Genomic DNA, 71,854 nt, shown 5'->3' on the forward strand with positions numbered 1-71,854 from the left:
GCATGAATTTATCCCTCTACATCATGTCATCTTGCTTAAGGTGTTACTCTGTTTCATGAACGCAATACTCTAGATGCATGCTGGATAGTGGTCGATGAGTGGAGTAATAGTAGTAGATGCAGGCAGGAGTCGGTCTACTTGTCTCAGACGTGATGCCTATATACATGATCATACCTAGATATTCTCATAACTATGCTCAATTCTGTCAATTGCTCAACAATAATTCGTTCACCCACCGTAAAATACTTATGCTCTTGAGAGAAGCCACTAGTGAAACCTATGGCCCCCGGGTCTATCTTCATCATATTAATCTTCCAACACTTAGTTATTTCCTTTGCTTTTTTACTTTGCTTTTATTTTACTTTGCATCTTTATCACAAAAATACCAAACATATTATCCTATCATATCTATCAGATCTCACTCTCGTAAGTGACCGTGAAGGGATTGACAACTCCTTATCGCGTTGGTTGCGAGGAGTTATTTGTTTTGTGCAGGTACGAGGGACTCACACGTAGCCTCCTACTGGATTGATACCTTGGTTCACAAAAACTGAGGGAAATACTTACACTACTTTGCTGCATCATCCTTTCTTCTTCAAGGAAATCCGACGCAGTGCTCATGAGGTAGCACACAGCGACGATGGGTATTTCCCTCAGCGATGAGACCAAGGTTATCGAACCAATAGGAGAACCAAGCAACACTACGTAAACAACACCTGCACACAAATGACAAATACTCGCAACTCGATGTGTTAAAGGGGTTGTCAATCCCTTTCGGGTAACGGCGCCAGAAATTGGCAAAGGAACGGGGTAACGTTGTAATAGATTGGATAATTGGATTGCAAATAAAATAAAGTGCAACAAGGTTTTTTTGTATTTTTGGTTTAATAGATCTAAAAACAAAGCAAAGGAAAATAGACCGCAAAAGCAAATATAATAAAAAAGAGACCCGGGTGCCGTAGATTTCACTAGTGGCTTCTCTCGAGAAAAATAGCAAACGGTGGGTGAACGAATTACTGTTGGGCAATTGATAGAACTTCAATTAATCATGACAATATCCAGGCAATGATCATTAATTATATAGGCATCACGTCCAAGATTAGTAGACCGACTCCTGCCTGCATCTACTACTATTACTCCACACATCGACCGCTATCCAACATGCATCTAGTGTATTAAGTTCATGGAGAAACGGAGCAATGCAGTAAGAACGATGAAATGATGTAGACAAGATCTATTTATGCAGAAATAGACCCCATCTTGTTATCCTTAATAGCAACGATACATATGTGTCATTTCCCTTTCTGTCACTGGGATCAAGCACCGTAAGATCGAACCCATTACAAAGCACCTCTTCCCATTGCAAGATAAATAGATGAAGTTGGCCAAACAAAACCCAAATATCAAAGAAGAAATACGAGGCTATAAGCAATCATGCATATAAGAGATCAAAGAAGACTCAAAGAACTTTCATGGATAAAAAGATAGATCTGATCATCAACTCAAAGTTCATCGGATCCCAACAAACACACCGCAAAAAAGAGTTACATCATATGGATCTCCAAGAGAGCATTGTATTGAGAATCAAACGAGAGAGAGGAATCCATCTAGCTACTAACTACAGACCCATAGGTCTACAAAGAACTACTCACGCATCATCGAAGAGGCACCAATGGACATGATGCACCCCTCTGTGTTGGTGTCTAGATTGGATTTGTGGTTTCTGGAACTTGCGGCGATTGGAATTGATTTTTGTCGACTCCCTTAGGGTTTATGGAATATTGGGGTATTTATAGAGCAAAGAGGTGGTTCAGGGGGCACACGAGGTGTGCACAATCCACCTTGGCGCGCCTGGGCCCCCAAGCTCTCCCTGGTGGGTTGTGCTCCCCTCGGAGCACCCCCAGGTGCTTCTCCGGCCCACTGGATGTCTTCTGGTCCAAAAAAATTCACAAAAATTTTCGCTGCGTTTGGACTTCGTTTGTATTGATTTCCTGCAATGTAAAAAACATGCAGAAAACAACAACTGGCACTTGGAACTTGGCACTATGTCAATAGGTTAGTACCAAAAATGATATAAAATGAGTATAAAATCATTGTAAAACATTTAAGAATGATAATATAACATCACGGAACAATAAAAAATTGGATAAATGTCATTCAAATTCTGGCGATTCCGAGAAATGCCACTGCAATTTTCAAACTTTGAAAAATTTCATTTCTAGTGGCATTTTTTAAAGTTTAGAAATTGCAGTGGCATTTCTCAGAATTGCCAGAATTCGACTGGTATTAATCCAATTAACCCAAAAAATATGGTTACAAAAGTAGGTCAACTTTGTTTTAGAAAAAGGATTATACTTTTTATGCAACTAATAAAAAAACATATCATTTGCATCAGTACCGGAGCGTACCATGGTGTTTCCCAGGCCCGTCGAGGAGGGTGTGCGAGCGGTGCGATCGCACAGGGCCCCGCAAATCGTAGGGGCCCCGATCGGTGAAAAAACCCTGATACGATCCGGTCATGCGCTGGATTGCTGGCTTTTTAGTTGGCTCGTCTGATCCTATCGTAAGAAAACTGCAGACGGATGCACCAGAAGCGGGCGCTCGTTACGGTGAGCCCCCTCGTCAATATAATCGTTCCACTAATCTTTACCTAATAATAAAGCAAATTGGATTTCTTTCGTCCGTCATGGCATTTTTCAGAAAACTCCCTCTATTTCAAAGAATTCAACCCACAGTCCTGTTTTAAGTTAAAACAAATTGTTATTTTCGTATTTTACACAAAAGTCCATGTCTTTTCTTGAAATCAACCCGCCGTCCAGATTTAAGTCACACCCGAACCGTTATTTTACATTTTTCGAAACCCCCCCTGATGTTTTAGGTAATTCATTCGCGGATCATATTTAAGTCAAACAAATGCTTTTTAAAATCATCCATATCTTTTAAATCGTAACTCCGATTTAAACATGTTAATATGAAATTTGATTAGAAAAATATGTAGAATATAAATATGAGATTATTTTACCTGTTAAGTATTTTTAAATATTATTTTGGAATATATTTGAGTCAAACCAAATGATTTTCTAAATTATCTGTATCTTTTAAACCGTAACTTCGATTTTAACATATTATATATGAAATTTTATTAGAAAAATGTGTGAAATCTAAATATGATGTTAATTTTACCTGTTAAATATTTTTAAAATATTGTTATGGAAGCAAACTTATAATTTATAGCGCAAGATTTATTTTTTTCATACCGGCGGCGATCCGGATTGCAAATAAACACCCCACTATAACCACATACGAAAAAAAACATTGATAACTACACATGCATACCTCTAAAAAATGTCGCAAGGGAAAACAACAGATATCCCATCGTGAGAGTGAGAGAAAGCGAGCGAGAGAGAGAGAGGAAGAGAGAGAGAGAGAGTGAGAGAGAGACGCCTTAGGATTAACCATATTCAACACACGTTTTTTGTTGTTTTGAGGAGAACACCGAGGCCATCGCCGCCGAGGGTGAGAAGGAGGATAAGCGGCAACGCAAATATGATGCCTCGCAAAAATAAAGGAGATGGGCATATTGTGGTCTTGAGTGATAGTTCTTGAGTTAAGAACGTGTGTTATGTTTTCTCTTCCATTGTAACGCACAGGCTCTTTTGCTAGTCGCGCCAATAGGGCCCAGCCGGATGCATGAGATCAAATAGATCCGTTTCTCTCTCTCTCTTGATAAAAAACAACTTCACGAGTAGGGAGGCCGCGTCTAACTGCTTCTAGGAAGGGACGAGCTGCCGATGGATGGCGGAAGGCCACTGCGAGTCCGCTGTACTGCCAATAAGGCCTAGCCGGATGCATGAGATCAAATAGATCTGTTTCACTAGACGTATCACGAATCCGGCGGTGCAAATGATTGCCCACTAGACGTATCACGAAGCCGGCGGTGCACGCCCGATGGCGCAACTGCCGATGAAAATCATGTTGATTTCGGTCATGACCGACGATGTCGACGTCTTTGATGTCGTTTGCTTGTCGAGGCATCGTCGTTGCAATTTGCGTCATTAGGTTCAGGATACTTCAAGGGAAACCCTAGATCCGGGTATCCCAGATTGGACGATGATGGCGTTCTCAGCATCGCTTTCCCTCCTGAGGGCATCGTTTTGGAGCAAGTGACGGCTGGCGGTGATAAGAGGAGGAACGGTGTTACATCTACCGCAAGGCCGACGGTGGATCACAGCGGCATGGTGCTACGGAGTTTCTATGATGGGCGCATGTGGATGGACACACGCATGATGGTGTTGTTGTCTAACGCCAAGGTGGCGTCGACGACAGGCCTAGCAAGGTTGGTGCATCCATACCTGCTATGGAGATGGATCAGTGGTTGGTGGTGGTGGCGGTATCTGACAGTGCGCCAGACGGTGTGTGACCCACTCCCAGCATTGTGGCTTGGTTGGGGCATCCGGCTTTAGATGTTAGGATTTGGTGCGATGTCTGTTTGTATTAGGCTCGGACATTTTGCACCCCTTCATCAAGGAGGTAGGAGTAGCGACATGTGTGTTGCCAAGGTGCTGGCTTCAGGCATACTGATGTATTACTTTGTAAGGTCTTTGTGAATAATTAATAAAATAAATGCATGCATCGTTCTGATGCAGAGGCCGGGGGTATATCCTTCTTTTCATTTTTTAATAAGATCAAGTTATAAGCCATGTAATTAAACATCTACATGACAAAACTGGAAAGACAATAAGACTCTAGGCTTTGCACAAAGGCCATCAGCCATGAAGGAAAATTATGATCAAGATCGAATAATTCCTTGAGTATGACTCCAACGCCCATCACCCGCCTCCTACACCACCCCAGAAGGGGAGCAAGATCCACCAAAAGAAAATGTGACGGATCACCTCTTCACTCGACCTCGATGCGGCTCCATCACCAATATGAAGTTTTTTGAACCTCGGACCTCCAAAGTAACTTACCAAAGACGAAACATTTGTCGTTAGAAGAATCTGGTCAGGGTAACACCCGAGTCACGCCATCAAATTCTAAATCTGGCACTCCACCTCGACGATGATGCCAGAAAAGGAAACTATACCTCTAACCACCAACCATAAACTGAACACATGACCCGCCATCTTCCACTTACCGCCGACCACTGTCTACATTCGTTGATGCACTATCCTATGATTGTGCACTAGGTTTTGGCTCTAATTTGCTCCCTCGCCCACAAGAGAGAGAGAGAGAGAGAGAGAGAGAGAGGTCGTGGACTAACGGTGAACGATGATTATTGTTTGCGAGCTTGTTGTGTCATTTTTTTTGTATCCATGACTCATGGGCCAAGAAATATGCCCATGCAGGAAACGAAGCCAAATTGTCTAAAAGGATATTCGGCATTTCCTATTTAGCACTGCAGGCGCCCGTTATAGGGCATTTCGCAAACGGGCGCCTGCAGCCGCTGCGACCTGGGCCGGCCCATGTATATCTTCTTCTTTTCTGTTTAAATGTTCAAAAAATGTGCGCCGCGGAAGTTCGAACTCACGATCAGTTGCAGCGACCCCAACACAGCCACCACTAGGTCATCGAACAACCACTGTTTCGTAACTGTTTTTTTTTTGTTTTTATTGGTATCTTCAATCGCGGGAATCCCTTGGTTTTGGGAAGCGTCAAAAAACTTCCCAAGCCGGTTTTTTCATGGTTCATTGGTCATTTCCGGGGCGGTTGTTATCCGGGTATTCTTATTTTTTTTTATTTTTTTAATCCTGTGTTCCTTTTTCCTTTGAATCTGTTCCTTCTGTATTTTTGAATGGACTTTTTTTCAAATGCAATGAACTTTTTTGATAATGATGCACTTTTTAAAAAAAATCAAGGATTTCTTGCCAAATTTGATGAACCTTTTTTCCAAATCTAGTCAACTTTTTCCAAAATTGTGAACTTTTTAAAAATCCATGAACTGTTTTTCAATTTTTATGAAATTTTTGAAAAAAATCATGAACTTGTTTTTCAAACTCGATGAACTTTCTTCGAAAATTCATGAGCTTTTTTCAATCTCAATGAACTTTTTTTCAAGTTTGTGAACTTTTCTAGAAAATTGATGAACTTTTTTTGAAAATCCATGAACTTTTTTTAAATTTCGATGAACTTTTTCAAATTTGCTGAACTTTTTGTTTAAAAATTGATGAACTTTTTTCAAGTTCGTGAACTTTTCTTGAAAATTGATGAACTAATTTTGAAATCCATGAACTTTTTTCAATTTCGATGAACTTTTTTCAAATTTCGATGAACATATTCAAAATCGATGAACTTTTGTTTGAAAATTGATGAACGTTTTTCAAGTTTGTGAACTTTTCTTGAAAATCGATGAACTTTGTTCGAAATCTATGAACCTGTTCAAATTCACGATTTTTGTTTGTCAAATAATTCAAAAAATAGTAATTGGTACAGTTTTGTCCAATAAAATAGCACTGCAACACTGTTATTACATAATTTGCGCTGTTACCTATCACTAGTCGTAAGTAGTCCGAGTGGTTAGTAGAACTCGTTTGTTAGTGAAACCGCACATGTTCAAAATCTGTCCAGAGCATTAATTTCTAAATTCAGTTGTACTTCTTACAAAGAATTTTTCTTTCAAACAACTAAATTACTGGAAGCCAGATCCAAATTCTTAAAGATTTCAATCAGCAGGTTTCTGTGACTTATGGAGATTTTTCCATTGTTAAAAAAGTTTGTTCCATATTTTGTTCAAGCATATTTCATTTCATACATATTCGGAAAGAAATTTGCAGTTCGAATTGTATTGTCGAAAGTTAGAAGAAACAGCAAAACGAACAAACAGCAGAACGAAGAAACAGTCGAAAGAAACAGTATAAGCGCGCAACTACTTGGGCCAGCGAAGAAACAGCCCAGCAACGACGCCCTACAGGCGCCACTTAAGGTAACCGGCACAGAAGGCGCCAACTAGGAGCTCCCAGGATATTCCCACCAAACCTGGCCAAGTGAACACAGGTGCTCGGCTCATCACGGGCCTGGCCCGGCACGAGGCACCCCTTGAGCCGTGCCTGGCTCGGCACGACACGATCCGTTTAAATTTGATTTATAGAGGCAAAAATAGCCTAAGTGGCACCAAAATAGCCCATTAGGCCGAAGTATGCAGCCCACACACGGGCTAAACATGCAGCGGCCGGCCTGTTTACTAAAGGGGCCGTGTCCGGGCCTGGAGGCGCGGCACACGGGCCGGCACGGAATTGCTCGAAATCACTAATTAAGGAGTACTCGTTGCAAAGAACACTCCACTTTTCCAGGTCGTGATAAGTGGCGCACATGCAGTACGCCACTTGTCACAACCTGTGAGTTTTCCCTTTTTTCTAGATTCGTTTATTTAAAATGGTTTATCTTTTAAACCATGCGTCCAAATCTCGAAACGTTTTCATTATTGGATTCCTCACGTCGAGATCTTCAAAACTAGATCCTATGTTGATAGGTTTTGACGAACTTTTTTTTCCACGAAAAAACGGACGAAAAAAACCAGGCAAAAAAACCAAAACCGGGAGCATGGTTTTTTTCTTTTTTCGAAAGAGGCACGCCCGTGCCTCTCATGAAAGAAAAACCATGACTCTCGTGGAAGAAAAAAACAAAAAAACGCGTTTTTTTCGTGTCCGAAAGGCACGGCCGTGTCTCTCGCGAAAGCACAACCGCGCCTCTCGCGGAAGCAAAACCGTGACTCTCGCGAAAGAAAAAAAACACTTATTTTTTTCCTTTCTGAGAGGCACGGCCGTGACTCTCGCGAAAGCACAACCGTGCCTCTTACGGAAGCAAAACCGTGACTCTCGCGAAAGAAAAGAAAAACAGAAAACGCGTTTTTTTTTGTTTTCAAAAGGCACGACCGTGACTCTCGCGGAAAAAAACCGTGACTTTTGCGAAAGGGAAAAAATGCGTTTTTTTCATGCAATTTTTTTTCAAAACAAATTTTTTTGCTCGAAAAGCTAAGGAAGACCGGAGGAAAACCAAAACGTCAAAAAAAACAAAACAATTTATAAAGCTGAAAACGCGTGCGGAAAAATAAAAAAACAAAATCCGAAGGAAGCGTTCAGAGCGCGACACGTGACGAATGACTGAGAACGCGTCAAGTGACGCTGATCGTTGCGAGGCTCCCGAAGGAGCGCTCGTTAACTAGTTGCTTCCCGTTAAGTAAACGTGGCATTGTGGGCCGTGGGCCGTGGGCCGTGCCAGATTTGTTCCCACGCGTCGGCCTGATTTTTCTTCCTTGTCACATGCACGGCGCGGCCCAATCCCCGACCAGACTCGTCGCTCCCTGACCCTTCCCCTCCAGCGCCGAAGCCCTAACACGCAGCTCCGGCGGCTCAGCCCGCAGTCCGCCCCCTCGCACCTTCGTCCCCAGCGCGCGCGCACCCCCACGGACGGCTCACCGGCAAGGCGCAGCCTCCTACGACCCCCCGGTTTGTATCTCCCTCTCTCGACTCCCAATACCACCCTCGTCCAATCGAATCGCGCCCTCGTCGAACCGCGGCTTACAAGGTGTTTGCTGTAATGCCTAACCCAGACGAAGCAGGCGGGGAGCCCGACGCTGCCCCACGCGGCCTTGGCCAGATGACGAGAACCAGCGGCGCGAACGGCGGCGGGCAGCAGGGGTCCGGGAAGCTCCCGCGGAAGCGCTTCTACCGGGCGCGCGCGCACAGCAACCCGCTCAGCGACTCGCACTTCCCGATCCCGATATCGCCCGACGACGTCGACCTCTCGCAGCACTACCCGCGCTACTTCCCGGCCGACAAGGGCGAGCACGGTGATGGGGACGGGGACGCGGAGGCGCCCCGGATCCGCTTCGCTGACGTCGGGTGCGGGTTTGGTGGGCTGCTCGTCGGGCTCTCGCCGCTCTTCCCCGACAAGCTCATGATTGGCATGGAGCTCAGGGACAAGGTAATTTTGATGCTCTTGCTTCAATTTGGCTTTGCTGCCTGGAAGAGTTGATGTTGAAGTGTATAGTCATAGGTAACAAGTAACAACAAGCGATTAAAACTATCATATACTCAGAACTTTTACCAAGTGCTAACTGCAAGGTCATGGACATCGATACATAGTTCATACAAAATGCATGTGCCATCCCTGGTGGAGTGCCTGATATTGCTTTGGGCATATCTCCCTTGATCCAAGTAAGAAAAAAAAGAATGCACATTATGCATTTTATTAGTAGGCCAAATATGTGAATAGTTTATTTGATTTGTTTCTGATAATGGACATGAATTTCTGCTACACAACCATGCTTAATTTGGTATGTGATGGTATAATACCATGGATTTGTACATAGCGAAGAAGTGAAAACTTCCCCTCTTTCAAACTACTTGTTTACTCTAGTTGAGTAGTTCAAGGTTTATGATTGATTGTTTTGTTTGTCAAATTTTGATACAGGTGACTGAGTATGTCAAAGAGAGGGTTCTGGCTTTGAGAGCATCAAATCCAGGACAATATGACAACATATCCGTTGTGCGCACCAATTCAATGAAATACATTCCTAACTACTTTGGAAAGGCTCAGCTCTCCAAAATGTTCTTCCTGTTCCCTGATCCTCACTTCAAGGAGAAGAATCACCGGAGGAGGGTGATTAGCATGCATTTGCTCGATGAATATGCTTACGTGATGGAAGCGGGAGGAATCATATACACTATTACTGATGTAGAGGAGCTTGGTATATGGATGCGCACATGTCTGGAGAAACACCCACTCTTCGGAGCTGTTCCAGAGGAAGAGATAAAAGTCGATCCAGTTGTGAAGCTACTGTCTAGTGCCACCGAAGAAGGCCAGAAGGTCGCGAGGAATGGAGGGCAGACTTTCCAGGCCATCTTCAGGCGCATCTCCTTGCAAGAGGAATAAGCAATTTTGGAAGTTACTAAGCTCTTAGCACCAGTGTACTTTCCTGGACTTCGCTAGATGGATTTGTGCCATTTCTATACATTTGTGTAGCATAATTTCACTATGCAGTAGTCTTACGTAGCTCTGCTATCTTGAATGTTTGGCTCTACTTTACGAAAAATTCTGGAAGATTGCTATGAGTGCACTCTCAAATGATGCGAGTTCTCTGGATTCCCATGTTCTAGTAATTTGCATGTTTGAGAACTAATATTTCTGTTTGGAAATTGGTATCAGGTTGCATTTTGTGAATGTTCGTATTTACGCAAATCTGTAAGTGTTGGATGAAAATTGTTTAAGTTGATTCATACGTTGACAGTACACGACAGCTTTTTATAGCATGAGAATAATGATGAAAAATTAGGTTCCCATATGAAAAAGGAAAATGACTCTTCTGAATTCTACAGTTTGAAGAAAATACAATCACAACTTCATAATGTTGCAATCATGTAGTACTAACTGGTAACACCAACTCGTCTCTGAATGTTGTTAATCCAGTTACATGATATACCCTGTTCAAGTAGTTTGATTTCCTGTATGCTTATCCCAAGGCATGATGTACAGACTACACAACATGTCCATAAGAACAACTGCAGAGCAAATTTTCCAAGTTCCAAGCTGCATGGAGTCCTCAAATAGGAGAATTTCATCTAGCGCTGACTATTTCATCCTTGTCAGGCTACATGTTTCTGGTTCCATCTACATAAGCTTCTAGAATCCGGATGCAAAGGAGCGATCAACAGTCCATGAACAATCGGAATAATCACCTAAAGACAGAGTTCCCATGTTCTACTAACTTTCTAACATTTGATCTTTGTCTCGAACTTTTGTCAGAACAGAACCTCACACACCTCTGTTGGCTGGAACAAGTTTGAGAAGCTTTGCCAGATCATATGAGTTGAAATCCCTTCCGAAACATAAGCTCAGGTCCAATGGAGTCTTCCCACCCTGTAATGTGTAAACATAAATCCAAACAACTTGTGAGTTCAGAGTTCAGGCATCATCTTTTGGTCCTCAGGTAACATAACGCATCAACCCATGTAGTTTAGACAGTAGCTCATGAGTTCAGAGTAAAAAGCAAGATATGCATAGCAGGAATAGTGGTCTAGATAGAACGTCAAGCTTCAAGAAGTTGTAAAGTGGATATGAACATTTCTCAAGGCGACCGTCGAAATTTTGTGACGCAACATACAATGGTATGAAAATGTACACGAAATAGGACCTGAGCGCATAAGAAGCAAAGATCATAGATCCAAAAACATTAAACCAAAAGGGCCATACATTGGTTCTTCTTGTCTGATCAGCACCATTGACAAGCAATATCTTTGTTATATCTCGATTTCTACTCTGTACCGCTAAATGCAGTGGTGTCCAGCCATCCTGCATGACATGAGAAATATGAGAAAATAACTTAATGTCTCAGAATGGTTGAGCTGGTAAAAGAAGTGTGCCCTTTCAACTTACAACATCAGCAACGTTAACATCAACCCTGTACTTAATCAGCAGCTTCACGGTTTGCAGGGCACCAACTTGAACTGCATAATGTAATGGTGTGGCTCCATCCTGCAAATGGGGCAGACCAAATTCAAGGGCCAATGTATAGAAATCTCTACTCCTAATGAAGCAGTTGGTAGTCTCGCTTCCAGGTTTTTTTTCGTCCCGGTTTTTTTTCGTCCCACCTCCCACCATCATGTTTCTTTGGTTTTTTTCGTATGGTTTTTTCACCTCCCCACGATCGGTCCGCTCACACACCGCCCACAGAAACAATCCATCGCCACCCACGACTCCCTCACCCTGACTAGGGTTCCTAGCCCTATCTTCCGCCGCCGTTGCGTGTTCCCGTCTGACATCGCCCGAGCGCTTTGTTGACCTCGCCGGGAGCAGCCAGCTGGATCACGCCGCCATGCCTCCCTCTCTCCCTTCTCTTCTTTTCCCCTACCTTCTCTCTCTCCTCTGAACTGCGCATCGCTCCTGTTAGAGGCCGGGGACACCTCGGCACACGCCGCCTACCGGGAGACGCCGGTGCTGGACAGGGATAGCCAGGCAGCCGTGCGCGTGCAAGGTCGGTTCGCGGCACTGCCTCGTCCAGCCCAAGCCGCTCATCCGCGTCGCCGTGTTCGCTCAAGCCGTTGCGTCCCGTGGAGGAGGGAGCAGGCACATGAACGCGGGCGCCGCTGGAGATGTTGATGAAAAGCAGAGGTAGTTGCCGCTTGATTCAGTGCAAGAAAAATTGAAGTCATGGTACCTTCTTCCCCCCTTTGCATGATCGGTTGATGCATTCTCGATTGAAGATTTCTCTTCTTTGATCCAGGAATTTCATTCCGTTGATGCTTCAGCAATCCTTTTATCTCACCACGCCCACATGCTCCGATGAAGCAATTCTCGTAAGTGCAAGGACGTTTAGGATAAAACAATCAATAATTGAATCTTTTGATTAATCACAAGCAGAGAAGATCAAATAAGCAATCTATTGACAAATTCTCTCTCTATGCAGAACGGCGGTGGCTGGTTGACTCGTCTCAGGTCACAGTGATTAGTGCCAATTAGCCTGATCGTGCAGTGATGCCAGCTGGATCACGCCGCCGTGCCTCCCTCTCTCCCTTCTCTTCTTTTCCCCTACCTCTCTCTCTCCTCTGAACTGCTCCTCTCTGCAGGTGCCGCCATGGCCGCGTCTTGGAGCTCGCCGCCGTGGGCTGCGCGCCCCTTCGATGACAGCCTTCCTCGCCCACGTCCAGGTCCTCTCAATCCTAATTTGACGAATGGGAGCGGAAGCTGCAATGTCAAGATCCGCAAGCAGGACATGAACCACCTTGCCATGAATTTCCTCGTCACATTAGGATTCATCGACCCCACCAACAGGTTCTGTATCAATTCCGGCACCCAACGTACTGTATGCCCACACGTTTAAATCATGCCGCTCTTACTCCTGCAATACTCCAAGAATAGTACTTGAGATTTAGGCAGCAGTGGGCATGGTAATTAATTTTTATTTAGTTGGTTCAGTTACTATCATTGGAAGTGCCAGACAGATCTCGCCGTCAAGAGTAGCGCTGCAGGGTCATTCACCTGGTTGGCCTCTTATGTAACTGGTGTTGTTGTGTCCATGTGGAAGGAGAGCCCGCTTCTCCGGGACGCCGGCGCTGACATGCTCACCGTAGGCGACGTCATGGCGGTGCTCGACTTCAGGGAGGAGGTCGGCAACCACCACTTCTTGGACCAAGTAAAGCTTTGCTCGCCATTGAAATAATCTCGTTTCTTGTTTTTTCTCTTTCTGATATGATTGATGATTTATTCCATTTGCACAAAAGGATTCTCGAGGAAATAGCACAAGCTAATTCAAAATCATCTCTTAGTTGATCAAGCATGTAATCATAAAGTGAAGGTAGAGAAGTTTGGAATAGTAACCTCGTGGTTTCATTACCCACGCATTGGAGATCCCATGCAAACTATTGTGATTTGTGAGAAGTTTCAGAAATTTGCAATTTGTGAGCGGGTACTAAGTTCTTTCTCATGCAGTTACATTGTTGTCCTGTGCTACATTCTCCTTTGATCCTGTAAGCAAAAGGCAATATATATACTGTTGGACCTTGAAGCTCCAAGACATCTTATGTTTTGTATGTACTCCCCTGGTTATTTAGCAAATGCCAAAAAAGTGTGTTCTTTCTGTCATGAGTACATCGTTTGGCTGGGAGTTTTTCCTACTTGTTATAAATATTAGGAACTTAAGCACATAACGACGTATCGATCCTGTAAGCAAACATCCTATATGGTGTGCTCTAACATTTTCTTTGATATAGTTTTTTTTAACAAAATAACGGTGCCCAAGTCACTTCTAATAAAGAGCATGTGCTCGTGTAATAGTACACTCATAATTCATTGTGATCAAATGTACACAGAGTTTGCAGAAGCTATGGAAGAAATGGTAACTTTCTTACTTGGGAAAACTGCATTAGATAACTATGATGATGACAGTGGTAAATTGTCTGAATCTATAAGCACATTATGTGGAAGCTTGCATGCTAGGATTTATTCCTAGAAGTTCTTGCACAAAGGACATTTCCTGATTTAAAGCCAACTATGTTATATTTTGATGGTAATGCTCCTTTTTTCAAAATTACCAGATCCTTCATGAAAAGAACTATTGATGTGACTTTTTCTATACATGTGGTGATGCTAAGGCTCAGTTTGAACTACAAAAGTTCGTGGATAACTATGTCGGTTTTATTTCTACCTTAGTAAAATTGAACTGAAATAGTATCAGAAGTTGACGTGCTTCCATGTACTGTAATTTTCTTATACTCTGACCCGTATTATTGTGTTTTTTCAGCGTAAAAATGTCATAAATACAGTCACAAACCCATCAGATCTATGCTATGGATGCCGTGGTGATTGCTGGAACGGAGGGTTCCTGGGATGATGAGAAGGTATGCAGATTCATACTGTTCCAGGTTCAGACTGAAATCTAAACTAATGAATGTAGAGTTGTAGACACAATATTTTTGTTGATGCTGGTCATCAAGTAATTCATGAAGTTGGGATGGGGGGGGGGGGGGGGAGAACATTATGGGGAGTATTGAATTAGCCGAAAACGCAGAGTTCGTAATTTAGTTTTTAGATTGGAATGTGCTATGCATTACTAAAAGAGTTTTTTTTTCTGGAGATGAATCTAAATGGTCTGACGGTCTGAGTACTCGTCGGCATGACGAGGTGACTACAGATCCACCATAACATGCGAGTGGCAATGCTCCAGGACAAGCAGGTCAAACTATTGTCCAAATAATTTTTTGTACGATTGGAAGTGCAAGCATTTCTCCAAGATGGTTTGGTCCTGGTGTTCATGCAGCCGGCGATGGCATACCTTCACAGAATGGAGTACGGCGTAGGTGTTCAAGGGTTGTATCAGGCCGCATGGGAAGAACCTGAAGTTGCAAGTGGATACGGTCAAGAACATAGTTAAAGGTGATATGGGAGATAAGTTCCATAGGCAAGCTGGATTGAGGCTTGATGAGCCGAACCCAAGGGACGTGCTTAGTTTCTACCACAAAATTCTATCATTCACATCAACGGATGTTGCAAAGTAAGTAAAAAATGTACTAGAGTCAGATATTTGTTGGCAACGGCTCATTGGGTTTGTTCAAATCAATGTTACTTACACTAGCAGGAAGTGGTTCAAGCATACTTATCCAAATCTTATAATCCTGAGGGAGAAGACTTTGTGAAGGAGTTCAGGCTGAATGGCCAGTTAACAAGAATCGGGTGGATCTGCGTGTGGTGGATGATCGTTTACAAGGAATGTTGAATGTATGGTTCCTGCAGATGTTCAGGTGGCGCCACGTATTCGACCTGCGATTTGTGGTAAGTTCCGAAATGTACAGTGAAAATCGGTCTTTGAGATACAGATAAATTGGTTTTGCACATAAAAAATATGCACAGTGAAACAAAAGCAGCAGACATATGCAATCTATTTGCTGAGCTGCATCACTAGCTCAAACAGATGCATACAGTATTATGTGCTGATCTTCTTAGATGGTTGATATATCAATTTTTAAACAAGAAATGGTCATAATGAAGTCATTTTAGGCCACCGTAGTATTTAATCTCGCAATGGAGTAGTATTTAAGATTGCGAGATTAAATTTCTAACATGCATGGGCAGGGTGGGGTGGGGCAACGCGTGTGGCGGTGCGCGGGGTGGAGGATAGGTTGGCGTTGGAGGGGGTCACAAGAGTCGGAGGAGGGGACAAAGTGGGGAGCACAATATGGTGCATGTAATATTCAGCCGGTGCAAACACGCGTCAAAACGACTGATGTTTGGTCGCTGCCATATCATTATTATTATTTTTATAAAGTGGGTATATATTCGAAGGATTTTAGACATATTGTTTAATGTGTACGGCGTTTTGGATCTCGGCAAACAAATTTATAAAGTGCTAGCTCACATTGCGGCATTTACATTGGTAAGTCAAAGGTTTGCTTTTCCATAGTTTTATAAACGATGAATATTTATGCAGACACGTAGCAACTTAATTAGACAAAGGGTGGCCTTGAATTAAAGGGTGATAATGCTCTCATGTCTGCCCTCTATCTTCCTATATTCGCAGTGCAATATCATGTAGGGCATGTTCATTTGAATACATTTTTTAGAGGTGCATGAATTGCCGATGGTAGAACTCTTTTATTTGCCCTTCGGATTTACACCCCTACTACCTGGTTTGAAGGATCATCTTAAATATATATTTTCAGTGTATGCCTTTGATTTTCGAAATGATCTTTACATTGTTTTCTTGCATAAGCTTTGATTTAAAAAACTTTCAATGTTATAGGAGAGACAAAGAGCAACAAGTCACATTAGATATTGTGTAGTAGAAACATTCGTTATCTGCTGATGTGTGCATATGTGCTTGCTACCACTGCTGTGTCTGGAAGAGAAAAGGAAACCAGAAGGGACATCACTATAGATACATGTGCGTATTTGCTGCCGCTGTTGGTGTATGTGTATGTGCTTGCCAGTTGCCACCGCTACTGTGTCTGGAAGAGAAAAAGAAGCATGTATGGTGGGAGGTGAATTTGCACTGACCCATCTAATGTGTATGTCGTGTACTGTTTGACTTCAGTTCAGTAATGCCACCGCACCTGGTGCTGCTGCTACTGCAGCGACAACCAATGCGTAAAATAGAGGCTGCAACTTTGGTACTTCAAAGAGGAAAGGAAAACATGACTGTTTCATGGTGAGTTAAGTAGTGGCTTAACCGAACCTGCAGTCTTACAAGAGCATTGATTGTCTAATTAATGACCAAGCTGTTGTTTGTTAATTTTGATTTTGATTGTACTTCTGAAAACATAGATGTAGTAATATCATTATAGCAAATATTGTGGTACATTTCTTACAAAGGTCGAGCAGAGCTCCTAAATGTCTTGAAATTTAGTTGCTCATGAAACAGAGTTATTATTGTCTTAGAAACAGTGAAGTCACTGCCATCGCCATGAGAGTGGAGCAGCATCACTATAAGATGTGGCGGATTGGTGGGTCCCGGGTCAAAAAGTGCCCAAGACTCGCGCAACCAAGTTTTCTGGAGGCCGAGCAACATGACATAGCCACGGACAAAATGGAGGAAGGGAAGGGTGTGGAGGAGAGGGGAATTTACCACTTCGCGCAACGGCAACGTTGCGTGAGGGGCATTCATCTTCCACCTGAGCCGCATATGCAACTAATTTTCAATAAACATTCTTGCAAGAGCAAGAGGCTCGCCACTGTTGGTCGTTAGTACTCTTGCTTATAATTTCTTCACTTCAACTTATAAGGAAACATAGTAATGCTTGATGCACGACTTGATACCTTCAAGGATAAGCTGTCTGGAAAGCTTCTACCTGATCAGCGAGGTAGTTGCCATAATACTACCTGATCAGTAGACTCACTTTTACTTCTATTCTCTTTCCTTTTTACATGATTATTTAACATTGACACGGGGATTCCATAGTGTATTCTCTCCAATGGAGTCGATATAGCCATATACCATTCTTCAGAGAATGGAATAGGTGAGTAGAACAAAACTATAGGTGCAAAGAACAAGCATGATATATGCCGATGTACCGAATACATTTCATGCAGTGAAGTAAAAGAAAAAATGTATCAGAGAAGTTCTTTACTAAGTATCTTGCATGTACAGAACGATTATTGTTATTCCTCGCTGATCAGTGATAAAAGATATTGAACATTGCAATATGGTATTTTCATCCTCCCTTTTATTAGGTTATAATATGTTCAACATAATTTTGAAGATTACAAGATGGTAATTTTTTCTTAAGCCCGTAGCAACGCACGGGCACTCTACTAGTAGTCTTAAACTTCAAGATGCGAACTGCATTGTTGCTAGTGAGGAACCAAATCCATCTGACAAGTGTAAATGCCACTATCCAAGTTCAGTTAGTATCTTCCACTTTATTATGGGACTAGAGAAATATAAATCATAAAAAGGATATTGCCGGTTACCCTATCTGTGACATGAGGATTTGCTCCTTTTCTTAGGAGATGGCTAATGACAGCCTCCTTTTTGCCTATTATCGCCTTGTGAAGAGGAGTGAAACCATCCTGTATCAACAACACCACCAATATTAGCACTACTATCCTAGATGGCGTTTTGGACAGGCATCACAACGAATTAAGCAGGACCTACTTTATCAACTAAATCGATATCAACACCATTGTCGAGCAGCTTGTCCATCAGAGGTATCTGCAGCGCCAATGCGTATGTATGAAGCGGATGCCATTTTGGCTGCACCAAGCAATGCAATTTCAGAGGTTAGAATCAACATCCAACATTCCGACAGTTCACGCATCTACATTACTCATTACTCAGATGTCAAAAATAGGTATGTTTATAAGTTAGAAAGATCATCCTTCCAGTCCATGCGTCATCCAATGTGATGCACACAGCCAAACGAGGCATGATGTCGAAATCAGCTTACAAAATGGTAACAGATGTCACGCTGGGCTAGCGTCGGTGAAGAAACCAGTCATCGCCAACTCACTGCATTTTACTTTTACAACTAGCATATAACCACCTAAAGTCCCAAACAGCACTAAACCTGATAAAGAACAACTCTCCAAGACAGTGGGGAACACTCAAAATGGTATGAAGACAGTGAAACACACTTAACTGATGAAATTTTGGTGACATCAGCAGTCTCATTCTGATCCAAGATAGCCTCTTCTTCTGGCGTTAAGAGAAGCTCGATTTCTAGACAAACAGAATAGCAGCACAATAAGGTGTACAATTCAAAAAACAGTAACAGCAAAAATACTGAAATGAGAATTCAGAGGCATAAACAGCACACTCTTTTTCAGAGTGCAAACTGGGAGACCAGAAGCACATAAAGAAAATTCGGAGGAGTAAATTTCGCTCGGAGACCCAATCGATACCTCTCCGGAGCTCCTGCTCTTGACGCTCCTGCTGCCGCGTTGCAACGAGCCTGGAGAGCGGGAAGGGGGAAGGGAAAGGAGAGCTTCTTTGTCCGGTCGCTTGCTTTCCCTCATCCTCGTAGTCGCTCCCGGAGCCGTCGTCTGGTTCCTCCCAGAAGGCGTCGCCGCCGCGAGGGAGGGCGCGTGCCGGGGAACGGAAGCCAATTGAGAGCGGCGGCGGAAGAAAGGGAGACGGACGGTAGCGAGGTAGTGCAGCGCGGTGGGAGGCGGGGAGTGGAGAGGCATGGAGAAGAGCGGCGGCGGAGGAGGAGGAGGAGGAGGCCGTGGCCGCCCATGGGAGCATCTCTCGCCCGGCGCCTCTTATCGCAGAAGGGCTGAGCCGAAGGATGCTTCTCCCTGTAGTGTCTTCACTAGGATTTGACTGTCAGCCCCCGTTCCAATCCGTTTGAGTCGAAACGGACAGAAATCCAAAACCGAATTTGGACCGAATTTGCGTCTGTGCGCGACGCCTGTTGGGGTTACTTACCACGGATAGGGTCACCAGACGTACTTCTTCCGGTTCATTTTAATCTGTATATAAGTTTTGTCCAAAGTTAAAGTACCTTGACCAAATTTATAGAAAAAATTATTAATATCCACAATGCAAAATCAATATTATTAGATTCATTATGAAATGTAGTTTCATATATTTGATATCAAAATATGTATATGACAACTGTGTGGCAGATTGCAAAATTACCACACGACCTCAGGGTGCTTCGATCAGGATCGGGCGACTGCTCGTGATATGCGCGGGGCAGTTGCTCGACTGCGGGCGTGAGTGGCCTGGGCGTTGACCCGCGGGACTAATTTCGCTTCGCCATTGTGGTCCTTTTCGTCCTCCACCTCGTCGACGGGGAGCTCCGCTGTGACGTCCGTCGTCCTCCTGCGCAACAGCCTGTCCACAGGACCTTGGGACTGACCACGCACGTCGGTGTCAAAACCGACGGATCTTGGGTAGGGGGTCCCGAACTGTGCGTCTAAAGTCAATGGTAACAGAAGACAGGGGACATGATGTTTACCCAGGTTCGGGCCCTCTTTATGGAGGTAATACCCTACTTCCTGCTTGATTGTTTTTGATGATATGAGTATTACAATAGTAGATCTATCACGAGATCAGAGAGGCTAAACCCTAGAAGCTAGCCTATGGTATGATTGTCTGTTGTCCTACGGACTAAAACCCTCCGGTTTATATAGACACCGGAGGAGGCTAGGGTTACATAAGGTCGATCACAAAGGAGGAGATATGCATATCCGTATTGCCTAGCTTGCCTTCCACGCCAAGTAGAGCCCCATCCGGACACGCGACGAAGTCTTCAATCTCGTATCTTCACAGTCCAACAGTCCGGCCAAAGGATATAGTCCGGCTGTCCGGGGACCCCCTAATCCAGGACTCCCTCAGTAGCCCCTGAATCAGGCTTCAATGACGATGAGTCCGGCGCGCAGTGTTATCTTCGGCATTGCAAGGCGGGTTCCTCCTCCGAATACACCATGGAAGAGTTTGAATACAAGGATAGTGTTCGAACCTGCAAAATAAGTTTCACACACCACCGTAGAGAGAATAATATTTCCACAAATCTAATCTGCTGACACGTTTTGATAGCATGACATCACGCCACGGCCCGGTCATTATTTGAACCGTTTTTCTTTAACCAGCCCCGCATATAACGCGAGGCGGTTTCTTGACACGTCTTGTCAAAGTAGAGATCGTGTTTCCCTTATCACGGGATTCTCGTCAATACAAACGTGGGTAACCCAACCGTGCCTGTTGGTATGACTCCTAGATCCTAGGTAAGTCTCAAACGACCACGAGGGGGACTCCTGATATTCACCCTCTTTATAAAGGGACAGGGCTTTTTCTTTTTCCCCTCCCGCGCTCAATCGAATCCTTTCCCCGCCTCGAGTTCTAACACCCAAAGCTCAGGTCAGGCGCTTCGGACCTTCAATCATGTCTGGATCCAGCCTTCAAGGCCGGTGGATGCCTTCCTCCGTCACAGAGGAGGACATCAAGAAGTTGAGGGAGGCCAGATATCTGACCGCCGAAATTTTGCATAGGCTTCCCACCCGAGGGCAGGTCGTCCCTACTCCCGAACCCAAAGAGAGCGTCGTGTTCGTCTCCCACTTCCTCCGAGGACTAGGCCTCGCTCTGGATCCCTTTGTTAGGGGTCTTATGTTCTATTACGGGCTGGATTTTCACGATCTGGCCCCGGATTCCCTTCTTCACATCTCGTCATTTATTGTTGTATGTGAGGCCTTCCTCCGCATTACCCCTCACTTCGGCCTGTGGCTCAAGACCTTCGATGTGAAGTCGAAGACGGTCGAGGGGCAGTACGCAGCGTGCGGAGGTGCTTTAATAAGCAAAATTGCTGACGCTCCATGGCCAAAGGGTTCCTTTCCAGAGGTGTCCGGATTGTGGCAGCGGGCGTGGTTTTACATCACAGCCCCCCGAAGTGCCAAATGGGTAGCTGCCCCCGCCTTTTGCTCGGGCCCCCCACCACAACTGATGTCATGGATTAGCAGGGGGCTGAGCTGGGGTCCAGCCAAGGACGTGCCAATACTGCAGAACCGTATCCGAGATCTCTTCAAGGGAGATTTCAGTCTGGTTATGGTAATGCAAGTTATGCTGGTTCGTCGAGTCCAGCCTTGCAAACGCTGACCCCTCCGTATGTGGGAATTCAACCCGGAAGGACCGCACACTATTCAGCATTTCCTCGGCATGACGCACAAGGAGATGTACAAACCATTCTTCGGACCCCAAATAGAGTGTCCGGACACCACCGAGGACGTGGGCCTAAGCTGCAACCGTCCCGCTGCCCAAGTAAGTAATCCCATGGCCGAACACACTATCCTTTTATTTATCATGACATCATTCTGAAGAATCGCTCTTTGAACAGGACTGGATAACAAAGGCGAAGCCGATCCGGTGTTCGGTTCCCCTTCCTGAGGGTTTGGACAATCCGGTGCTGGAAAAGATGCTCGAGCCAGCACCTTGTCTAGTGCCCTCAAAGGAAGATGAAGGGGGGAATAAAGAGGGCGAAAGCGGGCCTCCATCGCTATCTATTCCAATCGAGGGAATGAGCGCCTCCGCGAGGGAGGATAACCAAGGGGGAGAATCTGACATTCTCTCTCCCCGGGGAAGGAAGAGGACTACCTCTGAAGATCCAGAAACTAAGGTTTCCAAACGGGAGAAGAAATCTCCGCCAGAGGGTCCTGCCTCGGAGGGTATTCTGGCCACACAATGTCCGCACGGGGATCAGCCCTCTACCAAGCTGTAAGTAATCAAAAAGTACTTAATAGTGAAGATATCCTATCTTACTTCCGAAGACAATAATCGATACTTATAAATTATAGTCCGGATCGCATCCCTTCTCGACAGAGTTTATCTTCCGGGGATCTTCTTCCGGACATGATGGAGAGCGAAACGCCTCCCCCGGACTCCCCAACTCAAGATGCGGGCGACCTTGAAGTGTCGCCGTGAAGGGTATCTCCGGATCCACTAGGGCCAGAGGATAACCCTTTAGCTGCCCGGCATCCCCAGTATCCGGCTCCTGAGGGGAGCGACAGCAAGGGTCCGTACAGTGTGCGGTCGGACGCGCCGAAGGATCTTCTGGGGCAAGCTGTCGTCTCAGAAGCGCATCATACGCTAATGGGTACGGTAATTGAAAGGATTTCATCCGCTGAAAGCGGTCTGCACGAAGCTTTTATGAGTCTGCTGAAAGGCTTCGAGGTACGTGAAACAATATATGCCTTTAACAGTACCGCATACATTAGGTATGCCCATGCAGATAGTAGCCCCTGAGACTCTGGTTGTCGTCGGGAACGGCGACAAACAGAGGATCCTAGTCCCAGGTAATAACCAGATCGCCTATATGTGCTGGTAGTTGAAGCTCCGGTGGTGAGCCGGACTGATGGTTTTGTCGAATTAAAGCGGCAACTGGATGCGGGAGATGCCGACATCGTGCTTGTCAACAAGCGGCTTGACGAGGCACAGGGTGAGTGATTTTTCTGGTGATCGTCACATAATAAGAGCAGCATGATGCCAGTATCGTTAACATGTTGTGACTGTAGATGGAGCTGCCACCGTGAAGACCCTTTGGGCAGAGCTTGCCCGAGCCAAGGAGCAAGCAAGGAGTAGCAATGCGGCCGCTTTAAAGGCGGTCGAAGAGTTAAGGGCCGAACAGGCCGCGGATTGCGAGAGCAAGGAAAAAATAGCCAAGATGGCCGTAGAGTTAAAAAATGCTGCTGACCGTTACCGGCTTCTTGAAGAAAAAAACTGAGCGAAGGAGACGGACCTAGAGAAGGTCCGGGTGGCTGCCAAGGAAGCTCGCTCCAAAATTAGAGCGACGAAGGAGGAGCTGAATCAAGCTGCAGATATCGTGTCTGGGAAGCCCTTCTTATTGCGGACTAAGTTCGGAGATCCGAAATATGCTCCTCTGGACCAGCTATGGAGTTCTGCGGACGCGTACATGGATTTGACAGCAAGTGCTGCTGACGCAGCCGAGTACTTTAAGGATCAGAAAGGTCCCGAAGTGGAAAAGCTATTTTGGTCACAGTTTCACGCTCCAGTCCGTCCGCTGCTGCTGAATGAGCGATTGATCGGTTGGGCCAAGCTCCATAGGTTGTTCGGACTTTCCATGAGGTCCGTTGTGGATCACCTGTGGTCGGGAGGGCCAAGGCCGAGTAGCTATTTTAGCTTAGTGCAACAATTCCTTGAAGCTGTGCCACGCGTCGATGCTGTAAAGAGATCAACATGCATAGAAGGTGCGCGGATGGCCCTTGCCCGTGTCAAAACATACTGGGCGGAGATGGAGGCCACCACTGTTCCGACATAGGGTTCGGCCATAGGCCGAGTTGCCGCCGAGCACTACTTTGAAGAAGTCCTTGAAGGCGCTCGTTCGATAGAGGCTCAATGCTCGAAGAATATTATTTTCCAGTGACATGTAGTCCCATTGTACAAACAATGTTTTTCTAAATTAATCAAGGCTGTATTTATACTTTTGCCCGAAAGTACTATGATGCCTCCTGTGCGGCCGTTTATGTATATATGTATATAACCTGAAAGTTTGCAGTCGTCGGCTTCCGCCCCCACGCATATAATGCGGGGGTGTTCGCAAAAGATGCATATCCACACTTGATCCAACGTCTTGGTCCGTTAAGGAGGTGATAGCGTAGCGAACGAGGCAATCAGACTATATTGCTTTAACACTTTCACTTAGCCATAGGAGTTTGACAGTGGGGCTACTATATAGCCCCTGGTACTTCTGCGCTCGTCCGAATACGGTGCGCGTACGTACATGACCGGGAAACGGCCCTTCGTTAATGCGGAGGAATCCCGAAGATTCCGATTAGTCATCGAGTGGTTGACCAGTCTCTCGCTATATCATGACAGTCAGTTTTCGGCTTTCTCTACTGAGGTGCTCATCCGGATGAACCAGGGCACAATCGCAGTAGTTCTCCCAGTGCTACCTTAGCCGATATAACGGAACGTAAGGTACCAAAACGTGGGAGCCAGGCAAACCCAACATTTGACCAAAGACATGATTCGGAGCTGATGCATATAGGGCCAAACTCGCGACGCCGAACACTCCCTAAGGTGTTTGGTCTTTATAACATATACCGGGCTAAACAATGCCCTTTATAAGAAACCCCATGTGTCCAGGTACGTGCAAAATCCTGGCGTGGCCACATGCCAATAACGCCGGCACCCTTCTCGGTTGTGTGGAGTATCCGGAGGATGAGAGCAACAAGAGATAGTAAAAAAGGTTTACGCAGGGCCTTAATCTAAAAAGAAACCTTTGGGCGGGTCCCTGCTGCACGTCTGCGCCTGTGTCTCCGTTGTGCCGTGTCCTGGACGGGTGTAGCACGATTGTAACCTGCAAAAAGAAAGAACTTAGGTGAAAGTTGCCGTGCCGAAAAGAAGAATGAGTTATCAGAATTCCAGAGATGCCTAGTTGAGCTGGCCTGGCCCTGATTACACGCGGGAAGCCCCTGGTATCGTGTTATGAGGGTTCGAAAACCAATCTCATGCATGTATGATGGAACGCCGGACTCGTCTAACCGTGTCCGTGGTCTTGACGACCTACCATTTTTTCTGGTTGGTGAGGCCGTCTAGTGTGCGGCTGTTAGAGCCGCCGCGTCCTCTTTCATATGTGAAGAGCGGTTGGTATTTCCGCTAACTGTAATGACGCCTCATGGACCGGACATCTTGAGCTTGAGAAAAGCATAATGCGGTATTGCGTTAAAACGAGCGAAAGCCGCCCTTCCGAGTAGTGCTTGGAAATCACTTCGGAATGGAGCGATGTGAAAAGTTAACGTTTCACTTCGGAAGTTATCGGAAGAACCGAATACCACCTCTAGTAGTAGAGAGCCCATGCAGTGGGCCTCTTGGCCTGGTATTACTCCCTTGAAGGTAGTATTACTGTGGCTTATTTGTGTTGGGTCTATCCCCATTTTGCGGACTGTGTCCTGATATATAAGATTGAGATCACTGTCGCCGTCCATGAGGACCCTTGTGAAATGGTACCCATTTATTATTGGGTCTAACACCAAGGCCGTCAGTCCTTCACGCCGGATATGTGTATCGTGATCTCTACGATCAAAAGTGATCGGGCATGCCAACCAGGGGTTGGACCTAGGGGTGACGAGCTCTATGGCACGTGTGCATCGGAGTGCGTGATTGCTTCTCCTCCTTGTCACATGGATCACGTTTACTGTTTTAACCTCCGGTGGGAACTTTTTCTGTCCTCCGGCGTTTTGCTGGCGAGGTTCATCCTCATCTTTGCTTGGTGTCTCTTCCTCTTTGTGTTCGGTGTTTAGCTTACCGGCCTGCTTGAAGACCCAACATTCTCTGTGGGTATGATTTGCAGGTTTGTCTGGGGTGCCGTGAATCTGACAGAGTTTGTCAAGAATTTTGTTTAGGCCAGATTGTCCTTCTCTGCTGCCTTTGAAAGGCTTTTTCCGCTGACCTGGTCGGGAGCCCCTGAATCCGGCGTTTACCGCCGTGTTATCTGGGCTACCTTCTTTATTTCGACGCTTGTTTTTGTTGCGTCGTGGTTTACCATTGCCATCCCTGACTTCGGATGTGCTTGGGTCGCTGGTGCTGCTACGGGCCAACCAGCTGTCCTCACCCGCACAAAAGCGGGTCATGAGGCTTGTTAGGGCTGCCATTGTTCTCGGTTTTTCTTGACCGAGGTGTCTGGCGAGCCATTCGTCTCGGACGCTGTGTTTGAAAGCTGCTAAGGCTTCGGCGTCCGGACAGTCGACAATTTGGTTCTTCTTGGTGAGGAACCTGTTCCAAAGCTTTCGGGCGGACTCTCCGGACTGTTGGATTATATGACTTAAATCGTCTGCATCCGGAGGTCGGACATAAGTCCCTTGAAAATTGGCCCGGAAAGCGTCCTCGAGCTCCTCCCAACTTCCAATTGAGTTTTCGGGGAGGCTTTTCAGCCAGTGCCTAGCTGGCCCTTTAAGCTTGAGGGGCAAGTATTTAATGGCATGGAGATCGTCTCCACGAGCCATATGGATGTGGAGGATGAAGTCCTCTATCCAGACTCCAGGGTCTGTGGTTCCGTCGTACGCCTCTATGTTCACTGGTTTGAATCCCTCTGGGAATTCGTGATCCAGTACCTCATCGGTGAAACATTATGGGTGTGCGGCACCCCTGTATTGGGATGCGCCATAGTGTTCGGACGGTTTTAGTATTCGGTGTTGGTTTTATACCGTAGCGTGCTTCCTAGATCTATAGATAGATCTGGTCACACCGGATTTTTGACGCAAGTTCTCACGTAGAACGTGTGTTGACTTATGCATGACTTTGTTAGCCGCTCTATCGCGTTCACAGGGTGGTGGATTCGGCCGGTTGGCCGTATCACTTATCGGCTGTATGGGCTCTAAGGCCTCATCGTCGAATTCCGGTAATAGCTTGCGCTTTGGATAGCTATTTGGGTGGTAGCTTCTACCATACTTTGTTACTTTGTTCCACTTGCTGTTGAGTGTATCTTGTGCGACCTTTAGCCTTTGCTTCTGTTTCTTCAGGCTTCTCGCTGTGGCAGTAAGCCTTCTGCGGAGGTTCTCTTGCTCCAAGTTTGTTTCTGGGATGATGGGTGCATCTTCATCCGGACTGTTTTCTTCCCTAGACGGGGATTGATGAGGCTTATCTTTGGCGTCATCGTGTTCGGATGTCGGATCCGTACTATGTTTGCAGTTTGCATCTTGATCGTTTTCTGCGAGCGGGGTGGTGCAGTTGTCGTCTCTTCCAGAGTCGCATGGACTATTATTATCGCTGTTCTTGCTATGGCGGGACTTAGAGCGGCGCCGCTGACGTCGGCGCTTGGGTTGCTTCTTGGAGGTATCATCCTTCGTTGTCTCGTCGCCATTGGCTTCTTTGGGGGTGTTCACCATGTATACGTCATGTGATGAAGTAGCGGTCCAGCGCCCTGTGGGCGGTGGTTCCGATTCGTCTCCTGCATCGTCGTCCATACCGTCGATGTCTTCGGAGTCGAAGTCGAGCATGTCGGTTAAGTCATCAACAACGGCTACTAAGTGGGTGGTGGGTTTTCTTCGTCGCCCGCATCCCATTCTAGCCGGACATAGTTTAGCTAAGGTTCTCCTGACAGGGAGAGAGACCTTAATGAATTTAGCACGTCCCCGAAGGGTGAGTGCTGAAAGATGTCCGCGGAGGTGAACTCCATCATCGGCGCCCAGTCGGACTCGACGAGCACGGATATGAGCGGCTCGGAGTCCGTGGCTATAGATGAATACAGTGGTTTGGCGACACGACTCTCGTAAGGGGTAAAGTCAGTATCCGGCTCTATCGCCACTGAGAGTGCGGCCTCCATGACGGGGTCCATCCCTTCGCTCTCGGATGGCGCGACTTGCTCCGGATCGATGGACGGAGTATCTTCGGATGCGATCTCCCGAATACTGTCCGACGGCAGAGTGGCGTCATCCTCGCCAAGACTGTACGGCGCGTCCGACATGGGCTAGAATCCGTCGAAGATCAAGTCTCCGCGGATGTCGGCCGTGTAGTTCAAGTTTCCAAATCTGACCTGATGGCCAGGGGCGTAGCTCTCAATCTGCTCCAGATGGCCAAGCGAATTGGCCCGCAGTGCAAAGCCGCCGAATATGAAGATCTGTCCGGGGAGGAAAGCCTCACCCTGGACCGCATCGCTAGCGATGATCGAAGGAGCCATCAGGCCTTATGGTGACGACACAGTGGAGCTCTCAATGAAAGCACCAATGTCGGTGTCAAAACCGGCGGATCTCGGGTAGGGGGTCCCGAACTGTGCGTCTAAGGCGGATGGTAACAGGAGGCAGGGGACACGATGTTTACCCAGGTTCGGGCCCTCTTGATGGAGGTAAAACCCTACGTCCTGCTTGATTGTTCTTGATGATATGAGTATTACAAGAGTTGATCTACCACGAGATCAGAGAGGCTAAACCCTAGAAGCTAGCCTATGGTATGATTGTATGTTGTCCTACGGACTAAAACCCTCCGGTTTATATAGACACCGGAGGGGCTAGGGTTACACAAGGTCGGTTACAAAGGAGGAGATATACATATCCGTATTGCCTAGCTTGCCTTCCACGCTAAGTAGAGTCCCATCCGGACACGGGACGAAGTCTTCAATCTCGTATCTTCACAGTCCAACAGTTCGGCCAAAGGATATAGTCCGACTGTCCGGGGACCCCCTAATCCAGGACTCCCTCAACGCCATTGTCGTTTTCTCCTCGGCGGAGCCGTTTTCGACAGTCAGTGTCTCCTCACCGGCTTCCTCGTCTGTCTCTGTCCAAGTCGATCTCGCATTCGAGCGCGGTGAGAATCGCCGTTCCTCCTCCCGCTCGCCCTCGTCATATGCACCCGAGCGCAGGCCGCCATGCATGAGCTTGAGCTCGAGGCGTGGGTGCTCGGCCGGTGCACACACAGCAGGCACGCAAGGCCACACCCCGTTGCACCATGCGTGTGCTCATCCGCACCCCGCGCACCCCCAAAATGCCAAGGGAAAGCCTGGTAGTTCAGGGTGAAGCTCCGTCGCGACCAGCAACCATGGCTGCAAACCAAGTAAAGCCTGATGCCTCTCTGCCTATAAAAAACCTCGCGCTGATATGACATCATGAAACTAACTACTACCAAGTGGCTAGTGCTATGAATTATAACCCAGCCTAGGGATCGATCCCTAGTTTTGCCCAATTTTTTTGTATTTCTGATTTTTTTGCCATGCTCGTGTTGAGCAGTTTGTGGGTGGTAAAAAGAACAGTAGGTAATGAGGATCATTTTGGCCCCCAGAGAAAAACTACTGACAATTACTGTGGTAACAATTTTGACCCCAGAAAAAAGAGTTGTTGAAAACATATTCACCGTCATTTTTTTTGAATAAATAGTGTGGTAATATACATACACACACACCTGATAACTTACACAAAAATTTCATGGTAACTTTGACTTCAGGAAAGACTTGCTGAAAAGTATAACTCGCTAACTTATTTTTGCGGGGAATAACCTCACTAACTTATGCGTATATCATGATAATTTTATGCCTCACGGACTTGATAAATTATGTACAAACATTGATAACTTTGGACGATTTTGACCCAGAAAAAAGAGTTGTTGAAAACATAACCGCCGTCATTTTTTGGATAAATAGTGTGGTAACGTACATAACGCACACCTGATAACTTACACACCAATCCGGTGGTAACACTGATAACTTACACACCAATCCAGTGGTAATATTGACTCCGGGAAAGAGTTATACTATGTGAAGCATGTAAAAGATCACTAAGAAATAGAATGCAAGATTTTTTTTCAAGGGGGGGGGGGGGGGATAGAGAATGACAGAGTCATCCAACACCTTATGTCATCTCAGCTAAAAATGATGGTGTGACCTTTGAGTTTACATTTCTTTTAGAAACACCAGTAACTTTTTTAGTACACACAACCTGTAACTACAGGTACATTGTGTTGGATCCATGATCCAAGAAATTACAAAGTAACTCCTACATCTAGGAGCTACAATGAAATTTCTTGGAGTCGTCTTCCTGGTAGTATCAAGCTTTGTAAGAGGAAAAACTAGCAAGACTTCTATATATGGAAATTGTAGGATGATTGAATATTATGTTGTTGTATTGATCTGACCCGGGTGTGGGATATATATATATATATATATATATATATATATATATATATATATATATATATATATATAGTACAAGAGGGGTAGAGACTTGGAGTACAAGACAAGTTACATGTGGTTTAAACTAATTCTATCTCTATCTCCTTATCTCTAACTTAAACCCAATTATATTTCTAACATTCCCCCTCAGTCGTAGCGGGAGTGAAGCAGACGAGTACGACTGGATTTGAAGTCTTGCGCTTTCGTCGTCTTCTCTGCTGCGTCATCATCAACTGCGTCTCTAATGGGTTGGCACCTAGGGCGGTGACTGTGTCCCCTTCTGGTGCCTTCCTGCCTTCTCCTCTATTCCCTCCCGCAGTCACGGCGGGAGTGTCGTGGACGCAAGTGACGAGGCGGACGCTGTTGACTGGAGTTGTTGCCGATGAGTTGCTGTAGACGTAGCCATTAATGTCGAGGTAGCCGATCATGATGATGTAGCCGTGATCAAGGTAGTCATGGTCGATGGTGTGGTCTTCGTGGATGATGAAGCCGCATAAAGCCGGAGGCGCAAAAAAATGCGCTATGACGGAGCTGCAGACGTGGACGATGCACCTTGCGGATGTCAGAGGGTGCCGTCGGTGATGAGTCCACCGATTTTGCTAAGACCGGAGGAAGCCCATCGAGCACACATCGGTTTTGCCAGTACCGTGTGGCCGTGTAGGGTCGTCACTGTAGTGACGCCGTATCGATGTAGTTGTGCCGTCGTGAATGACGCAGTCGATGCCGTCGTCGTGACGTGGTCATTGCCGTCGTCGAGGTCGCGTCTTGCAGAAAAGTTTGTCAGAAGACGCTAAGTGTCCATCTCGTGAACGAGACGGCAACGGTGTGTTGACGAAGATGTTGGTGAAGACCACGCTGAGAAGACCTTAGCGATGAAGTATCGGTGATGACGTTGCAGCGGCGTGTCGACGATGAAGTCGCTTGAAGGCGTCCTCCACGGTAACAATGTGTCGATGCCATGTTGTGCGGAAGAAATATGTTGGCTCGTAGCCTGACGTAGTTGTACAGCTTCGAGCATGGTAGGGTTGGCAGAGGAGTAGATCGTCTGGTACTCTGGTGTATGTCGGTGGAGGGTTCAGCAGGTCCAGTCGATGGGTCGCGCGTCGTTCGCGCGCGTGGTTGCTGCGGCCTTCGGATCTGTGGCAGCACTGGTGCGTAACGGGCGAGTTAAAGCCGAGGTGGTAGCCCGGCTTGCAGTCACCGTCAGGCTGCAAGCATGCATACCATAAAAATTCCCTTGGATGGCCGTGACGTGCACTTGGTACCTGCGTGCATGGCATCCGACGGCGCCCGCGTGTTCGCATGCGCTCGGTGTTGGCCTAGCCTTGCGGGCGGCGCGCACCTGTGGCCGCGGCCGTGATCGTGACAGCCTGGTGTCGGAGATGCAGGGGCTGTTTGGTTATTAGCCATAGTTTGCCAAGCCAAAATTTAGCAGTCACAGTTTAGTTGACATATGTTTGGTTTTGCCACACTTTGGCTTGCCACACTTTATTATCTATATGGCTCATTTGTCATAAAAACATTGTTTTTGCCAACTTTTGCCAAAGTTTAGCCTCTAATTTCTTAGCCACACTTGTGTGGCTTGCCATACTTGTGTGACTAGCCACACTTTGGCTTGGCCACACTAGTCACCAACCAAACAGACCCGCAATTGCTTGGACGAGGCCGACCTATCGGCCAGATCGACGCGGCATTGTTCTGATGCAGAAGAGGTCAATGTAGATTGGATCGAGGTCGCGGAGCCGCTGCAGGAATACGTGCTGCAGTTTCCGCACGTGGAGTCAATTGCTCGCGGAGGTTTCGGCCTCCCGTGATCGGGACGCGAGCGTCGTCGTTGCGGCTGGGCCTGGTCACCGTGGCTTGACGAAGTTCGTGCCGGCTCGTCCCGGCCTGATGCAGATACTGTCAGAGCCGTGGAGCCGTATATGTATTGTCGAGGCCGTCGAGATGCCGATTTGCTTCGATGTAGACGATGACGCAGGAAGCCCCGCGTGGGATCGTCAGCTGTCCGCTGCCCCCGTGACTTCAAGCGGCTGCGTGGGTGAGGTCGCCGCGACAAACCTTGCGCTGATTTTCACCAGAATTTGAGGATCCTCAGATTTATTTGTGGCTAAAGAGAAACTAATCTAATAGAATTTCGAAAATTAGAATTGACTTAATATATGAAACTGATCTAATCTATAATCTATGGAACCGACCTAATCTTTTGATCGATCGGGTGCCGCGCCCCCGGGAAGAGAGATTAATCTCCCTGGGGGCGGCACGCTGCGGAAGTAGAATAGGAACCTAGGATCGGCATCGTGAGACTAACCGCTCTAATACCATGTGGAAATTGTAGGATGATTGAATATTATGTTGTTGTATTGATCTGACCCAGGTGTGGGATATATATATAGTATAAAAGGGGTAGAGACTTGGAGTACAAGACAAGTTACATGTGGTTTAAACTAATTCTATCTCTATCTCCTTATCTCTAACTTAAACCCAATTATATTTCTAACACTATAAAGAGACTACAATTGGACCAGAGCAGCAATAATGTCACCCATTTACCTGCACGAACTTGATTACCAGTAAAAGTTCATGAAATAACTTCAAATTGATGTACATATGAGAGGCACAAGGAATACAACAAATACAAATGTACCGTGGGTCACAATTACACGAATCTCAAAGCAAATGCAGGGTGGTTGTTCTGTCGGTACATACCATGAACACTAGTAAGGACTTTGACATCCCATAGAGTATTCGATTGGTTCGGCAGACCAGCACGGTCTGGGAATTGTATAATTAAACGACAGGTCATAATCATCCATGGAGTCTTCAGGATGCCTCAAAGTCTTGATCCTAGCACACTTTGCTTGCATTTCATTGTCCATGCAAATATGGTAACAAGACCGGATGTCGAGAGACTCTAGGAGCGGGCAACCATTAAGGATGAGTTCCAAACCACTGTTGGTGAGCGAATTAGCCGTGAGCTGCAACGACCGCAACTCCGACATGCTAGCGATCGCCATGGCTGTGCTGTCATCTACGATTTCACTGTAGAAGGACCTTTGGCTCAGTCGAAAGCGCTTCAGTAGAGGGCAGGCATCCCCTATGACTTCAAGTGTTTCTGGGAAGCGGTGCATACAGTTTGATATCTCTAACTCCTCAAGCATGGGGAACTTTGTGATCACCGCCTTGAAGGCCGAGTCCACAATGTCACGGCACTCGATGAGTCGAAGGCTCTTCAAGGATGGCGCCCTGCAAAGTAGAGAGAAGCCGACTATAAATTAAAACTTGACAGTAAATTAGAAGAGTCATTTGGGAAAAGATTGGAAAAATCTAGGAAAGGGGAGCTTGAGGAAAGTAAAGATGTTGAGATGCTCAGAAGATGTGGAAGGCTGAAAGGCAAGGAAGACCTGAATGTTGAAGGCATGGCTAGGGAGGGAGCTGCTAGCAAGGATGAATATGGTGACTCCATCATTCCTACTTTCATTAATACACACAAAAATAAATTGCTAGAAATAGCTTTTGGGGTAGGTGTGGATCTGGGGACACAAATTGATATGATTGATTATAGTATCAATCTCATTAAAAAATAGAACAGGTTAGAATTGACTTGTGGCTCAGTAATAATTCTAAAGAAAACTCCATCACATTGAAGAGGAGGTCCATGTAATTGAAACATGGGAACATGATATTAAAGACTTGTTAGAAGCGGAAGAAGATTCTGATAGAGAGGATGAGGAAGATAAAGTTTGGGAACAAGCTAAACATCTTTACTCACATAAGAAAGGGAAGAATAAAAGCAGAACCTACCACAATTCTAAAGGAAAATCTAATCTTGGTATTAATTCTTTTAATAAACTAGGGAAGAAGAAGGAATAGTCCTTTCTTCCTGCTAATGAGAGGTGTTTTCTGGAATATGTGAGGTTTTGGGGGGATTTAAAAAGGAGGTTTTTGAGGGAAATGGTGATGGATATGAAAGCTGACTTTCTGAGTTTACAGGAGACCATGAGACAAAGTTATTCTAGAAATGATTTGCAAGCAATTTGTGCTTGCAGGGATTTTCATTAGCACTTTGTACCAGCCAGGGGGAAACTAGGGGGCTTTTATTGGGGGTTAACTATACTCCTCTAGATGTGATCTCTGAAGACGAGTGGGAATATTATATCAAAATGAACGTGCATGATGTTAAAACTAGGTTTATATGGGACCTGGTGTTGATATATGGGGATGCATAGCCTGAGAGAAAAGCTAGTTTTTTAGCTGAACTCTCTAGGGAAATACATGCTTGTATAAATCCCATCCTCATTGGAGGGGATTTTAATATAATCAGAAAAACTTTAGATAAAAACAAGCGTGAAACTACCAGACATTGGAGTTTCATTTTCAATGTTATCATAGAACATGCTGGCTTGAGAGAACTTGATTTACATGGTAGAAAATATAACTAGGACAATAATCTACCTAACCCTACTTTGAAAATTAGACAGGATTTTATGTTGTGTTGATTGGGAGGAAAATTACCATATGACTAAAGTGACAACTCTAGATAGGGAGAAATCTGATCACACTCCCATGCTTATGGATATAGGGGATTTGCCTAAAACTGATCCAATATTCAGGTTTGAAAATTCCTGGTTTCTAAGGGACGAGTTGGACAAAATTGTAATAGACCCTTGGAATTATCCTAATATAATGGGGTCTAGTATTGAAAGATGGCAGGAAAAAATGAGGAATTTGAGACCTAAACTAAAAGGGTGGAGTAGAAATATGAATGCCGGGTATAAAGAGCTGAAAATATATTTTGAGACAATTGGATGATATTGATAAAAGATGTGAGGTTCGTCGATTAACTGTTGCTGATAGGTAGGAATAAATGGAGCTAAGATCTCAACTAGGTAGGCTTTTGAAACAGGAGGAGGCAAAATGGAAACAAAGAGCAAAAATTGATGAGCTGCTAGAAGGAGATAGTCATACCAAATTCTTTCATGCTAAAGCTAATGGCAGAAGGAGGAAAAATAAAATCAATAGTTTGGATCAGGATGAAGGAAAGATAGAGGGGGAGAAAAACATTATGGAGTATATCACAAATTATTATAAAAACTTATTTGGACATCCAGAAAGATTAAACATTGCTCTGGGCACTAATAATGTTGCCAATATACCCAGAGGGGCTGGAGATAGGTTGACTGCTAAGTTCACAATGGAATAAATTAAAACTGTTGTTTTTGATATGGCACATAACAAGTCTCCAGGCTCTGATGGTTTCACTGCTGAATTTTATTATTATTTTTGGGATCTCATTAAAAATGATATTAAAGAACTCTTTGATGATTTCCATAGTGGTAACATGGATATATCTAGATTAAACCATGACATTATCACACTAGTCCCTAAGACTAAAGAGGCTAATCATATTCAAAAGTTCAGACCAATATGTCTACTGAGTGTTATATTCAAAATCTTTAATAAGGTGCTAATGAACAGATTAAATGGAGTTGCTAATGAAGTCATATCCCCTATACAAACTGCATTTGTTAAGTGGAGATACATTATGGAAGGGGTTCTCATGTTGCATAAGGCTTTGAATAGTATCCATAGAAAAAGCAGAGTGCTCTGCTCTTTAAGGTAGATTTCGAAAAAGCATATGATAAAGTGAAGTGGCCTTTTATTCTACAAATGTTAAAAACAAAAGGATTCCCAAATAAGTGGACTGACAGGATAATGCATACTATCAGCGGGGGTGCATGTTAAGGTAGATGATAATATTGGGAAATATTTCCTACACACAAAGGTATGAGGCAAGGGGGCTCCATTTCACCCTTGATTTTTGCTATGACTGTTGATGCACTAGCTATTTTGACGAATAGGGCTAAAGCAAGTGGTCTGGTGAAAGGTGTATTAGAGGAAAATACTGACAAAGGAATAAACACGCTTTAGTATGCTGATGATACAATCTTTCTAATGCAAGATGATTTTTAAAGTGCACATAATTTGAAATTTATATTCTGTTTGTTTGAACAGATGTCAGGATTGAAATTAACTTTCGTAAGGGTGAGTTGTTCTTATTTGGGGAGGTTGCTAATAAAGCTTTGCCCAAGTATTTACTTGCCCTATAGGACGTTTTCCAATGAAGTATTTAGGGCTGCCCCTGCACAAGAAAAGAATCAAAAACAAAAGTTGGGCCCCCCTGAAAGCAGAAGGGAGAAGAAGTGTGAGAATTGGCAGGGAAGATTATTAGCTAGGGCTAGTAGGGTCACCTTGATAAAATCCTATCCCACTGGGATTCCCTATTATATGATGTCCTTTTATGGGCTCCCGGTGGGGGTAAATAAAAGGATGGATTATTTTAGAGCCAGACTTTTATGGCAAGAAGAGGAAGGAAAAAAGGGAAATATCATCTGGTGAGCTGGTCTGAAGTGTGTAGGCCTAAAGATTTGGGAGGATTGGGAATACAAAACTTAGCTTTAATGAATAAAGCATTATTGGTAAAGTGGTGGTGGAAAATCTTTAATAGTATTGGTCTCTGGCAAGATATCCTTCTCAACAAATATTTGAAGGGAGAGGGCCTGGCAACTGCCAAATACAGATAGGGGGACTCCCAGTTCTGGTCTTAGATCCCTAAGCAGAAAAATAATTTTCTTTTAGTGTGTAGGTTTGAAATTGGGAATGGGAAGAGTGTCAGATTTTGGGAAGATGGATGGGTTAATGATAGAGCATTGAAAGATGACTTCCCTCGATTATATAACTTGTGTTTTGATAAAAATAAATATGTCAAATATATGTTTGAGAAGAGTTTATGTAATGTTAGTTTCAAAAGAACCTTATATGGGGATTCTTTGGAACAATGGGAGCATATTAAGGTAGTTGTTCTGGTGTGGTCTTGAGTGGGGACAGAGATAGAATTTCTTGGACCTTAGACAAAAAAGGAATCTACATTGTCAAATGTTATTATAGATTCCTGATTGAGAATGGGATTAAATACCCACATAAATTCCTACGGAAAACTAAGATGCCACCTAGGGTGAAAGTCTTTATTTGGTTGGTCTTGCATAATAGTATTTTAACTAGAGATAATCTGTTTCGTAGGGGGTGGGTGTGAGATAACACTTGCCAATTTTGTATGCATATTGAGAGTGTTAATCATATATTCTTGAAATGTTCCATGACGAAAATGATGTGAAATATTATTCAATATGGTTTTGATATAAAACAATTGCCTGACAGCACTCATGATTTGTTTGGGATTTGGTTGAAGCATTTTGGAAAACTGAAGAAAAAAATCCCTGGTGGCAGTGGGGATAGCAGCAGTTTTCTGGACTATGTGGAAACTTAAAAATAGTGTGGTATTTGATAAGAAAAGGATATCTGATCCATGTATACCTGTTAATATGATGATTAAAATGTTACATGATTGGCCCGTGTTGCAGATAAACCCAAGAAGTCGAAGAATAATGACAGAGGGCGTAAGAAAAGTTGAGCAGATTACAGGAGACATCTTTCGAGCAACTTTAGGATGGAGGATGGCGCATAGAATTACGGCTCTGCAATGCTGCTCTGGGAGCTCTCCCTTTGTTCACTTGTCTTGCTCCTCCCTGGTCTTTGTTTCTTCGGCTGAACTTGTTCTAGTAGCATTGTTCGTTTTGGAGAATGCTTTAGTAGTATTGATGTTACGTGCGTACTCGAGAACTTGACCTATGAGACCTCTCAGATTAGTGTTTGTTAGGTTAAGCTCCAGTCTTAGCTTTGAACCCGTCTAGGTTGCGAGGCTTTTGCATTCCTAAAGGGGTGTGAGACTCTGATTCCCCATCACCCTGCAGGGGTGTGCATCGTCTAATATGTTGGCCGGGACTTGTTGCTTTGTAATAGTTGGTGTGTGTAAGACTTAGTGATTTCTGATGACAGTGAAACAAGGCCCTTATTTTTTTTCGAAACGGAAAAACAAGGCCCTTATTACAAAAGGGCAACAATGAAAGTTTCTATTTCTGCAACAGAGGCCTTGTTTCATTATGTTTCTTAAATACATGTCTTGTTTTTTTTTAAAAAAAAGGTTCAGCAGGAAGGCAACAAGGCTCGTATTGCAAAGAGTCGAATGCAACACGAGCCGTGTTGCAAAGGCTGGTGCACGCTAATGAAGAGAAAATCAGACGGTCGCCGAGCTCGCCATCCAACAGTTACCAAGGTGATGGATATTTTCTAAACATCACCCGGCCAACGGGTAGCACAACCCTTATCGAAAAGGTAAACAAGCAAGAAATCCTTACGCGTTGCCGACCAGGGAGAGAATCCTTTCTGTGACGTAGCTCCCGCCCCAGAAGGCCTCGCACCGACCCGCACTACGCCTCATGGCAGCTCTCACCATCTGAAGCAATTTCCTCGAGTTGAGGTAGAAGCCATCGGCATAGTGAAAGCGCATATCGATGCGGCGCCACAGCTCGGGCTCGTCCGTACCAGCCCTGCGCCATGGGCTGCACACCATGTCCGGCCCCATGAGGATCTCGATGTGGTCCAGCCTGCTGAGCACCGCCAGCAACACATCCCGTGGCAGCTCCGCCCAATCCCTCCACTCCGCCTCTGTATCCATCCCGTCCTGGGGTGGTGGTGGTGGCGGCAGTCGGCGAGGCTCCTCGAGAAGGCAGGAAAGGGAGGGTGGTGCGGCCATGGCAAGAGGTCTCGGCGTCAGTTCTTGTTTATACAGGAGGGAGGTAGACCACAGTTCCTCTCCAATCCTATACTATGTGCCAAATGGAGACGCCGGAATTGGAGGCCGGTATCTCGTCGGCGTTACTACATTTATCTTCAGTTATTTTGTCTATCTGCCGAAAGCGACGCTAATTAATTATCTCTTTCTTTTGGGTAAAGAAGCACTCCATCGTTGTCTCTAGCTAACCAACGGCGTTGTATCCAAGGCGTTGATCAAGGAGTATACTATATAAGATAGTAGTAATAATAACTTCAACTAAAATTAAGTATGGTTCTGGGTTCGTCTTGACTTTCGAGCTCAGTCGTGGATCTATTGCAACTCGAAATCTTTCTCCAAATTTCATCACTATATATATACTAAAGGAAAAAAATATCTCATACTAGATATTTCAATCTACTATATTTTCTTTTCTTTTTGGCGGGTGCAATCTACTATATTTTCTTATTCACATTCTCTAATTAACAATACTAGTAAGGTATACGTGCATTGCACGCATGAGATTTTATAACCAAATCTTGACCTACTAATAAAGTGGTTATCGCTTCTGATCGTCCGTCATTAAAATTACCTTTCAAGTTGGTTAAAATTACCTACCAATGCTATCCCTAAGTGAAAAAACGATTCGATTTTTCGGACCAAAAATCGACGCTTCCTTCGTTATTTTATAGGGGCGCGACGAGTAGAGATCATGGAACAACGAGTATCCAAGTGGTTGGCCGATCGCTCTTTTAGCGGGGAGACCAGGGTTCGATCCCCAACTTTGACATATCTTTCTTTTCTCACGCTATGCGTTCATGGGCCGGCCCATGTGCGGGGCTCCACTCCCCTATTTTCATTTTACTTTTTTGTCTTTTCTTTTCTCATTTTGTTTTCTTTCTTCTTTAACTTAATTCCTGATTTTAATACTCCAAAAGTTGCGAGTTTGATAAAAAAAATCATAAAATATATGTGAATTAATTTTTATTTAGAAAATCATACAAAGTTTGTAGTTCAAAAAATGTTGGTGGTTTTGCAAAACTGTTCGCAAAATTATATAAAAAAATCACAATTTGTAAAAAAAAGGTCAGGAAATAAAATCAAGTTCATGATTTTGAAAAAATGACCGTGTATTCGAAACATATTCGGGAATCTGAAAAAAAATGTCCATGAAATTTTATAAAATGTTCACAATAATAATAATAATAAATATTTTTTTAATTTTGTTCCCCAATTTAAAAAAATTCATCGATTCAAAAAATGTTTGTTGAGTCAAAAAATGTTAATGAATACGAAACTGGTTCATACATTCAAAAAAATTGTAAACAGAACTAATGTTCATGATTTTTTTTTGAGAAAATCAAAAATTTAAACAAAAAAATGTTTGTTGATTCGAAAAACTATTTGTTGATTCAAAAGTATTTTATGTCTAGGATTTGATTAGTTCTTCAGAAGTCTTTATATGTCTTGGCTTTGGGAGTAGTTCGTGGTTAATGAGATTTGTTTTTAAAGTTTTAAACGTTCCCTTGCGCAACATAATGACAAGTGTGGCATGCACCGGTAAACTCATAGCCTTGAGATTTACCATGTCGAGTGCATTGTGATCATGTGAACATCGCGACCATCATCGGTTAGGGTGAGAAAAAAAATGGCAACATGGTGAACCACTATGTTAAAATAGAGTACGCTCATATATTAGAATATTGAGTCATACTTATTTAGTTAGCCATAATTTTTTGTCTCCCATTGCAACGCACGGGCATATTTGCTAGTTATAAATAAATATCACACTATATCATGTAAGCTTTGAGTCATATATGCATGATGTAGATGTTCGTTTAATTCTTATAGTTCATCTCATTCAAAATTAATTAGTTTTATAAAAAATCTATTTTAAAATTTATGGAATTGTGCATTGTAAAGCATAAAGTAAAAAACAAAAAGTGACAATTTATTTATAAAAAAAGTTTGGACAATTAAGATATGAAAGATTCTAGAACAAAGGAGAAGTGCTTATGTTTTGAGGTTTGTGCATTATGCTTAAGTTCAATATGGAGTCTTCTAGATTGTACATGTGGCAGAATCTGGTGGAATGTAGATGATATCCAACGGCCAGTAGTGCTCGGATTTGCCATCTCTGTACCATCGGATTGGCTTCATCTAACGACCAACTTTCAAAGTTATTCGCATACTATATAGAGGTATAAATATTTGTAACAAGTATATTTTCAACAGATAAATTTTTGAAGGTTATATTTCCCACGCTCATTTCGAACAACTATATGGGCATTAGAGCATCTACAGCCGCGGGACTCAAACCCGTCTCAAACGCCCAAGCGGGCTGACCCGTCAGTGACCTGTCACAAAAAACCGATCTAGCCAGGCGCCTCAAAAGTCCGAGCTACCCGGCGCCCCTCATATCCGGCCCAAATATGTGGCGGCCCGGACGCGTCCGCCACGTTAGCCTAGCGCACCTCGACCCTACATATATCCCATTAGATGAACCCTAGGCCGCAGTCCGCTCAGTCCATTTCACTCTCTCCGTCATCTCCTGTTTCCAATCCGATCCATGGCAGATGATCGTAGTGGCTTCGGCTCCAATGGCGACAAGAGCAACGTCGATGTGGTCGCTCTCCGCATTGCTTTGCGCCGCTCCCGTCTAGATCAGGGCACCAGCAGTGGAGGCAGCTCACAGAGCGACGCATCGTCCCCCTTCGCCTGTCGTCCTAGTGCAGGCGACGTTGACGGGCCCTCCTGTCTGGTGCGCAGCACCGGTGGGAGAGCCGCCCCGCAACCACCACATCCATTGTACCTTGAGAGGGCGTCCACATGCACCGTTGGGTGCTTGTGCCCTCACCGGTGCCGGGCCGGTTGAGGATGCCCGAGTCAGAGGCGCGGGCCACACGACACGAGTGGCAACACACGAGGGAGGCTATGGTGGCGGGCGACGCGTCGGCGAGGCGCCAGGAAGTCACGCGCGCGACGGTCGATCCCGAGGACATGCTCATTGCATCCATCCTCCGGTGCTCCCTGACAACGGCAGAGACGGATGCGTGGCGTGAGCCCATGCGCGTGTGATGGCACGCCATGACCTGTTTATTGTTTTGGAATTATTTTTAAATGTACATGCCAAAAGCCCTAAAACAACCCAAATTGGCCCAAAAGCACACACTAATGGATAAACGGGCCACAGGTCGGCACATTTAACTTACTAGAAGATACCCTGCGCGTTGCGGTGGAATTCGCTAAAAAATAATCTGATATTTAAAAACATAGAGTTTGTATGAAAACATAATATAAAATGATGACAAATAATTTTGTTTGGAACAAATATTGTTTAGAGTAAGCATCTAGAGAAAATATGATGAAAAGCCAAAAATGTGTGCATATCATTTTCTATATTTGTTTTTTTCCATGACAATATATCATCGAGGTGATGAGACAAAAACTCCGTTAAGTAGAGACATCTCAACGCTTGGCTAAACCTAAAACAGCGGTAACAAACGTAGTTGTGCATTGGAAAACAAAGCTTGCATAGAAAAATAAAACAGAAGTTCACTCATAATCTGATTTTCTAAAAAAAAGGTTCGCTTATAAATCCTGAGGCTCACTGTTGAGTAAATCATGCTTCTCATTAGATCAACCCTGTGCAACGTACTGCTGCCACTGCCTGATTCTTTTCATTTGTCTTCTCTAGCGCCGAAAACTGCGTGCTTCTGTATTGGATGAAGCTGAGTTCCATCCTACAAAAGCTTGATTAGCACTGGATTTGTTAAACAAAAGTGATGAGTTGCCTGATGAAGAGGTTTGATGGGATGAACGTATCTAGCGCAATCCAGAGCCTCTAGATTCACATCCAAAGTTATTTTTTTCTTCGAAATGGAAACAAAAGATTTACCTCATCCATTAAATAAGAGGAGAATACAGTTTAAAGTTTTTACAAGCGCCCCTGCAAAACGGCATGTCAATTACTCTCGAACAACAATACGCCCTAGTTTTTTAGAGCAACTCTAGCAGACCCCGCATCCTGCCGGCCCGCAAAACGCGTTTGCAGTTCGCGTAAAACTACTTTTGCGGGCTGGCTCGGGCTGGCACAGATGCAGACCCCCCAAACAGATCCGTAAAAAAATGTATTCGCGGAATATACTTTTTTACGGGTCGGCTTTGCGGGGTCTGCTCTTTGCGTCGCTGCATCCCGCATATCATCAGCCCGCAAATATCAAATCCAATATAATTCAACAATCGAAAACAAACTGAATTATTCAAATCAAACATAATACAATAATCATCCGCATTACAAATTATTATTCAAATCATTGTAGCAAACTTAAATAATGCAAAACAAAACTTGTCATGAATACAAAAATTAGTCACTGTCCAGCCCCTTTGCCAATGGTGCTCAATGAGATCTTCTTGAAGTTGAAAGTGTGTGTCTGCATTTTCAATCTCCCTGTATGTTTGAAGAAAAGCTCTAATGTGGTTTGGGCCTCTAGGTGGTTTGACACGGCTACCCACATTGTCGTAAAAGAATTCTAAGTTCATTCCTCTCTCATCTTTAAGAATCATATTGTGCAGGATAACACAGCATGTCATGATGTTCTTCAAGGTTTTTTTATCCCAAAAACGAGCAGGACCACGGACAATGGCAAACCTAGATTGCAAAATACCGAATGCTCTTTCAGTGTCTTTTCGGGCTGCCTCTTGCACCCTTGCAAATTCACATTGTTTTTTTGTTTTGGGTTCTTTGATGCTCTTAACAAATGTGCACCAAGGAGGGTATATACCATCTGCAAGATAGTACCCATTTATGTATTCATGCCCATTGATAGTGTAGTTGCAAGCAGGAGCATCACCATTAGCAAGCTAGCAAACAAATGTGACTGTTGCAACACATTGATATCGTTGAGAGTGCTCGGCATACCAAAAAAGCAAAGCCAAATCCATAAATCCTCGGATGCTACGGCCTCTAGCACAATTGTTGCATCACGAGACTTGCCACAATACATTCCTTGCCAAGCCTTGGGGCAATTTTTCCAAGTCCAATGCATACAATCGATGCTACCTAGCATGCCAGGCCAACCTCTCCTCTCATTAGATGCCATCAATTTCTTTGTGTCATCTTCATTGGATGCCCGAAGATACTCAGCACCAAAGACACGGACGATCACTTTCACAAATCTACGCACATACTCAATTGTAGTATCTTCACTAATGCGAAGATACTCATCGACATAGTCAGCCGGAACGCCATATGCAATCACCCGCATAGCTGCAGAGATTTTTTTATATGCACTAAATCCCTTTAAGCCCGCGGCAGTCCTTCTTTGAGTAAAATACCGGCAATTTGCCTCGCAAGCTTCAACAAGTTTCACAAAGAGGGATCAGCGCATTCGATACCTTCTCCGGAAGAGATGCGGAGGATATGGAGGATTGTCCGCGAAATAGTCTTGCATCAACATCTCGTTCCCAAGATGGCGATTCCGAGGAATGCACAGACGCCCGACAGTCGATCCTCGCCTCCTCTTCCGGTGCTCGTCTTCATGCTCCTTCACGGCAAGCGCCATGACTAATGTTTGCTGCCGAAAGGTCGCAAGCATGGTCTCAACATCCGAGTCGTCCGAATGGGACGAATCGGAGAGCAAGAACTTCTCGCACGGGCTCAACTCCATCTACATGCACACCAGCGCGTCAATCAATAACACAGCTCGCAAAAATCACTAAAAACAACTAGTGGCGGCGGGGAGGCGGCGACGGGGGCGGCTCTTCTCGCCGGATCCGGGGGGCCGGTGCAGCGGCTCGGCGCGGGAGGGTGTGGGGCGGCCCTGATGACCCACAAGTATAGGGGATCTATCGTAGTCCTTTCGATAAGTAAGAGTGTCGAACCCAACGAGGAGCAGAAGGAAATGATAAGCAGTTTCCAGCAAGGTATTCTCTGCAAGTACTGAAATAAGTGGTAACAGATAGTTTTGTGATAAGATAATTTGTAACGAGCAACAAGTAACAAAAGTAAATAAGGTGCAGCAAGGTGGCCCAATCCTTTTTGTAGCAAAGGACAAGACTGGACAAACTCGTATATGATGTAAAGCGCTCCCAAGGACACATGGGAATATCGTCAAGCTAGTTTTCATCACGTTCATATGATTCACGTTCGGTACTTTGATATTTTGGTATGTGGGTGGAGCAGTGCTTGGGTACTGCCCTTACTTGGACAAGCATCCCACTTATGATTAACCTCTATTGCAAGCATCCGCAACTACAACAAAAGTATTAAGGTAAACCTAACCATAGCATGAAACGTATGGATCCAAATCAGCCCCTTACGAAGCAACGCATAAACTAGGGTTTAAGCTTTTGTCACTCTATCAACCCATCATCTACTTATTACTCCCCAATGCCTTCCTCTAGGCCCAAATAATGGTGAGGTGTCATGTAGTCGACGTTCACATAACACCACTAGAGGAGAGACAACATACATCTCATCAAAATATCGAACGAATACCAAATTCACATGACTAGCAAGACTTTTCCCATGTCCTCAGGAACAAAAGTAACTACTCACAAAGCATAAACATGTTCATAATCAGAGGGGTATTAATATGCATATAGGATATGAACATATGATCTTCCACCAATTAAACCAACTAGCGTCAACTACAAGGAGTAATTAACACTACTAGCAATCTACTAGCACCAATCCCGGACTTGGAGACAAGAATTGGATACAAGAGACGAACTAGGGTTTTGAGATGAGATGGTGCTGATGAAGATGTTGATGGAGATTGTTGGAAATATGCCCTAGAGGCAATAATAAAATGGTTATTATTATATTTCCTTGTTCATGATAATTGTCTATTGTTCATGCTATAATTGTGTTATCCGGAAATCGTAGTACATGTGTGAATACATAGACCACAACATGTCCCTAGTGAGACTCTAGTTGACTAGCTCGTTGATCAATAGATGGTTACGGTTTCCTGACCATGTACATTGGATGTCATTGATAATGGGATCACATCATTAGGAGAATGATGTGATGGACAAGACCCAATCCTAAGCATAGCGCAAGATCGTGTAGTTCGTCTGCTAAAGCTTTTCTAATGTCAAGTATCTTTTCCTTAGACCATAAGATTGTGCAACTCCCGAATACCGTAGGAATACTTTGGGTGTGCCAAATGTCACAACGTAACTGGGTGACTATAAAGGTGCACTACGGGTATCTCCAAAAGTGTCTGTTGGGTTGGCACGAATCGAGACTCGGATTTGTCACTCCATATGACAGAGAGGTATCTCTGGGCCCACTCGGTAAGACATCATCGTGATGAGCTCAATGTGACTAAGGGTTGGTCACGGGATGATGTGTTATGGAACGAGTAAAGTGACTTGCCGGTAACGAGATTGAACGAGGTATTGGGATATCGACGATTGAATCTCGGGCAAGTAATGTACCGATTGACAAAGGGAATTGTATACGGGATTGCTTGAATCCTCAACATCGTGGTTCATCCGATGAGATCATCGTGGAACATGTGGGAGCCAACATGGGTATCCAGATCCCGGTGTTGGTTATTGGCCGGAGAGTTGTCTTGGTCATGTCTGCATGGTTCTCGAACCTGTAGGGTCTACACACTTAAGGTTCGATGACGCTAGGGTTATTAGGAAGACTTATATGTGATTACCGAATGTTGTTCGGAGTCCCGGATGAGATCCCGGACATCACGAGGAGTTTCAGAATGGTCTGGAGGTGAAGATTTATATGTGGGAAGTTGTCATACGGTCACCGGAAAAGTTTGGGGGCATATTGGTATTATACCGAGGCCATCGGAGGGGTTCCGGGGGTCCATCGAGAGGGGCCACCTCTCTCGGAGGGCCTCATGGGCCGTAGAGGAAAGGGAACCAGCCCTTGGAGGGCTGGGCGCATCCCCCTTTGGGCCCATGCGCCTAGGGTTGGGGGGGGACCCTAGAGGGGGCGCCCCCCTTGCTTGGGGGGCAAGCCCCTCCTCTTGGCCGCCGCCCCCCTCTAGATCTCATCTAGAGGGGGTCGGCCCCCTTCCCCCTTACCCTATAAATAGATGGGCAAGGGGAGGGCCGCAACCCACATCAAAGGCGCAGCCCCTCCCCTCCCCAACACCTCTCCTCCTCCGTTAAGAGATTGGCGAAGCCCTGCCGGAGTACTGCCGCTCCACCACCACCACGTCGTCGTGCTGCTGTTGGAGCTCTCTTCCTCAACCTCTCCCTCCTCCTTGCTGGATCAAGGCGCGGGAGATGTCACCTCTCCGTACATGTGTTGAACGCGGAGGTGCCGTCCGTTCGGCGCTAGGATCATCAGTGATTTGGATCACGACGAGTACGACTCCATCAACCCCGTTCCCTTGAACGCTTCCGCTCACGATCTACAAGGGTATGTAAATGCACTCCTCTCCCTCTCGTTGCTAGATGACTCCATAGATTGATCTTGGTGATGCATAGAAAATTTTAAATTTCTGCTATGATCCCCAACAGTGGCATCATGAGCTAGGTCTATGCGTAGTTTCTATGCACGAGTAGAACACAAGTTGTTGTGGGCGTTGATTTTGTCAATTTACTTGCCTTACTAGTATTATCTTGATTCGGCGGCATCGTGGGATGAAGCGGCCCGGACCGACCTTACACGTACGCTTACGTGAGACTGGTTCCACCGACTGACATGCACTAGTTGCATAAGGTGGCTAGCGGGCGTAGGTAAGAAACGTTCTTGCTAGAAACCTATAGCAGCCACGTAAAAACTTGCAACAACAATTAGAGGACGTCTAACTTGTTTTTGCAGCATATGCCGTGTGATGTGATATGGCCAAAAGGATGTGATGAATGATATATGTGATGTATGAGATTGATCATGTTCTTGTAATAGGAATCACGACTTGCATGTCGATGAGTATGACAACCGGCAGGAGCCATAGGAGTTGTCTTAATTTATTTATGACCTGTGTGTCAACATAAACGTCATGTAATTACTTTACTTTATTGCTAACCGTTAGCCATAGTAGTAGAAGTAATAGTTGGCGAGACAACTTCATGAAGACACGATGATGGAGGTCATGGTGTGATGCCGGTGACAATGATGATTATGGTGCCCCAAAGATGGAGATCAAAAGGAGCAAAATGATATTGGACATATCATGTCACTATTTGATTGCATGTGATGTTTATCATGTTTTACATCTTATTTGCTTAGAACGACGGTAGCATAAATAAGATGATCCCTCGCAATAATTTCAAGAAAGTGTTCCCCCTAACTGTGCATCGTTGCTAAGTCCGTTGTTCCGAAGCACCACGTGATGATCGGGTGTGATAGGTTCTAACGTTCGCATACAACGGGTGTAAGCCAGATTTACACACACAATACACTTAGGTTGACTTGACGAGCCTAGCATGTACAGACATGGCCTCGGAACACGGAAGACCAAAAGGTCGAACATGGGTCGTATAGAAGATACGATCAACATGAAAATGTTCACCGATGATGACTAGTCCGTCTCATGTGATGATCGGACACAGCCTAGTTCACTCGGATCATGTATCACTTAGATGACTAGAGGGATGTCTATCTGAGTGGGAGTTCATTAAATAATTTGATTAGATGAACTTAATTATCATGAACATAGTCTAAAATCTTTGCAATATGTCTTGTAGATCAAATGGCCCACGCTAATGTTACCCTCAACTTCAACGCGTTCCTAGAGAAAACCAAGCTGAAAGACGATGGCAGCAACTACACGGATTGGGTCCGTAACCTGAGGACCTCATAGCTGCCAGGAAAGCATGTGTCCTTGATGCACCGCTAGGTGAAGCACCTGTTTTCCCAGCAGAACAAGACATTATGAACGCTTGGCAGACGCGTAGTGATGATTACTCTCTGGTTCAGTGCGGCATGCTTTACAGCTTAGAACGGGGCTCCAAAAGTGTTTTGAGCAACACGGAGCATATGAGATGTTCCAAGAGCTGAAAATGGTTTTCCAAGCTCATGCCCGGGTCGAGAGATATGAAGTCTCCAACAAGTTCTACAGTTGTAAGATGGAGGAGAATAGTTCCATCAGCGAGCACATACTCAAAATGTCTGGGTTGCACAACCGCTTGTCTCAGCTGAGAGTTAATCTCCCGGATGATGCGGTCGTTGACAGAATCCTTCAAACGCTCCCACCTAGCTACAAGAGCTTTGTGATGAACTTATGATGCGGTCGTTGACAGAATCCTTCAAATGCTCCCACCTAGCTACAAGAGCTTTGTGATGAACTTCAATATGCAGGGGATGGAAAAGACCATTCCTGATGTATATTCAATGCTGAAATCAGCGGAGGTGGAAATCAAAAAGGAACATCAAGTGTTGATGGTGAATAAAGCCACCAAGTTCAAGAAAGGCAAGGGTAAAAGGAACTTCAAGAAGGACGGCAAGGGAGTTGCCGCGCCCGGTAAGCAAGCTGCTGGGAAGAAGCCAAAGAATGGACCCAAGCCTGAGACTGAGTGCTTTTATTGCAAGGGAAACGGTCACTGAAAGGGGAACTGCCCCAAATACTTAGCGGATAAGAAGGCCGGGAATGCCAAAGGTATATGTGATATACATGTTATTGATGTGTACCTAACCAGCGCTCGTAGTAGCTCCTGGGTATTTGATACCGGTGCAGTTGCTCATATTTGTAACTCAAAACAGGAACCGTGGAATAAACGGAGACTGGCGAAGGACGGGGTGACGACGCGCGTCGGGAATGGTTCCAAGGTCGATGTGATCGCCGTCGGCACGCTACCTCTACATTTACCTACGGGATTAGTTTTAAACCTCAATAATTGTTATTTAGTACCAACTTTGAGCATGAAAATTGTATCTGGATCTCGTTTAATGCGAGATGGCTACTCATTTAAATCTGAGAATAATGGTTGTTCTATTTATATGAGAGACATGTTTTATGGTCATGCCCCGCTGGTCAATGGTTTATTCTTATTCAATCTCGAACGTGATGTTACACATATTCATAGTGTGAATGCCAAAAGATGTAAGGTTGATAATGATAGTCCCACATACTTGTGGCACTGCCGCCTTGGTCACATTAGTGTCAAATGCATGAAGAAACTCCATGCAGATGGACTTTTGGAGTCTCTTTATTATGAATCATTTGACACGTGCGAACCATGCCTCATGGGCAAAATGACCAAGACTCCATTCTCCGGAACAATGGAGCGAGCAACCAACTTATTGGAAATCATACATACTGATGTGTGCGGTCCAATGAGTGTTGAGGATCGCGGTGGCTATCGTTATGTTCTCACCCTCACTAATGACTTGAGTAGATATGGGTATGTCTACTTAATGAAACACAAGTCTAAGACCTTTGAAAAGTTCAAGGAATTTCAGAGTGAGGTTGAGAATCAACGTGACAGGAAAATCAAGTTCTTACCATCAGATCGTGGGGGAGAATATTTGAGTCACGAATTTGGCACACACTTAAGGAAATGCGGAATTGTTTCACAACTCACGCCGCCTGGAACACCTCAGCGTAATGGTGTGTACGAACGTCGTAATCGCACTCTATTGGATATGGTACGATCTATGATGTCTCTTACCGATCTACCACTGTCATTTTGGGGTTATGCTATAGAGGCTGCCGCATTCACTTTAAATAGGGCTCCATCGAAATCCGTGGAGACGACACCGTATGAATTGTGGTTTGGTAAGAAACCTAAGCTGTCGTTTCTGAAAGTTTGGGGATGCGATGCTTATGTCAAGAAACTTCAACCTGAAAAGCTCGAACCCAAATCGGGAAAATGCGTCTTCATAGGATACCCTAAAGAAACTATTGGGTATACCTTCTACCTCAGATCCAAAGATAAGATCTTTGTTGCCAAGAATGGATCCTTTCTAGAGAAAGAGTTTCTCTCGAAAGAAGTAAGTGGGAGGAAAGTAGAACTTGATGAATATTGCCTCTTGAACCGGAGAGTGGCGCAGCTCAAGAAAATGTTCCTAAGGTGCCTGCACCGACTAGAGAGGAAGTTAATGATGATGATCATGAAACTTCAGATCAAGTTGCTACTGAACTTCGTAGGTCCACAAGGACACGTTCCGCACCAGAGTGGTACGGCAACCCTGTCCTGGAAATCATGTTTTTAGACAATGGTGAACCTTCGAACTATGAAGAAGCGATGGCGGGCCCAGATTCCAACAAATGGCTGGAAGCCATGAAATCCGAGATAGGATCCATGTATGAAAACGAAGTATGGACTTTGACTGACTTGCCCAATGATCGGCGAGCCATAGAAAATAAATGGATCTTTAAGAAGAAGACAGACGCGGATGGTAATGTGACCATCTATAAGGCTCGGCTTGTCGCTAAGGGTTATTGACAAGTTCAAGGCATTGACTACGATGAGACTTTCTCACCCGTAGCGAAGCTGAAGTCCGTCCGAATCATGTTAGCAATTGCTGCATTCTATGATTATGAGATATGGCAAATGGACGTCAAAACGGCATTCCTTAATGGTTTCCTTAAGGAAGAATTGTATATGATGCAGCCGGAAGGTTTTGTCGATCCTAAGAATGCTGACAAGGTGTGCAAGCTCCAACACTCAATCTATGGGCTGGTGCAAGCATCTCAGAGTTGGAACATTCGATTTGATGAGATGATCAAAGCGTTTGGGTTTACGCAGACTTATGGAGAAGCCTGTGTTTACAAGAAAGTGAGTGGGAGCTCTGTAGCATTTCTCATATTATATGTGGATGACATACTATTGATGGGAAATGATATAGAATTCTTGGAAAGCATAAATGCCTACTTGAACAAGTGTTTTTCAATGAAGGATCTTGGAGAAGCTGCTTATATATTAGGCATCAAGATCTATAGAGATAGATCGACACGCCTCATTGGTCTTCACAAAGTACGTACCTTGACAAGATATTGAAGAAGTTCAATATGGATCAGTCCAAGAAGGGGTTCTTGCCTGTATTGTAAGGTGTGAGATTGAGCACGGCTCAATGCCCGACCACGGCAGAAGATAGAGAAAAGATGAGTGTCGTCCCCTATGCCTCGGCCATAGGGTCTATTATGTATGTCATGCTGTGTACCAGACCTGATGTGAACCTTGCCGTGAGTTTGGTAGGAAGGTACCAAAGTAATCCCGGCATGGAACACTGGACAGCGGTCAAGAATATCCTGAAGTACCTGAAGAGGGCTAAGGATATGTTTCTCGTTTATGGAGGTGACGAAGAGCTCGTCGTAAAGGGTTGCGTCGATGCTAGCTTCGACACAGATCTGGATGACTCTAAGTCACAAACTGGATACGTGTATATTTTGAATGGCGGGGCAGTCAGCTGGTGCAGTTGCAAGCAAAGTGTCGTGGCGGGATCTACATGTGAAGCGGAGTACATGGCAGCCTCGGAGGCAGAACAAGAAGCAATCTGGATGAAGGAGTTCGTTACCGACCTAGGAGTTATTCCCAATGCGTCGGGCCCGATGACTCTCTTCTATGACAACACTGGAGCTATTGCCCTTGCCAAGGAGCCCAGGTTTCACAGGAAGACCAGGCATATCAAGCGTCGCTTCAACTGCATTCGTGAAAATGCATATAGGATCCGAACATATGATCTTCCACCAATTAAACCAACTAGCATCAACTACAAGGAGTAATTAACACTACTAGCAATCTACTAGCACCAATCCCGGACTTGGAGACAAGAATTGGATACAAGAGATGAACTAGGGTTTTGAGATGAGATGGTGCTGATGAAGATGTTGATGGAGATTGCCCTCTCTCAATGAGAGGAGTGTTGGTGATGACGATGGCGATGATTTCCCCCTCCGGGAGGGAAGTTTCACCGACAGAACAGCTCCGCTAGAGCCCTAGATTGGTTCCGCCAAGGTTCTGCCTCGTGGCGGCGGAGTTTCGTCCGAGAAGATGACTTATGATTTTTTTTCCATCGAAAGACTCCATATAGCAGAAGATGGCCACCGGAGGGCCACCAGGGGGCCCATGAGGTAGGGGGCGCGCCCAGGGGGGTAGGGCGCGCCCCCACCCTCGTGGGCAGGGTGTGGCCCCCCTGGTGAAGTTCTTGCTCTCAGTATTTTTTATATATTTGGAAAACATCTTCCGTGAAGTTTCAGGACTTTTGGAGCTATGCAGAATAGGTCTCTAATATTTGCTCCTTTTCCAGCCCAGAATCCCAGCTACCGGCATTCTCCCTCTTTATGTAAACCTTGTAAAATAAGAGAGAATAGGCATAAGTATTGTGACATAATGTATAATAACAACCCATAATGCAATAAATACTAATATAAAAGCATGATCAAAATGGACGTATCAACTCCCCCAAGCTTAGACCTCGCTTGTCCTCAAGCAAAAAGCCGAAATCGAGAAATATGTCCACATGTTTAGAGACAGAGGTGTCGATAAAAATAAAATATGGACATGAGGGCATCATGATCATTCTTAGAACATCAACTTATATAATTCTTGTCATATAAACTCTAATGCTAGAGTAATAATTCAATCACAATATCAAGTATGAATCGTAAACTTCAGTGAAAACTAACAAACTTTAATCTCGATCATTGAAGCAATTGCAATTTATCATAACATAGGAAAGAGTCAATGTATAAGAGCTTTTCAGCAAGTCCACATACTCAACTATCATATAATCTTTCACAATTGCTGACACTCACGCAATACTTACGGGTATGGAGTTTTAATCGGACACAGAGAAAGATAGGGGCTTATAGTTTTGCCTCCCAATGTTTTATGTAATGCCCCGAGACCGATGTGTCAGGTGTCTTCCAGTTATTCTCTGTTGTTGCCTTGTCTTTGCTTGCGTTTCATGCATTCCATATCATGTCATCATGTGCATTTCATTTGCATACATGTTCGTCTCATGCATCCGGGCATTTTCCCCGTTGTTCGTTTTGCAATCCGGCGCTCCTATGTCATCCGGTGTCCCTTTCTACCTCTTTTCATGTGCGGGTGTTAAACATTTTCGGATTGGACCGAGACTTGTCATGCGGCCTTGGTTTACTACCGGTAGACCGTCTGTCAAGTTTCGTGCCATTTGGACTTCGTTTGATACTCCAATGGTTAACCGAGGGACCGAAAAGGCCTCGTGTGTGTTGCAGCCCAACAACCCTCCAAAGTGGACCAAAACCCACCAAAACCCCTTCCATCACCTAGGCCGTTCGATCACGATCACGTGGCCGCAAACAACACCTCTTTTGGACTCTCCTAGCTCCCTATATATATATATATATATATATATGTGTGTGTGTGTGTGTGTGTGTGTGTGTGTGTGTGTGTGTGTGTGTGTGTGTGTGTGTGTGTGACCCCCTCCAAAAATCCGCGGATGAAACCCTAGCTCCTCCTACCTCGCGCCACCGGACAAATCCTCACGCACCCGGACATGTCCGCCACCTCGCGGACGAAATCGCCGCCGCCGCCTCATCCAATCCGCCGCCGACACCTGTCCCACCGGACCGCTCCCCCGCCGCCGGCCCGCGAGCCCGGATCGGGCCCGCAGGGCCTGTCTCACCATCGCCGCCAGCCCCGCCTGGGCTCTCCCTCGCCACTGCTCGCCCGAGGCGCCTCGCAGCCGCGCCACCCTCCTCGCCGCCTCCGCCGCCTCCGCCGCCAGGGCGCTGTCTCCGCCACCTCGCGCCCGGCTCGCCGGCCGGAGCTCGCCGCCGGCCAGCCCCGCGAGCCCCCGCGCCTCCTCGACCACCACGGTGGCTGGAGCCACCCCACCGCCGCCGGATCCGGTCGGGAGAGGCTGGATCTGCCTCTCCCCCGCCTCCCCGCCGCTTCTTCGACCTCACCGGAGTCGCGTCGAGCTCACCGAAGTTGCCTCGGTTCACGTGCCGAGGATCCCTAGATCCAGATCCGGTTGACTTTTTCCCTCTCTCTCAATATTTTTTTGCATACTTCGTCAGCTCTAACTCTGCAACCGTTGCTCCGATTCGTGCGTCTAGCATATCAAAATGTTCGTCTTGACGAGTACATCATTTCATCTCATTGCATCATTTTCATTTGAGCTCATCTCGATGCCTGAAATGTTGTTGGAAGAGGGCTATGTGATGATAGTTTCAGATCTGTTTCAGGAAATGCACTTTTGTCATTTTTGCCATGATTAATGTGTGCATGCTATGATCCTGAGCTCTACATGTGTTTTGAAGAATGCCATGCCATTTTTACAGGGGTGTATGCCATGTATTTTTGTGATCTTTGTGGTGACTAGCACAAGCATGCAAAGTAGCTTACTTAATGTTGCTGATTTCAGGGACTTAGAATTTCACTAAGTCCTTGCCCTGTCATTATTTTTATGCCATATGTTCATGTTGTTTCCTAGTGATCCGTGCCTCTTATGAGCATGACCAGTAAGGATGTTTTGTAGATAATGTTGTGCTCTATCCATCCATGTCTTTGTTTGCAATTATGGAGCACCCTAGCTTGAGTCAATCGAGCTCTACTTTTGCTATAAAATATTCCTGGCAGATTGTTAACATGTTTAGCAATTTTGCCGAGCTTGTTGTTGTTGATCCATGCATGCTATGTTGTTGTTCTTGCCATGTCTAGCTTCTATGCCATGTCTATTTGCTGGGTGTATGCTTTTTTTCATGCAATGCCTTGTAGTGAGTGCATCGAGCTCGTAAACATGCCTACTTGATATCTGTTTTGCATGCTCCAGTTTTTCACCGTGTGAATCTGTTTATGTTTTTGCTATGTTCACATGCTTGCAATTGTATTTTCTGATCCCTTTTGGCTTATGGTCAGTAAGGGACTTTTGTTGTATGCTTTGAGTAGCTTCATGCCATGCCTTGCTTTGCCATGATATGTTCCTGTAGCATGTAGTTTTCGTGCTCTAAACATTGCTTCCTGATGTTAAATTCCCGTCATGTTATTTTCTAACTCTGTAACCTGTTATCATTTGCACTTTTGCCATGCTTGTTTGAACCTGTTAATGAGTGAATTAGCCGTAGCTCAGTGTTCATCTTTTGTCAAGCATCTTGAGTGGATCCCTACCATGTATTTTGTTATCATGTTGGAGTGCTATAGCATGTTGTTCTTGATGCATTTAGATGGTCTCATGCTGATTATCGCAGACCGGTGCCATATTTGTTTTGCTTGCCATTTCCAAACCGTGCATCCGATTCCGGTGATCTTTATATCGATTTCGACCGAAATCAACTCCTCTTTCCAGTGGCACTCTTGGATTTCCAAGTTGAGGCCAGGTTCAATCTTTTCTTTCCAAATCATGCATACGCATCACATATCGCATCCCGCACATCATACCATGTTTGCATCATGTCGTTTGTGCATTGCACGTGGTTGATTGTGTCTCCCTTTGCTTGTGTTCTTGCTTGGGTAGAGTCGGGAGACGAGTTCGTGTTCGAGGAGCCCGTTGAGTACGTTTGCGAGGATCAAGCTTTTCGTCTTCTCAGAGAACTTTGCAGGCAAGAAGACCATACCCTCGAAACCACTTCTATCTTTGCTTGCTAGTTGCTCGCTCTTTTGCTATGCCTATGCTGTGATACCTACCACTTGCTTATCATGCCTCCCATATTGTTAAGCCAAGCCTCTAACCCACCTTGTCCTAGCAAACCGTTGTTTGGCTATGTTACCGCTTTGCTCAGCCCCTCTTATAGCGTTGTTAGTTGCAGGTGAAGATTGGAGTTTGTTCCATGTTGGAACATGGATATTTTGTTGGGATATCACAATATCTCTTATTTAATTAATGCATCTATATACTTGGTAAAGGGTGGAAGGCTCGGCCTTATGCCTAGTGTTTTGTTCCACTCTTGCCGCCCTAGTTTCCGTCATATCGGTGTTATGTTCTCGGATTTTGTGTTTCTTACACAGTTGGGTTATAATGGGAACCCCTTGACAGTTTGCTTTGAATAAAACTCCTCCAGCAAGGCCCAACCTTGGTTTTACCATTTGCACTAACAACCTAGCCTTTTCCCTTGGGTTTCGCGGACTCAAGGTTCATCTTTATTTTAACCCCCCCGGGCCAGTGCTTCTCTAAGTGTTGGTCCGAACCGAGTAGACTGCGGGGCCACCTCGGGGCAACTTGAGGGTTGGTTTTACTCGTAGGATGTCTCATCTGAGTGTGCCCTGAGAACGAGATATGTGCAGCTCCTATCGAGATTTGTCGGCACATTCAGACGGCTTTGCTGGACTTGTTTTACCATTGTCGAGGATGTCTTATAACCGGGATGCCGAGTCTGATCGGATTGTCTTGGGAGAAGGAATATCCTTCATTGACCGTGAGAGCTTGTGACGGGTTAAGTTGGGACACCCCTGCAGGGTTTTGAACTTTCAAAAGTTATGCCCGCGGTTATGGGCAGATGGGAATTTGTTAATGTCCGGTTGTAGATAACCTGAAACTTAACTTAATTAAAATGCATCAACTGCGTGTGTAACCGTGATGGTCTCTTCTCGGCGGAGTCCGGGAGGTGAACACGGTGTTGGAGTAATGCTTGACATAGGTTGTTCTAGGATCACTTCTTGATCATAGTTTGTCGCTCGTGCCTTTGCCTTTTCTTCTCGCTCTCTTTTGCGCATATGTTAGCCACCAAATAAGCTAGTCACTTGCTGCAGCTCCACATCATACCTTTACCCTTCCTATAAGCTTAAATATTCTTGATCGCGAGGGTGTGAGATTGCCGAGTCCCCATGACTCACAGATTACTTCCAAAACCAGTTTGCAGGTGCCGATGTTACCGAGCAGGTGACGCAACCAAGCTCAAGGAGGAGCTCGATGAAGATCTTGTCCTTTGTGTTGTTTCGTTCTAGTTGATCAGTAGTGGAGCCCAGTTGGGGTCGATCGGGGATCTGTGTAGCATTTTGGGTAGTCTTCTTTTATTTTGGTTCCGTAGTCGGACCTTGTATGTATTTGGTTGATGTAATGCTTTATTCATGTATTGTGTGAAGTGGAGATTGTACACCAACTATGTATCTTTTTCCCTTATGGATTACATGGGTTGTGTGAAGATTACCTCACTTGCGACATTGCTTACAATGCGGTTATGCCTCTAAGTCATGCTTCGACACGTGGGAGATATAGCCGCATCATGGGCGTTACATTTTACCTCAAGGGTAATGTCAACAGTAATAGTTCATGAAAACTCACATCCAATTAGCCATATATACCAGGACCTTTCCAACATATTGTGCTTGCCAAAGGATAAAATGTAAAAAGGAAGGGTGAAAATCACCATGACTCTTATGCAATGTAGGAGATAAAAGTAAAAGATAGGCCCTTCGCAGAGGGAAGCAGAGGTTGTCATGCGCTTTTATGGTTGGATGCACAAAATCCTAATGCGAAAGAACGTCACTTTATATTGCCACTTGTGATATGGACCTTTATTATGCAGTTTGTCGCTTTTATTACTTCCATATCGCACGATCGTATAAAGCTTATTTCCTCCACACCAATCAATCATACATATTTAGAGAGCAATTTTTATTGCTTGCACCGATGACAACTTACTTGATGGATCTTACTCAATCCATAGGTAGATATGGTGGACTCTTATGGCAAGACTGGTTTAAGGCGATTTGGAAGCACAAGTAGTATCTCTACTTGGTACAATGAGTTTGGCTAGCATGAGGGGGAAAGGCAAGCTCATCATGTTGGAAGATCCAAGACAATATAATTCATCTCAGATGTAAGAAAACATAACCCATTACGTTGTCTTCCTTGTCCAATGTCAACCCTTTAGCATGTCATATTTTAATGAGTGCTCACAGTCATAAAAGATGTCCAAGATAGTATATTTATATGTGAAGACCTCTCTTTCTTTATTACTTCCTATTAATTGCAACTATGACCAAAACTATGCTTGTCAACCCTCAACAACTTTTATTCATCATACTTTTCTATGTGAGCTCATTACTCTCCATAAGACTCACATGATCTCTTTGTTTCTTTTTATTTCTTTCTATTTTCTTTTATTCACTTAGGATCATGGCAAAATAATCAAGCCCTTGACTCAACACTAATCTTTATTATATAGCTCATGGACTCGATTACATAGAAGGATGATAAAGCAAAACTCACAACTAGATCACACTAAGAACTTTTATTCTACTAGATCAAGGTATTACCAAAAGGATCGAACTAAGAAAAAGGGTAAAGATAAAGTGATGGTGATATGATACCGGGGCACTCCCCCAAGCTTGGCAATTGCCAAGTGGAGTGCCCATACTAGATACTCAATTCTTCTTTGTTGGTGGAGACGGTGGTGATTTTGTTGGTGGCGTAGGCTTCTTCCTTAATTTGCGTTTGAGGACAGAATTTTGGTCCCTTAGGTCCTTGATCTCCTGTTCCAGGCTCAGTATCTTTTTGCATAGTTCCTGCTTGTTTTCCTGCAAGAGACGAAAAGGGATGAACTCGATCTTAGGTTTCTTTACTCTATCCGGGAGACTTGACTTTTTGAACTCCACATGCATGTCCCCAGGTTGAGGTAGTGGGAATTCATCTTCATCTGAGCTCGTCTCCTCCTTTCCCTTGGGTTCATAGTCTTCTTCTTCTTCCGTAGTCCAACCACAATGCTCCACATCCCCATAGACCTTAGGATCTGCAAGGTAATCACCCACATAGCTTTCTCCTTCCGAATCCTGGGATGACATGTTGCTCTGTCTGCTGTAGGACAGCTCAAAACAAAGGCAAGATATTTTTGCGTGATACGGGAGTCAAAACCCCCGGGAGATTATATAATGAATTTTTACCGACCAAAATACATGTCGTGTACGAAAACGGAGTCCGGGGAGCACACGAGGTGCCCACGAGGTAGGGGGCGCGCCCAGTAGGGTAGGGCGCACCCTCCACCCTCATGGAGCCCTCGTGTCCTTCCCGTACTGCTGCTTATTTTTCTATTTTTCTAAATATTCCAAAACGGAGAAATATTGCCTTAAAAACTGTTTCGGAGTCGGTTTACTTACCGTACCACATACCTATTCCTTTTCGGAGTCTGAAACGTTCCAGAAAGTGTCCCTTATGTATTCCTCCGGGGTTATGGTTTCAATAACATTGGTTTCAACATTTATGGGATTACCTGAGATATAATGTTTGATTCTTTGACCGTTCACCACCTTCGGATTTGTGCCTTCGAAGTTGTTGATTTTTATGGCACCGGAACGGTAGACCTCCTCGATAACGTAAGGACCTTCCCATTTAGAGAGAAGTTTTCCTGCAAAAAATCTTAAATGAGAGTTGTATAGCAATACATAATCACCTACATTAAACTCACGCTTTTGTATCCTTTTGTCATGCCATCTTTTAAATTTATCTTTAAACAACTTGGCATTTTCGTAGGCTTGGGTTCTCCATTCATCAAGTGAGCTAATATCAAATAACCTCTTCTCACCGGCAAGTTTAAAATCATAATTAAGTTCTTTAATAACCCAATAAGCCTTGTGTTCTAGTTCGAGAGGTAAGTGACATGCTTTTCCATAGACCATTTTATACGGAGACATACCCATAGGATTTTTATATGCAGTTCTATTGGCCCATAATGCATCATCAAGTTTCTTGAACCAATTCTTTCTAGACCTATTAACAGTCTTTTGCAAAATTAATTTGAGTTCTCTATTACTCAATTCTACTTGACCACTAGACTGAGGGTGATAAGGAGATGCAATTCTATGATTAACATCATATTTAGCAATCATTTTACATAAAGCACCATGAATAAAATGTGAACCACCATCAGTCATTAAATATCTAGGGACTCCAAATCTTGGAAAAATAACTTTTTTAAGCATTTTAATAGAAGTGTTATGGTCAGCACTACTAGTTGGAATAGCTTCTACCCACTTAGTAACGTAATCAACAACAACTAAAATATGTGTATAACCATTAGAGGAAGGAAAAGCTCCCATATAGGCAAAGCCCCAAACATCAAATGGTTCAATAACAAGTGAATAATTCATAGGCATTTCTTGACGTCTACTAATATTACCAATTCTTTGACATTCATCACAAGATAAGACAAACTTACGGGCATCCTTGAAGAGAGTAGGCCAATAAAAACCAAATTGCAGTACCTTATGTGCAGTTCTATCTCCAGCATGGTGTCCTCCATAAGCTTCGGAGTGACACTTGCGTAGGATCTGTTCCTGTTCATGCCTAGGTACACAACGTCTAATAACACCATCTACTCCTTCTTTATAAAGATGTGGGTCATCCCAAAAGTAATGCCTCAAATCATAGAAGAACTTTTTCTTTTGCTGGTATGTGAAACTAGGTGGTATAAACTTAGCAACAATGTAAGTAGCATAATCAGCATACCATGGAGCATTATGAGAAGCATTTATGACATTTAATTGCTCATCAGGAAAGCTATCATCAATAGGTAGTGGGTCATCAGGCACACTTTCTAACCTAGACAAGTTGTCTGCAACGGGGTTCTCAGCTCCTTTTCTATCAACAATATGCAAATCAAATTCTTGTAGCAAGAGAACCCATCTAATAAGTCTAGGTTTAGCATCTTTCTTTTCCATAAGATATTTAATAGCAGCATGATCAGTGTGAATAGTTACTTTAGAATCAACAATATAAGGTCTAAACTTATCACAAGCAAATACAACTGCTAAGAATTCTTTTTCAGTAGTAGCATAATTTCTTTGAGCATTGTCTAGAGTTTTACTAGCATATTGAATAACATTTAGTTTCTTATCAACTCTTTGTCCTAAAACATCACCTACAGCATAATCACTAGCATCACACATAATTTCAAAGGGTAAATTCCAATCAGGTGGCTGAACAATAGGTGCAGAGATCAATGCTTTCTTAAGTATTTCAAATGCTTCTACACAATCATCATCAAAGACAAATGGTATATCTTTTTGTAATAAATTAGTCAGAGGCCGAGAGATTTTTGAGAAGTCCTTAATGAACCTCCTATAAAAACCGGCATGACCAAGGAAACTTCTTATACCTTTGATGTCCTTGGGACATGGTATCTTTTCAATAGCATCAACCTTGGCTTTATCAACTTCAATACCTCTTTCAGAAACTTTATGCCCCAAGACAATACCTTCATTAACCTTAAAGTGGCACTTTTCCCAATTCAAGACAAGATTAGTTTCTTCACATCTCTACAAAACTCGATCAAGGTTGCTCAAGCAATCATCAAAAGAAGATCCATAGACGGAAAAGTCGTCCATGACAACCTCACAAATCTTTTCACAAAAGTCAGAGAATATAGACATCATGCATCTTTAAAAGGTAGCAGGTGCATTACATAAACCAAAAGGCATATGTCTATAAGCAAAATTACCAAAAGGGCATGTAAAGGTAGTCTTTGATTGATCTTTGGCTGACATAGGTATTTGAGAGAAACCAGAATAACCATCTAGAAAGCAAAAATGTGTATGTTTGGACAATCTTTCTAGCATTTGATCGATAAAAGGTAAGGGGTAATGATCCTTTTTAGTTGCCTTATTTAATTTGTGGAAATAAATTACCATCCTATAACCTGTAATAATTCTTTGAGGAATCAATTCATCTTTATCATTAGGTACAACAGTAATACCTCCCTTCTTAGGGACACAATGGACAGGGCTTACCCACTGACTATCAGCAACGGGATAAATTATACGTGCCTCGAGGAGCTTTAGTATCTCCTTTCTTACCACTTCTTTCATTTTAGAATTCAGCTGGCGTTGATGATCACGAACTGGTTTAGCATCTTCTTCCAAATTAATTTTATGTTGACATAGAGTGGGACTAATGCCCTTAAGATCATCAAGAATATACCCAATAGCAGCGTGGTGCTTCTTCAGAGTTTTCAATAATCTCTCTTCCTCATGCTCTGAAAGGTTAGCACTAATAATAACAAGATATATCTTTTTCTCATCAAGATAAGCATATTTAAGAGTATCAGGTAACGGTTTAAGCTCAAACACGGGATCACCCTTGGGTGGAGGAGGATCCCCTAGGATTTCAACAGGTAAATTGTTTATCAGAATAGGTTCCTGTTTAAAGAACACTTCATCTAATTCCCTTCTTTCATTCATGACAATAGAAGCAAGACCAATAATTTCATCCTTACTAGGTAATTCTTCTTCACGGTGTTGTCTACTAAATTTAGAAAAATTAAATTCATGAGTCATATCATCTAAACCGATAGTAAGAACATCTCTTTTGCAATCTATGGTAGCATTAACAGTATTTAAGAAGGGTCTACCAAATATAATGGGACAAAAGCTATCTTGTGGGGAACCAAGAACAAGAAAATCAGCAGGATATTTAGTTTTCCCACACAAGGCTTCAACATCTCTAACAATTCCCATTGGTGAAATAGTATCTCTATTGGCAAGTTTAATTGTGACATCAATATCTTCCATCTCAGCAGGTGCAATATCATGCATAACTTCTTTGTATAAGGAATAAGGTATTGCACTAGCACTAGCACCCATATCACATAAGCCATGATAACAATGATCTCCTATTTTAACAGAAATAACAGGCATGCCTACCACAGGTCTAGGTTTTCTTTATCACGGTGTTTAGCAATTCTAGCAGTTTCATCACAAAAATAAATAACATGCCCATCAATATTATCAGACAAGAGATCTTTAACGATAGCAATATTAGGTTCAACTTTAACTTTCTCAGGAGGTGTATATGTTTTAATATTGCTTTTACGAACCACATTTGAAGCTTTAGCATGATCCTTTATCCTAACAGGGAAAGGTGGTTTCTCAACATAAGAAGTAGGAACAATATGATCATTATAAGTGATAGTCTTTTCTTCAACTTTAATAGGTGCAGCTACTTTTACTTCTACGGGAGGATGATATTTAAACCACTTCTCCTTGGGGAGATCAACATAAGCAGCAAAAGATTCACAGAAATAAGCTACTATCTCAGAGTCAAGTCCATATTTAGTGCTAAATTTACGGAAAATATCGGTATCCATAAAAGATTTAACACAATCAAAACTAGGTGTCATACCTGACTCCTTACCATTGTCGAGGTCCCAATCTTCAGAGTTGTGTTTAATTCTTTCCAATAAATCCCATTTGAATTCAATAGTCTTCATCATAAAAGAGCCAGCACAAGAAGTATCAAGCATGGTGTGATTGTTACCAGAAAGTCAAGCATAAAAATTTTGAATAATCATTTCTCTTGAGAGCTCATGATTGGGGCATGAATATAACATTGATTTAAGCCTCCCCCAAGCTTGAGCGATGCTTTCTCCTTCACGAGGCCAAAAATTATATATATATAATTGCGATCACAATGAACAAGATGCATAGGATAAAACTTCTGATGAAATTCCAATTTCAATCGTTTATAATTCCAAGACCTCATATCATCACATAGCCTATACCATGTCGATGCATCTCCCCTCAAAGATAAAGGGAAGACCTTCTTCTTAACAACATCTCCGGGTACACCTGCAAGCTTAAATAATCCACAAACTTCATCCACATATATCAGATGTTCATTAGGATGTTTTGTTCCATCTCCTAAAAAAGGATTAGCTAGCAGTTTTTCTATCATACCTGAAGGAACTTCAAAACAAGCATTTTCATTTTCATTTTCAATAGGTTCAGTAGGTTGAGGAGCAACTCTTTGCTCTACTGGTCGGGATGAAGATACCCCGAATAAGCCCCTTAGAGGATTACTTTCCATGGTAATAAGTGACAGTAAATTTCAGCACACTATAAATTTTTCCTTACCAAATTCCACCTACCAAAGGCGCTTCACTCCCCAGCAACGGCGCCAGAAAAGAGTCTTGATGACCCACAAGTATAGGGGATCTATCGTAGTCCTTTTGATAAGTAAGAGTGTCGAACCCAACGAGGAGCAGAAGGAAATGATAAGCGGTTTCCAGCAAGGTATTCTCTGCAAGTACTAAAATAAGTGGTAACAGATAGTTTTGTGATAAGATAATTTGTAACAAGCAACAAGTAACAAAAGTAAATAAGGTGCAGCAAGGTGGCCCAATCCTTTTTGTAGCAAAGGACAAGCCTGGACAAACTCTTATATGATGTAAAGCGCTCCCGAGGACACATGGGAATATCGTCAAGCTAGTTTTCATCACGTTCATATGATTCGCGTTCGGTACTTTGATAATTTGGTATGTGGGTGGACCGGTGCTTGGGTACTGCCCTTACTTGGACAAGCATCCCACTTATGATTAACCTCTATTGCAAGCATCCGCAACTACAACAAAAGTATTAAGGTAAACCTAACCATAGCATGAAACATATGGATCCAAATCAGCCCCTTACGAAGCAACGCATAAACTAGGGTTTAAGCTTCTGTCACTCTAGCAACCCATCATCTACTTATTACTCCCCAATGCCTTCCTCTAGGCCCAAATAATGGTGAAGTGTCATGTAGTCGACGTTCACATAACACCACTAGAGGAGAGACAACATACATCTCATCAAAATATCGAACGAATACCAAATTCACATGACTACTAATAGCAAGACTTCTCCCATGTCCTCAGGAACAAAAGTAACTACTCACAAAGCATAAACATGTTCATAATCAAAGGGGTATTAATATGCATATATGATCTGAACATATGATATTCCACCAATTAAACCAACTAGCATCAACTACAAGGAGTAATTAACACTACTAGCAATCTACTAGCACCAATCCCGGACTTGGAGACAAGAATTGGATACAATAGATGAACTAGGGTTTTGAGATGAGATGGTGCTGATGAAGATGTTGATGGAGATTGCCCTCTCCCGATGAGAGGAGCGTTGGTGATGACGATGGCGATGATTTCCTCCTCCGGGAGGGAAGTTTCCCCGGCAGAACAGCTCCGCTAGAGCCCTAGATTGGTTCCGCCAAAGTTCCGCCTCGTGGCGGCGGAGTTTCGTCCGAGAAGATGGCTTATGATCTTTTTCCCATCGTAAGACTCCATATAGCAGAAGATGGCCACCGGAGGGCCACCAGGGGGCCCACGAGGTAGGGGGGCGCACCCAGGGGGTAGGGCACGCCCCCACCCTCGTGGGCAGGGTTTGTCCCCCTAGTGAAGTTCTTGCTCTCAGTATTATTTATATATTTGGAAAACATCTTCTGTGAAGTTTCAGGACTTTTGGAGTTGTGCAGAATAGGTCTCTAATATTTGCTCCTTTTCCAGCCCAGAATCCCAGCTGCCGGCATTCTCCCTCTTTATGTAAACCTTGTAAAATAAGAGAGAATAGGCATAAGTATTGTGACATAATGTGTAATAACAACCCATAATGCAATAAATATTGATATAAAAGCATGATGCAAAATGGACGTATCAGGCCCCGTAGCGCGATTCCGCCCGCAGATATGGCCGGAATCGCGGGCGGCGGGTGGGCAGCGACGGAAGGATTGGGAAAAGAGCACGGGGCTGAATGTCCCTCCTGCCATCTGCTTCTCTCTGATGCAGGGCACCGCAGCCGCGAGGGGGAAACCCGCGTTTTCCCGGGTTGGGGTCGGGATTTTGCCGCGCCCCTCAAAAAATTTTGCGGGCCGTGGCAGGATGCGGGGTCTGGTCGGGCAGGTTTTCCAGCCCGTACCCGCATTTTGGCGGTTATTTTGCGGGTCGGGGGCGGATGCGGGTCTGCTAGAGTTGCTCTTAGCACCTGCCGTAACCCATAGTTTTGCCTCGAGCACGATATTTTGGAGCAGGATAGGTGGCAGCGTGCTCTCGTTGTGAAACACACGCGCGTTTCTCTCGTTCCAAATAGTCCAAAAGACGAGTATGGTGAGGGAGGCCATCGCTCGTCTATTGGGGTTTCGCCGATCCAAAGTTATCGCCGTTATGGTAGTTCACGGCTCTGCTTTGATGGTTGTCCTCTCGGTATGGCATTCTTCTTTATTGATTTGGCGCCTCTGGATCTGCTTGTTCAACCATGCAGTAGCATCTAGAAACGGGTAAAAATACAACCCAAAATTTAATGATTCGTAAATTGTCCTAGAAATCAAAATTGTGCCTCATTATTTCTGTGGTCTGATTAGATAAACCAATTCATCAAATCAGCAAACCAACCATTCCACAATTAGTCTAAATTATGATTTGCTGGCTTTGGATTCTAAAAAAATTAGGCAAAGAACATGATCGAACTTTTTGTCATACCTTCACTGGTCTAGCCGGATAGTTCAGTGTATAGTCGATCTCCAGCGCGTGGCACACCAAACCCCCGCTACATTTGCACGGTCGATTGCCTGTCAGCAGCAACGGTCAAGGTGCAGAAGCTACATATGATCAAGCACCAGGAGTCACTACAAAAAAATACACTTCCGTGATGATACGTGTTTGTCACAGTAGGTCGCTTTTTTGTCATGCATGTACATCCATGACAAATTTATGACAGAATCAAGATAGTCATACATGTGCTGTCGTAGAAGTGTTCCATGACATTACCAAAATTATCATCACGGAAGTGTCCACTTCCATGATGATAAATCGCGCGTCACAGAAGTGCTTTCGTCAAGGGTGACCGACATGTGGCATCCACCGTAACGGAACTCCGTTAAGCTATTGGGTCGGGTTTTGGATCCGATAACCTGTTAACAGCCCCGACCAATGGGGATTTTCCACGTGTAATATCATCATTGGCTGGAGGAAACACGTGTCGGCTCATCGTTGGGACAGATGTCAACCACTCATTGGACGGAAGGCGCCTATGATACATCGACACGTGGCACGGCCCAACAGAGGCCCATTCCCGTGAAAAGGCCGGCATGTTTGACTTGGTCAAAAGCTGGCAGGACGGCCCATGGAAAACCTGTTAACGGCTTGTTCGAATATAGCCCATTTACAACCCGCTAACCCAAGGCCCGTTACGCCCTATTTGAATTAGGCCCAATAGCGTCATCTGGGCCATCCAATATGATTCCAGCCCGTTTTCACTTCTGGCCCATGTATGGCCCATGACGTCTTTCGGCCCATATGAGGCCCTATGTAACTCTTGGCCTACTAACGACCCGTGGTGAAACTGGCCCGTAATGAACAGTGTATCACTTTACACCCATTAACGGCTCGTGGTGAAACTGGCCCCTAATGAACAGTGTATCACTTTATACCCATTAACGGCCCGTTATTCCGTTGGGCCGTTTCCAGCCCATGTTATCTTTCGGCCTTCTCAGAGCCCATTTATTCTTGGGCTCATTTCCAGCATTCATTTACTTACGGCCCGTTATTGTCATTTTCTGCTTGTGGGCCAAATTCAGCCCGTGGTTACAGTCGGTCCATTTGTCGTCCGTTAATACGTTGGGCCATTTTCATAGCATCATCAAATACGGCCTATTAACGATGGCCCGTTATGGTCGGCCCATGAATGGACGATTCCAACTCTAGCCCGTTTACGGCCATAATGCAGCCTGTTATTGGCCCATGTTTGGCCATCAATCATACTGCCCGTATAAGGCCCATTGATGATACGGCCCATAGAAGGCCCATTGTTTCTATGGCCCGTAGAAGGCCGACTGTTTCTACGGCCTGTAGAAGGCCCACTGTTTCTACGGCCCGTAGGAGGCCCAGTGTCACTATAGTAAATATTAGCCCATGGTTTTTGTGGCCTAGTTTTAAAAAATAGGTTATTGCAGCCACTAGCAAACCGTGGAAAAAGAACTGCAATGACTAGAAGCAAACAAATAAACAAGACAACACGGAAATAAATAAGCAAGCAACTTACGCTAGGCTATCACGGCTATCACACATATTACATCCACTGGGCATCAAAGTTCGCCACCAGTGCAAATAAATGCGCCGACAAAAGAATATACAAAATTGAGAGCACTTCAGAAGGCACTAGGCCTGGCCAGGTCGCCCCCCCCCAAACTGCTGAAGAAGCTGAGTAGACCTCAGTTGTGTCCACGATAGATGCATCAACACTAGATTTAAGGCATGATGGTGTGCACGGCAGTCCTCTGACATCTTCATTGCATCTTTGACTTCAAGTCAGAGCTGAGCTGAAGCAAGCCTTTCCGCTTTAAGTCGAGACCGAAGAAGTCGAACTGATTGAGGCAGCGACTGCACAGAGGTTGTCTCACACCTGCTGGTGAGTAGCTTCAACTCACTGTCTTCATCAAGATAGGACCTTGGGGTCATCTCACTGTTCTCAAGATGGTTTGGCTCACTATCTTCCCTAAAGTTCTGCCTGGCGTAAGAGATACGAGTCTGAAAGAGAAACAAGGAGACACGTAACAGGTTTCACAATTATATAAGCAAATAAATGGATTTGTTCTGCATAAGGAACATGTTTTTACAACTACAATTTGAAACTGGTAGTTGTTGCAAACATCCAACCAGATGTAAACAGCAAAGCAAACAACAGTGGAGGAAATGATGCCTACCCAAATCTATACTAGAACAAAGTTTGAAGGCTTGAGAAGGATGAACTTACATTACATGTTAACACGGGCTGGACAAAGCCCTTCTCCATGTTGATGGAAGGATAATTCAATAAATTCCCCAAAGAAAATTCTTTATAAGCGTTGCCATTATTCTACATTTTGCAAAGAGTAAATATAGATCAAATAATATTGGAAGAAACAGAGGATAATGAAGCTTAGGTGCAGACTGATGATACATAATCAAATAGCAATTAATTAAGTACAACGTTACAAGGCAAAAGGGAGAGAGGTACTGACAAGAGCAATGCAGAGCCCATTATTGTTTTGAGATCGTATGATCCTTTGAGCAAGGAGATTCATCTGAAATTAGTTTTCATACAAGAGAGAAGGTAAGGCACAAGCAGAAATTTAGGAGTTCAAATTTTGAATTGATATCATAGACAGTACCTGACGCTGGGCTCCCAGCAGTTCTAATAGGGGTTTGGCCACTGGAGTAGGGGTAAAGTGTGGTACAGTTGGGCCTGTGTTTTCTGTGGCTGCTGATCTATCTGATTTAACAGGTATCACTACCTTTTCCAAATACCTAGTTTGTACTCCTTGACGACCTGCACTCACCCTCTTCCTTTTGGACACCTATTACGAAAGAACAACATTTGACTGGAAAAACATAGTGTGACGACACATGGAATAGGTACAGAAAATGGATAGGTATGGCATATACTCATATATGATGCTTAAACTAAGCAGATGGTGTAACAAAGTAGAAGTAATGCAAGAGGTCAGAAGCAAAATATGTGCGACCAATACAACTTTGCAAAGTTAGAGCAAGCACCTTGATGGGTGAATAAGATAGGCCATCCTCCACCATGCCAAGTTTGTTAGGCAGTGGATCATTCCGCAATATTCCTCTCGTGCGCCCATTCTCATATTCATTTTGATAATGTTCAATATCTGACATGCATGAAAACATAAAAACAAGTGAGATTTTCTTTGTAATGCAGAAGTGATTCTAATCCAATACTGCCTCCCTGTAAACCCCTTTGTGCTATCTCTGCAATTCTTTTAAAAGATGCCATGCATGCTGTAATTTGTTGTGTGCATTAATATAATGTGGCCTACTACTCAAAATATGAGAGCTCCAGAAGTGATGACACTTCGCAGATGATAGCTTCAACATATAGTAAAGAAGAACAAGTCGACCTGACCTGACAGATTCAAAATATACTAAGGGAGAACAACTCGACCTGACCAGTCGACCGCAAGAGAAGAGTATCATCTTAAAGAAGAGCAGAAGAGCAAGCAGATTGAAGATATTACAAGTCTTTTAATACAATGTCGGTTGGCCACCCATGATGAACCAGAGCGCACAGAGAAATACTATTCTTTCCGGTCTCTCCATATGTGGCTCACATGCATTTCGAAACTAAAGTAGGAACATTTAGCTAACCAATTAAACATCTCTCAGTTTTACTAATATCAGCAATAATATCATATATGAATTTGTACAACTAAGCTTGTTTAGCTCGATGGGTGGAGCAGTGCTATTACGACACGAACCACGTAGGCTGATTGTGGTCATCATAAAATGGGGAAAACATAAGCATGATGAGTACAGTGTTGACCGTGGCAGTGGGATGGCAGATCTGAAGCTGCAAACCGCGCAAAGGGTAGTTAGCAACCGATGTTTGCTTTGAAATAACAACTAAGATTTGGTATGGACAAGAAAGTACGGTCAACAAGTGACAAAGAAATGCAATTATGATGTCTCTCTATATGTCGCGACATGCATTTGGAAACTCAAGTGGGACCTTTAGCTAACCAATTAAATGTGTCGGTTAACTAATATCAGTATCATATCACAATCATATTTGAACAACTAAGCTTTCAAATTCTGAGTGTTGTGTTGTTTAGCTTGAAGGGTGGAGTAATGCTAGTACGACAGAAAGCACCTACGCAGATCATAGTAGAGTAGATAAAAGGGGAAAACCCTAAGCATCAAGAGAAAAATCAGGAAAGTGGAACTAGCTGGACCAGTGGGTGGCGCACATGCTTTTCGAAACGAATATAGGAACATTAGGTGACCAATTAAACGTTCTCTGTTTTAGTGATATGAGCATCATATCAGATTCGTATTTCAACACGTAAGCTTTGGGTTGAGGTCTTGAGGAGCAGTGCTAGCACGACACGAAGCACCTACGATGATGGTAGTGAATATAAAGGGGGGAAACCATAAGCTTTACGAGTATAGTGCCCGTGCCATGGCGGATCTGAAGGTGCAAACCGGACAAAGCTACTTCGCAACCAATGTTTGCTTTCAACTAGCCACTACGATTTGGTACGGACAAGAAAAGTACAGTAAACAAATTACGATCTATTTTCCGGGTGAGATCAATAACTTAAGCACATATGGAAGAGTACCACCTCTCTTGCGACGCCGTGTAGGCCTATGCTGATACGTTGAGGGTGCTGCGGGTGCGATGGCTGTCGGCGGCGGGGAAGAAGACTTTAGACGGCAGACGGCCGGGTCGGGGGATATATCCTGTTGCCGTGGACGAGGCGGTCGTAGGAGCGGCAACGACAAGGTGGACGACGGCGCCGATGAAGCGAGAGGAGGCGATGAAAGGATGCTGGTCCAGCGCCGTGGATGAGAGACGTCCATCTCTTGCAGTGGACGACGGGGTAGGGGTAGCGGCTCCGGCAAGGTGGAGGATGGGGTGGCGGACGGAGGAGGCTGGCCGCAGTGCGGAGGTTGTCGTGCCGCCGACGGTGTATGAATGGGGAAATGGAGGGGAGGGGGGATCTCAAACTTTGGGACGCGCTTCTCTGAAATGG

General features: G+C 44.3%; 3 protein-coding genes and 1 long non-coding RNA gene across 24 annotated transcripts; 2 read left to right on the forward strand and 2 right to left on the reverse strand.

The window, feature by feature from the left end:
- Positions 1-8,277: 8,277 nt before the first annotated feature.
- On the forward strand, positions 8,278-10,065 carry LOC123148946 (tRNA (guanine-N(7)-)-methyltransferase). The gene is made up of 3 exons (XM_044568471.1): positions 8,278-8,444; positions 8,549-8,922; positions 9,412-10,065. The coding sequence occupies exons 2-3, from the start codon at positions 8,596-8,598 to the stop codon at positions 9,871-9,873; spliced, it is 789 nt and encodes a 262-aa protein (XP_044424406.1). The 5' UTR covers positions 8,278-8,444; positions 8,549-8,595; the 3' UTR covers positions 9,874-10,065.
- Positions 10,066-10,545: 480 nt separating this feature from the next.
- LOC123148945 (ankyrin repeat domain-containing protein EMB506, chloroplastic) lies at positions 10,546-19,251 on the reverse strand. Its single transcript, XM_044568470.1, has 7 exons — positions 18,829-19,251; positions 18,567-18,646; positions 18,083-18,181; positions 17,899-17,997; positions 11,374-11,472; positions 11,191-11,289; positions 10,546-10,857 (listed from the first exon to the last, which is right to left on the reverse strand). The coding sequence occupies exons 1-7, from the start codon at positions 19,169-19,171 to the stop codon at positions 10,753-10,755; spliced, it is 924 nt and encodes a 307-aa protein (XP_044424405.1). The 5' UTR covers positions 19,172-19,251; the 3' UTR covers positions 10,546-10,752.
- Positions 11,674-17,623, forward strand: LOC123148947 (uncharacterized). Of its 21 annotated transcripts, none has more exons than XR_006474267.1 (9): positions 11,674-12,108; positions 12,221-12,293; positions 12,404-13,129; positions 13,218-13,402; positions 14,237-14,333; positions 14,570-14,668; positions 14,753-14,986; positions 15,071-15,264; positions 15,565-17,623. It is a non-coding gene; the product is annotated as an uncharacterized lncRNA (long non-coding RNA). The 21 variants fall into 21 exon arrangements; XR_006474275.1 differs by lacking the exon at positions 13,218-13,402 and having other exon boundaries at positions 12,404-12,768; positions 12,913-13,129; XR_006474270.1 differs by having other exon boundaries at positions 12,404-14,123.
- A 13,366-nt stretch (positions 19,252-32,617) lies between the features above and the next one.
- LOC123152309 (putative F-box/LRR-repeat protein 23) lies at positions 32,618-38,747 on the reverse strand. The gene is made up of 2 exons (XM_044571885.1): positions 38,294-38,747; positions 32,618-33,284 (listed from the first exon to the last, which is right to left on the reverse strand). Exons 1-2 carry the CDS (start codon positions 38,689-38,691, stop codon positions 32,756-32,758), a joined length of 927 nt encoding a protein of 308 aa, XP_044427820.1. The 5' UTR covers positions 38,692-38,747; the 3' UTR covers positions 32,618-32,755.
- Between the last annotated feature and the right edge of the window lie 33,107 nt (positions 38,748-71,854).

The sequence above is a fragment of the Triticum aestivum genome, chromosome 7A, assembly GCF_018294505.1.
Source record: "Triticum aestivum cultivar Chinese Spring chromosome 7A, IWGSC CS RefSeq v2.1, whole genome shotgun sequence".
Taxonomy (NCBI): Eukaryota; Viridiplantae; Streptophyta; class Magnoliopsida; order Poales; family Poaceae; genus Triticum; species Triticum aestivum.

Coding starts and splice junctions, on each gene's coding strand:
- LOC123148945 (XM_044568470.1), bottom strand. CDS start 19,171: ATGCTCCCATGGGCGGCCACGGCCTCCTCCTCCTCCTCCTCCGCCGCC. Junction 11,473..17,898: donor ATCCTCATGTCACAGATAGG/GTAACCGGCAAT, acceptor CCCCATTTGCAG/GATGGAGCCACACCATTACA. Junction 10,858..11,190: donor ATCAGACAAGAAGAACCAAT/GTATGGCCCTTT, acceptor TACACATTACAG/GGTGGGAAGACTCCATTGGA.
- LOC123152309 (XM_044571885.1), bottom strand. CDS start 38,691: ATGGCCGCACCACCCTCCCTTTCCTGCCTTCTCGAGGAGCCTCGCCGA. Junction 33,285..38,293: donor CTCTCCCTGGTCGGCAACGC/GTAAGGATTTCT, acceptor TCTACTTTGCAG/GGCGCCATCCTTGAAGAGCC.
- LOC123148946 (XM_044568471.1), top strand. CDS start 8,596: ATGACGAGAACCAGCGGCGCGAACGGCGGCGGGCAGCAGGGGTCCGGG. Junction 8,923..9,411: donor GCATGGAGCTCAGGGACAAG/GTAATTTTGATG, acceptor ATTTTGATACAG/GTGACTGAGTATGTCAAAGA.